A 70,070-nucleotide genomic window follows, 5' to 3' on the forward strand; every position below is an offset into this window, starting at 1 on the left:
GTGTCTCTAGGGTGTCACTAGAGCGGCTAACTAGTGCATGCATGACTACTATCGAGCGAGCGGATGTGGCAGAGATCCGGGTGTCATGTGTCAACATAGACAACGTTGATGAGGGGTGTCAGACAACTTTCATTTTACTTTCATCCGAACGTGTTCACTTCAGTGGGCAAATACTTTCAAATTGTTCTATAGGATGAAACTGACATGTCGACCACAAATGTTCAAAAGGAAATAATAATGCAACAACCAAACCAACGCATTACGAGTGTCCAACTCTACAAAATATTGACTGAGACGCCAGGTACCGTGAACACATCACTAGTTAAGCGATCAAGCAAGCAAACTATAACCAGGGTTTGAAGCTCAAAAAAGTTATAGGGACAAATAGGCAACGACCAACTTTAGGACCTCTAGGTGGTAGTGCGGACCAAACTTGCTTTGGATCAAATATTGAACTCAAATATTTGGATTTTCTTTTTTGTTAATTCTCATATGAGAATCAGAGAAGTCTCATCTAACTCCTACACTATTTTTTCCTGCAAAAAGAAAACTCTACACTAATTGATTAACCAAACAAAAAATAAAAGAAAAAAAATCCATGAATCTCCATGTAAAATCCAACAATGTGGGAGTTAGATGAAACATATTATATTTCATCTAGACAAGATGTAGATTTAACTTTTCACTACCTCGACTAATTGTATCACATGTAGGAAAAATATGATGACCGAACATTTACGTGCTAGTATTATAGCATAAGCACTCAGAGCCCCGCCGATCGTCAAGCTCGGATGAGGGAGAACAAAGAAAAGGAAAGAGTCTGGTTGACAGCCGCAACGACCATTGCTAATGTACGTGCTTGTATTCTCTGCGATCTGATGATCTCTCCTTGACAAGGCATTTTGATCGTCTTAGTAGTTGGCCTAATTAGCGGTTGTTTATGATCGCTAGGTCATCATCCTCAACTGCAGCCGTACAGCCCGAGAGAACTATCTCAGCCCCTCTTCACCCAAATCCTAAGCAACTTTGACTAGAAGTTAAAGTGCACAGATGAACCTGGAAGTGCACACCAGTAGTTGACCAACTTTGTTGCAAAGCCTCACATTGTGTGCATTGTTGAACTCTATAAATAGAACATGAGACATGTTATCTCTCCCACATCAAAATTGCACCACGAGAGCTAGCTAGAAGCCTAGAACAACCATAAGCGTCCAGCAAAATGGCTTCGAGAAACACCGTTGTATTCCTCCTTGGACTGTTCCTCTCGTCCGTCGCCATGAGCAGCGCAGCAAGAATGCTAGAGGAGGAGATGGCTCCGTCCAAAGGTGAGGAGCACCAGCCCGAGCTGCCAACGCTGCCCAAGGTCGAGCTGCCGCCATTCCCGGAGGTGCACCTGCCACCTAAGCCTGAGTTGCCCAAGGTAGAGCTGCCGGCATTCCCGGAGGTGCACCTGCCACCCAAGCCCGAGCTCCCAACTTTCCCTGAGGTGCACCTTCCAGCCAAGCCTGAGCTTCCCAAGGTGGAGCTACCACTAAAACCCGAGATGCCTACCATCCCCGAGTTCCACTTTCCTGAGCCGGAGGCTAAGCCATGAAGACTGCCTTCACTTGTCTTCTCTTTGTTCGCGCTCCTACACATGTATCGGTTGGTCGTGCTGTGTCTTCGTGTGATTTCTGGCGAGTCTTTGTATGATGTGAAGTGCTTATCTATGGCGTCTATTTGTGGATGGAATGTACATGTGCAAATGTTTGTTTATGAAAAATAGAAGTGTTGGTCTTATTTATTTCCCTTTTCTCTTAAAAACATTTGAAAATCTTATATCATACTATTTATTATAAATAATTCTCACCGACAGATTGCTTTTCGCTTCATATTCTTTCACCCACAAACCATCACACGCACTACTAACCCTAAAATGCAATATTTGCAGCGCATGCAATGCCTTTGAGTTTACGGTCGGCATGCTTAAATACCTTGCAAAGTAAGCAGGATTGGGGACTATCCTGAAACTCCTAGCAATCATATAAACAACCTACATGGCCACAAAGGCCTCGGTCCTACCACAAACTCAATGACTGTGGAGCACAACCCATCTATTGATCAATATACAAGCTAATATAAAGTGTGCAATATTCCAAAACAACACCTTGAAAATGGAATTGTTCTTGGCACGTCAATGTTGGATGATCCAAGCAAATGCGAACAGGGGACAATCACCCCCGAAGCGAAACTTCAAGCCAACACCTTTAGTAAAAAAAATGGCATGCGGGCGTCGGCGTTGCCTGGTCTAGCCAATGGTGAATCATGGTTTTCACTAGGATGGTTTACAACCTGCATGTCAATTGCCAATATCACCGTCCAGGCTACTAGCCTGCTCCCATAGAATTAGGCAACGGCCAAAGAAGATTTCGCCGGTAGACATGCCCACCACAACGTCACCTAGAAGCCTTCGTCACCGTATGTGCCACACAGACGTCATGGCCTGCTTGATCCTAGTTCCTCTGTGGCCGAGCCACATCCGGCCAGCTGCCACAAGCGATGCCCGTCGACCTGCAAATTCGCGGTTCCACGCACATCTAACCACCACGGCCGTGCCATCACGCCATCGATCCTGTGTTGCATTGCAAGCCTAGAGAGCCCGCCGCCGCACCTTCATTATAGCTGGTAACGCAACAATCCCTCTAACACCTTTGAACACCGCACCTCAACTACTATGCCTCCATGCCGGCGGGTCGCTGCAATCGGACCCTCATCCGTGTGCAGCCGAGCAGTCTTGAGCCACTCCATGCTTAGAGAGGGAAAAACAGCCCTATAATTGCCAACATCATGTGGGCTTTGCTCACCCTTCGACACTGATGAGGTACAGATGGAGCGAGATGGGGAGGTGAAGGACGGTGACTAGGGTTTCTTCTGGGTTGCCCTTGGTGAGAGCAACACGAGTTATCTAATGTTGCTATGGCAGCATGACCAGGAGTCACCCGCCTTTAGAACTAGATACTTCACCATTTTTATTTTTATTTTGTTTTTATTTCTAGGAATGCTTCACAAAATGTTAAGTACGTTCTACAACACACACATTTACGTTTAACAATTAGTGGTAATGGCCGGTAACCAAGAAGCAAGCAGTCACATTATTGACAATGACGTCAATGTGCTACCTTGACGAGGCCTTTCATGTAGTATTGTATGTGGGGTATTTTATGTGTACCACTTAGAGGTTTGTGATAGTTTTCGCTCAGTTTTTCGTTAATTAATTAAGCAATTCTCCTTTTCTTAATGAATCGAAACAGGGAAAAGAAACACTGTACGCAGTCACCTCTGGGAAATGCAACACGTACGGCTGTTAATTTCCAGTGCATCGTTCTTAGCTCTATAGTAACTCGTTTTGGGGTCAAAGGTCATGTTGGCACTTGCGTGCTCTTCCACGAGCTGGAGTTCCTTGGAGAAACCATTTCATCTGAACAGTCGGCCTAATCACAACTACTGGTCCTGAGAAGAAATCTTTCGTCTAGCGGACTATGCGGGGCAGGCGTCTGACCCTGGCACCCCCGCCGGCGACGGAGGTCTCGTCTGGTTCGAGGTTCTCTTGCCTGGGATCGGAAATTGAGTCCTCCGACGAGGAGGATGCGCAGGCTGTCGGCGTGCAGCTAGCACTAGAAGTGCTTCGGGAGGATGCTGGATGTGGGAAGTGGACCACGGTGGATCGCCGGAAGAAGAAAACGGAGGCGGAATTGGTCCAGGAGTTCTGGAACGATGCGGGCTTCCCGACGCCGGCGTCTCGCTTCTGGGAGCATCGGTCGCCGGTGTCGCCAAGGGAGTCTTTGATTGCTGATGGATCGGGGATCGACGACGCAGAGGGATCGGAGATCGCAGGTTCGAGGTCGCCGTCGGGATCGGTGGCCCCGGAGTTTGTGGGCCGCAAGCCTGTGTTGACGCCGGCCGGTTTGAGGATGACCCGGCCGCCGCGTATGGGGGCTTGGCGAGGACCCCTGTCGTCGCGCGTCGGGTGACGCCTCCACCGGTGCTGGGGCAGTTCTTGGACGCGGCCAGGCGGAGCCCCACCTCGGCAAATCGGCAGTGTACGCCGGCGACGGAAACTTCGCCGGGATCTGAGGTCGTTCGGGAGCCGGGTTCGGGGCCGAGATCACCGGGAATTGAAACTCATGTGGCCTCGGGCTTTGGGCCCATGCATGCAATGACGGAGACGAGCCAGGCAGTGTTTTCCTGGGCCTTTCTGAAGCCGCGTATGCGGGCGATCTGGGCAGGTTTCCCTAATCAGCAGACCGCGATCACAGCAACTCCATCGCTCAATTCATCGTCGCCCTCGTCCGCCGCCGAACCTCTGCACACCGCACAGTCGCCGACTCCAACTCCAGCTCCACCCCCAAGCGCCGGGGTCGTTGCCCGCTCCTACGCGGCGGTCGCGGCGACGCTCCAGCGCCCCATGGCGGGCGTTCCTCCGACGGCGCGTGGTGCCGTAGCCTCGGGAGGGCCAAACCCTCGTGCCCCTCTGATCGTGGGGCCGACTCCCGCTCCTTCGTGTCCTCCGGCTCAGGCGCCGGGATACTCCGGTCCTCCACATCAGCAGCGGGGTTCGGCACCGGTGTACAGCTATGGCCCACCACTACAGCAGCCCCCTGGATACGGCCAGGGAGGGCAATACGCCTTGACATACGGTACAGTCGTCGCCGGAGGGCAACCGTCCATGTACGAGGTTCCGCCAACCGGGGTATCCGCCCCTCCGCTATTCCATTCCGGTGGGGTTGTGGCTCAGCCGGCTCAAAAATGCAAAAAAAAAGAAGAAGCCGCCTCAGCAGCAGCAACACCATGCTGGTGGAGATTTGCAACATGGTTTTCATCACCCCCCGCAGCATGTGCCAGTTCAACAACAATTTCAGCAGCAATCCATACCGCAGCAGCACATGCAATCATATCAGCACGGGCAATATCAACAGGTTGTGCAGAATACGCCACAGGGGTCTGCTACTCCCGATGTCACACCGTTGGCTGCTCCAGTGTCTGATGTGCAGGTGGATACGACGCCGAAGTACAAGGCTATAGAAAGGGGTACATTGCTGGAAGTGTGTGGTTGATACGCATGCAGCGAAGGATTGCACTGTGCAACACTACTGTTATATTTGTGACAAAATCGCTCATCCAACGCTGCAGTGTCCGGTTCTCAAACTCCCTAGACCCAATGCTTTTGTTTCGGGAGTTGGTGTTGAGGAGACGTACTTTGTCCAGTTGCCTGATTGCGTGGTGAAAGATCACTTAGCACCAACACAGTCTCCGATCGCCCGAGTTCAGGTTACCGGTTTAATGGTACCGTCTAGTATCTTTGAGAGCCAGATTGCCAGGAGATGCCCGGTACATGATCAATGGAAGTGGGAGGCTATTCAACACGGGCATGATGCATACCTTGTTAGCTTTCCGTCTTTCGAGGACTTGGACAGGGTGGATGGTATACAGATGATCGTCCCGTCTGTTAATTCTCAGATGAGCGTTACCGCATGGAGGTCTCAGGAGGTCCCACATAAGCTAGAGCTCCAGAAGATTTGGCTCCGTGTCGAGGGGGTTCCTCATACGGTGCGCCATTTTTGGGGCTTATGGGCTGTGGGTACTTTGATGGGCAAGACCTTGGACGTGGATCTTATTAGCCTGCGTCGCCGTGGAGTTGTTCGTATTCTCGTGGGTATGACTAACTCTCAGATTTTGTCAAAGGACAAGGACGACGCTGGGCCTTTTGTTGCTTCAGATGTGGTGGTTAAGCTCAAGGGCTACACGTTCACGTTCAGGAGGGAGCCGGCAGGATACATTCCAGACCCTGACTTTGTCCCGTTCATTTGGAGACGCAAGGGTGATGATGCTGACGATGATAGCGGCGCTAAGGAGAAGGATGACGAGATGGACACTTCGGAACACAATGGAAATCCGTCGAACCATCCGTCGTCTAGTTCAGCCCCGAAGGATAACACTCATGTGACTCAAGTTCAACGCCGGGAACTGTCGAGTGCTGGCTCTGGTGGTGCAACAAGAGGTGGTCCTATGCTTTGGGCGGTCACTCTGTTTAACTCTTCGCCGCAGACGCCAAGAGGCATGGAGCTTGTCGCGAATCTTAGAGTCAACTCCACTTTGAGTAGTTCTCTCGAAAGATCGCCGCGGGATCATACACAGGAGTCGTCCTCAACTTCTTCACCGTGTGCTTTGTTTGCATCGCAGCCGGCACCGCATTCTCAGCCGGCATCATCGCAGTCCACTGCCCTCCAGTCGGTGCAAGCCACCGGCGGCTTGGCGGGGCGCACGGAATCTTCTTCAGTGCACCTACAACCTGCTGCGAAGGTGGCGTCGCAGCCGCCGCCGCCGACGTGGACGGCGGCAGCCAAGCCGGCCGTCTTCAAGCCAGTGCAGGCCGCCGGAGGCATAGCGGGACATCCGATCACGCCTGTGGTGAGCCGGCAACCCATGGCTTTGGTTGAGGCAGACAAGCATGCAGCTCACGTAGAGCTAGACATGCATGCTTCTAGTGGGCTTGGACGTGAAGGTCGACCCCAGGGTGTGCAACCATGCATAGTTGAACCTACGGCTGCTGCTCAGTCTCAGTCTGCTGCTCTTGGATCTCAGGTAGAGCCGGACGTGTTCGCCTCACCCATGCCTGCAGTCAGGCCATCTTTGGCAGCGGCGCCACGTGTACCGGTGGTCGAGATTGCCGGGGAGGGGGTTGCTACTCCACCCTCATCCCCTCCTCTGGCAGCAGTGCATGCGCGACATCCTTCACCGGGGGTGACATCCACACGCCGAAGTGGCCGTCATGCGATGGCCGATGATGGAAGGACGGACACCGACGAGGACTCTTTGAACAAGGCTATGCGGCGTAAAGCTGTGCAGAACCTTGACAACCAAGGTACTTCGTCATCGCCCAAATCATTTTTATCTTTTTCTACTACATCCATTGTTGCTAAGTTAAATAATGTGGGTGTTAGTCTAGGAAATAATGAGAATGATATTTCTGTTTCCGCAAACTCTTTGAGACATTTGGAATATGACCGATTGAAGGTTACTCCACGAGTTTCTAGCAAATTTTTTATCTCACATCTAGATGAGGAGGAGCTGCATGCCACATCAGATGGTCAGCTACTCGCTCATGTAGTAGGGGAGGTTTCAGACGTGGGTTTGGAGGAACCCGGGCTTAGTTCATTGATTGAGCTTACAGCTTCCGGTCGTAAATCCAAGTCTGATCGGTCGAAAAAAGGTCGTAAACCCTCTAAAAGGGCGAAATTTTCTAAATCTCCTATTGTTTCTTCATGAATGGCATGTTCTTTAATAGCAGAGGTCTTGGTGACTTGGCTAAACATCTATTCATTGCGGAATGTAATAGGGAGTACAATTTAGATTTTTTGGCTTTATCTGAAACGGGAAGACGTGATTTCTCAGTAAGTCTGCTTAACCGCCTTTCTGGCGGGATAGATTATAACTGGATTTCACGACCACCTCGAGGTCGTTCTGGGGGCATTTTACTCGGCGTTAACACAGAGACTATGGATGTTTTGGCTAGTTCGGAAGGAGAGTTTCATATTAAACGCCATATCCGAAACAAAGCTGACAACTTCACATGGACCCTCGTTGCCGTGTATGGGGCATCCTAGGATGAACTCAAGGCCGTTTTTCTCCGTGAACTGGTTAATGTAGCGAAAGATAATCCCTACCCCATTCTTATTGGTGGGGATTTTAATTTGCTACGATTTCCAAGTGAGAAAAGCCGAGGTAGGTTTGATAATCACTGGCCTTTCCTTTTCAATGCTGTCGTAGACAGTCTAGATTTGCGAGAGGTTTCAATGATTGGAAGACAGTTCACTTGGGCGAACAGTCTTCCGGAGCCAACTTATGAGAAACTAGATCGCGTTTTAATGGATACCGACTGGGAATCCAAATTCCCTATGGTTTCTGTTCGCGCTCTTCCTCGTATAGAGGCTATCTCAGACCATGGACCCATCCTCTTAACCACTGGATCGCCACATCCACAACACCGACGCAAGTTCAAGTTTGAACTAGGTTGGTTGCATCGAGATGGATTCTATGAAATGGTCAAGGAGGTGTGGGATAAACCGGTTGTCGGGCCTACCCCAATACACAAATGGAACAACAAAATGCGTGCATTACGTAAGTTCCTTCATGGTTGGGCTAGGCACACTGCGGGTATCCTCAAAAAGGAGAAGCTTCGTCTTTCATCCATTATTGATGATTTAGAAGTTTTGGCAGAGATTAGAGCTCTCTCTGAACTCGAATTAGAGATCAAGAGTCAATCAAATGCCAAGTTAGCTCGCATGTTGCGCGAGGAGGAACTCAAGTGGTACCAACATTCGAACTCTCAGTTTATCCTCAAAGGTGATTCGAATACGCGATATTTCCATGGTGTGACCAATGGTAGACACCGGAAGAAACTTATTCATTCCCTACAACAGGAGGAGGGCATGATTGAAGGGCATGAGCAACTTAAGTCTTATATCACTAGTTATTATAAAAATCTATTCGGGACTCCTCAAGAAGGAAACTTCTCGATGGATGAGTCTCGGACAGATGACATCCCCCAGGTTTCTGATGCGGAAAATAGCCTTCTAACAGCTCCATTTTCTGAGGAGGAAGTTAGAAAGGTATTTTCCTAATGGAGCATAACAAAGCACCGGGTCCAGATGGTTTTCCTGCTGAGTTCTACCAGAACTTTTGGGAGGTTATCAAACATGATCTCCTACTCTTGTTTGGCTGCCTTCATGCTGGTCAACTAGAGTTGTTTCGCTTAAACTTCGGTGAAATTATTTTAATACCTAAGGTTAATGAGGCTGAAAGGATACAACAATATCGTCCAATATGCCTCCTTAATGTTAGCTTTAAAATCTTCACTAAGGTAGCGACTATTAGGCTCAATTCGGTTGCTGAACATGTGGTTCGTCCTTCTCAAACTGCTTTTATGCAAGGCAGGAACATCCTAGATGGGGTTGTTGTCCTTCACGAAACAGTTCATGAATTGCATCGAAAAAACTGAATGGGATGGTTCTTAAAATTGACTTTGAAAAGGCTTATGACAAAGTCAAGTGGTCTTTTCTTCAACAGACTCTCAGAATGAAAGGATTTTCTGCAGAGTGGCGCGCAATGATCCATAGTTTTGTGGCTGGAGGTAGTGTTGCCATTAAAGTCAATGATAACGTTGACAACTATTTCCAACCAAAGAAAGGATTGCGACAAGGTGACTCAATATCGGCCATGCTATTCAATATAGTGGCGGATATGTTAGCGGTCATGATTGAGCGTGCCAAGGTTGATGGCCAAATTGATGGGGTAGTGAATCATCTAGTGGATGGTGGCCTTTCTATCCTTCAATATGCCGATGATACGATTTTCTTTATGGATCATGACCTCGAAAAAGCAAGAAATCTGAAATTAATTTTATCAGCATTCGAGCAACTCTCAGGGCTTAAGATAAATTTCCATAAAAGTGAATTGTTTTGTTTTGGCGAGGCTCAAGACGAGGCCCATCTGTATGCCGACCTGTTCGGATGCGGGTTGGGCCAGTTTCCGATCACTTATTTGGGTATACCGATACATTATCGAAGACTCACAAATGCTGAATGGAAACACGTCGAGGAGAGACTACAAAAAAGGCTTAGCAGTTGGAAAGGTAAACTGCTATATCTGGGTGGGAGGTTGGTCCTCATAAATTCAGTACTAAGTAACATGGTACTGTATATGATTTCCTTCTTCCAATTGCCGAAAGGAGTTTTACATAGATTGGATTACTTCCGATCAAGATTCTTTTGGCAAGGAGATAGCGAGAGAAAGAAATATCGGCTGGCTAAATGGAGTGTGGTTTGCCGTCCCAAGGACCAAGGCGGGTTGGGAATTCATGACCTTGAGGTTAAGAATAGGGCCCTCCTTGGCAAATGGTTATTTAAGTTGTTGACCAAAGATGGTGTATGGCAAACCCTCCTTAGGAGAAAATACGTGGGTTCAAAGGCGATATCCCAGGTATACTGGAAGCCTGGGGACTCTCATTTTTGGGCGGGATTAATGGCAACGAAGAAATATTTCTTTCGCTATGGGTCCTTCTCAATTAAGAATGGCTCGGAAATTAGATTTTGGGAGGATAAGTGGTTAGGTAATGCTACTCTCCGGGAACAATATCCAGCTCTATACAATATTGTACGTCACAAGGGTGATACTATTGCCAAGGCTTTGGAATCATTTCCGCCCAATGTGACGTTCAGAAGGGATTTAATTGGACCTAGACTTCTATCGTGGAACATATTACTTCAACGATTATCCACGGTACAGTTGTCACAGGGGTCCGATTTATTTCGTTGGAACCTACATGGGAATGGGCAATTCTCAGTGGAGTCTATGTATAGAGCTTTGATCCAGTCTGACGTGCCAGTTGATAATAATAAAAAGATCTGGAAGATGAAGATACCTCTTAAGAATAAAATCTTTGCATGGTATCTTCGTCGCGGAGTCATTCTTACTAAAGATAACCTTATTAAGAGGAATTGGCATGGAAGTACGCAATGTGTATTTTGTCTGCATGATGAGACAATAAACATTTGTTTTTCCAATGTAAATTGGCTCGTTCTATATGGTCAGTCCTCCAAATAGCTTCTGGCTTGTACCCTCCTTGTAGTGTTGCTAATATATTTGGCAAATGGTTACATGGGATTGATCACAAGTTCAGAATTCTACTTAGGGTGGGAGCGCTTGCCGTGATTTGGTCGCTTTGGCTATGTAGAAATGATAAGATTTTTAACGATAAAAGTACTTCGCTTATGCAGGTTATCTACAGATGTACTGGGACGCTTCGTCTATGGTCCTCTCTACAATGAGTGGAGATTCGAGACCTGTTTACGGAGGTGTGTATACGATTGGAGGCTACGGCGAGGGATATTTTTACCCAATATGGGTGGCAGCATGATCTTAGGATTGGGCCACCGACGGTTTAGGCGCTATACAAATATACATTTTTCTTTGTATTTTGCCTTCCTTTTTTATTTTATTTTTCGCTTGTCGTGAGGACATTATTGACTGTGTGCATCTTAGTTATGCAGAGACCGGATGTTACTTAAACCTTTTAAGTAATAAAGCGCCCCTTCTCGAAAAACTACTCGTCCTACCTGCTCCCCTGGACATCCACGTTGCCCGCGGCCGCTCCTTTCTCACCCATGGCATCGAACTGAAGCTAGAAAAGGCACACCGATCGTCTAACCAAACCGACTACGTGCAGATGACCAACCTTGTTCCAAATCGCAGGACTCCCGGCAGAGCCACTACAACCCTACAAATACCACGCAACGTACGCCTGCTCAGTAAGTATCACACATATCTAGAGTTAACGTACCGCTAGCTAGCTAGCTGCACGTAACAGAAGTCCACCATGGCCTCGAGGAACACCGCACTCGTGTTCCTCCTCGCGCTGCTCCTGTCGTGCGTCGCTATGAGCAGCGCGGCGAGGAGGCTGCAGGAGCACGAGACGGCTCCGCCCAGGGAAGAAGCGCCGTCCGCGCCACACCTGACCGTGCCGGGGCTGCCAGATTACAAGCTGCCGCCGATGCCCAAGTTCGAGCTCCCGCCGTTCCCAGAGATGCACCTGCCGCCGTTCCCGGGGACGCAGTGGAAGCCGGCGACGCGCACGCCCACCCTTACCGGGTTCTTCTTCCCGCAGCCGGAGCCGGAGGCCAATCCATGAGGACTTCTTCGTTGTGTCGTGCACGTATGAAGTGTTGTTCGTGTGCTTGTTTAGTTGAGGTATCAAACGAGAGTGTGCCGATCTGTACGGCCGACGTTATCCTGTGGAGTTCCTGCGACTCGTGACTTGTGAGTAATGCCATGATCTACGTCTACGTGCGTATGTGCCTAGACGGGATGTACATGTGCATTATATATGTATATACATCAGTAACTATGTTTATATAGCTCTACAAGGGTGGGGTGTGCTGATAAATGCGTTGACAGATAAATTTCTCGTATATCCTATTATCCTTGATGCCCAAATGTGGAGCGACTGATGAGCAGCGCTAGCACGTTCCGTTTTCTTAGCAAATTTCGGCATTTTATTGATTAAGCAACATTACAAAAGCCTTCCGGAATAGAATAAAAAAATAGAATTGTACATAGTTCATACAAGAGCTTTAGCTAAAATATTTTCGCCGGTTATGGCATTTTTTTTACTTTGTTTATTATTTTTCCAGCTCTGAGTGAGCTTGTTCTGAATCTTAGACTTTTGGATACTCTGCTTAATAAATAAAGGGGCTGCACGCATCATTCTGCCGGGGTTAATCCTCCTTTTCTAAAAAAATGTGATTTCTTTTTCCAAAAAGGACAGTTTTATTCAGCCTCTGCATCATATTGACGATGCACAATCATGATTATTATAATCAAACGTAGCAAATATTCATAGTGTTATACAAAAAGCACGATGATAAGTAGGTGAATATTCGAGCCATCATGAGATTATACATGACTCAATCACATAAATTATTATTGGATCGCCATCGAAACCGAACGGATCATATTTGGCCATGTCCCATCAGTTGCACCAAAAACCTACATGAACACCCAGACCTCTACGAGAAGAAGGGAGGATGTAGCGTGTAAGAATCCATCCGGTAGCTCTCAAAATGAACCACCCTTTTTTCGAGCTCAGACATGTTAAAGACAAAATCATTACAATTCCATATTACCCAAAGTAAAGTACAGACAACCCACATGTAATTGCCCTTAAGTTTAGGATGGACACTACCCAACTAGTTCTCGAACATATTAGATATGCTAGTTGGAGGTGGCAGGTTGAAAGTGCGCCAAATTAAAAATGCAAATGGACATCACATGAAAAAGCCGATACCCTAAATTAAAAAAAATCTGAATTTGTTTGTGATAAATATTGATGAATTTCTAACATGCATGCAAAATTTGGTGACAAAATGACATGCTTGGAGTATCAATAGTTTTTCTCAGACCTCCAGATTTCATCACGAAATTTTGCGCGCGGGTCAAACATTCATCAATGTTTGTCAAAAAAAGAGAAAATTTTGAATTATTTTATTATTGCTTTGAATTTTAATATTATGTGAGCTTGGGATTAGAGAGCATTTTCGTCTCTGTCGAGATTAGAAGAAACCCCTTGCTAGGGCTGGATATCGACGTAAGAACAATGGATACGTCTAGAACAGTTCCAAGAGGAGAGAAAAGGGCACGTCCAGCCCAACCATGCGCCGCCTGCGTGTCCGTGGACTCCTTCATCCGTATGCCGGTGCGACAACGTGAGGATGGAGGAGCCCCGGATCTTCACATCAAGCATGTAGGTAGGTCTAGGATAGGTAGGTCTGGCAGTGTTGCATCCATGGAGTCGACGGTGTCTTGTCGAATAAATTTTCCCCAGGCATGGCTCCATCTTGGCAGCGTCTTTTCAGGTGGTGTCGAGTGGCTCGGGGATATGTGTGCTCGCCGTCGGTGAGTAGAGTGTGTGTGGCGGTGCTGTTTTTGGCGGTGACGGCAACGACTCATCCAAGAATAATGCCCGGGCTCTAGTCCCGTCTCGATGGCGTCCATGGCGGCGGCGTCTCCCGTCTATTTTTCTGGTCGACGATTTTAGATGTTCGGCCAGTGGCTGGCGTTATGCGCGATGTCACCGGTGGGCGAGTGAAAATGGTGGTTCCAGATTTGGGCTTGTGGTTTGAAGGCGGCTGATCTAGCACTTGGCCTCGACGACGTGGACGGCTCACAATGGCTTCTTCATCGACCCACCCTCATGGGCTGTGGTTCTCCTTCGAATCGAGCGACATTCATCATATTGTTTTTTCTGCAAATTTCTGCGCTCACTTGTTTGCACTTGACCCTTCTGATCAGTTCAGTGTGCGTGCGTTGTATTCATCATAATTGTGATCAATGAAATGTGGTTACTCTAAAAAAAAGCAACAAACTGAATGCCCGCAAAAAAAAAACTGATTGGCGCGTTCACCAAAGCTGATCTCCCGGCAGATTTCCAACCAAACCCCGAGACACACATGCGGCAAAACCTCCCGAAACGCACCGGACCCAACCGCAAAATCAGGCAGATCACCAACCCATAGGCCCTGACCGGCGCGGTGCGGACACGCTCACGAACCGTCGTTCGTTCCCTCACATCCTATAAGTACGATCGAGCGCGCAGTGGAGAGCTAACATCACATCAGAGATCAGCCCACGCGCACACGCCAAGAAGAAACCGACCGATTGAGCTCCACTCGGCATGGTTTCCTCCAAGAACGCCCGCTGCACCGCGCTTCTTCTCTTGGCCGTGCTGCTGCTCTCGTGCGCCGCCATGGGCCGCGCGGCACGGGGCCTGGAGGAGACGGCGCCTGAGGATAATTACCCGGCCGACGCGCCGGAGTCGTCGCCTGAGGACAATTACCCGGCCGAGGCGCCGGAGTCGTCGCCGTTCCCGGACTTCCCGTCGTTCCCGAAAGTCGAGCTGCCGCCCATGCCCGAGATGCCTACAATTCCCGGGTTCAGCTCTCCCGAGCCGGAGCCGGAGGCCGATGAGCCATGATCAAGGACGAGGGCCGTGACATGAACTCGGAATCGATCATTTCCGGAGAGAATGTGAGCCGTCCATGCTCCTTGCGTACGTACGTTGTGGTGTGCTGTTGTGTTCGTATGATCGTATGACCTTCCACTGGACGGCAAGTGTGTATGTCTACATGTTCGATAAAAATCCTGTGATAGAGTCTGTGTTGTTCACTATTGGATTCACACCCATTGAAATATGGAAAGTTTCACACATGACATCGACTGACATGCAAACTAGAGTACTCCCTCCGTTCCTAAATGGCTAAATCTAATCTTTTTAGAGATTCTATAAAACGGACTTAAAATGAGTGCATCTACACTCTAAAACAAATCTATATTCATCCGTATGTAGTTTTTATATTCAAATCTCCAAACCGACTTATATTTAGGAACGAAGAGAGTATTTCTCAGGGACTACACCATGCCAACTTTGATGTACGCTATATGTACGCTATATATATATATATATATATATATATATATATATATATATATATATATATATATATATATAATTGTTAGTAGTGGCGCACCGAGGTTGTGGTGCGCCATTACTAGTTTGAACTAGTAATGGCGCACTTCACACTGATGCGCCATTACTAATTTTGAAAAAAAGAAAAAAATTGTTAATAGTGACGCACAGAGCGTGTGGTGCGTCGTTACTAGTTAAAACTAGTAATGGCGCACTGTGCCCTGGTGCGCCATTAATAGTTTTGGAAAAAAAATTGCTAGTAATGACGCATCGTGTGTCTGGTGCGCCATTAGTAATGAGGACACTAATGGCGCAGTGGCGCACCACGTACATGGTGCGTCATTAATGTCCATATTACCTATAGTCCTTTTCCTAGTATTGAGCGTGGGGCGCCTGCGTAGAATTCCTTGGTCCGCCTGACTTCGGCGCGTCCTTTGGCCTGGCTGAGTTTTAACCGATTACTACCTAAAATACCCCTACCGTCTTAATATACTACCCAAACTGTGTTGTAGTATTGATCAATCTGGGGCGTTCATTCACTTAAATGGATGGCTAATATATCTTGGATGTACTGTAAAAGCTTTTAGAGGCTAAGCCATGAAAACTGTTTTCAGTTGTCTTCTCTTTGCTTGTGGTCATATATGTACCAGTTACTTGTGTTGTGTTTTTCGTGTGGTTGTTTAGTCTAGATTTTCGACGAGTCATTTGTGTGCGTATTGCATCTATTTAGATGGAACGCACATGTACAAAACAGATGGATGTTTACATCAATGTATTTCCCTTTTAACGAAAAACATTTGAAAAGTTTAGACTCTGCTCGACATGCACGATTCATTCTATCAACACTTTTCACCAGAAGATTATTCGGGCTTGGCCGTCTAGGTGCGTTCCAATCTTGTAGCACTTGGCCGTGCTGGCTACCTAGCCAGTCACCGATTTGTGGACGGAGCGGGAGGTGGGAGTCCATATAGGTATAATTTCTCCGGTCGGTTTCGGCCGGCCACGACGATGATGCCGCCCGAGGGTGCCGATTTTCTTCTTGGAGACGTCGTTCGGGTCCGCCATACCTCTACCCACCTCACTGCTTCTCGGGTGAAACCCTAACTGCGATGGGCGGCGACGGCGTTCTAGGCGATGTGTCCTTCCTGAAGGCATTGCGTGAGAGCGTTGTGATGGTGGGCACTGTTTGGGTTCGTTCGCAGGTGCAGATAGTGTGCCCCCTAGAAGGGCGCATCTGTTCTGGGGAAACCCTAGATCTGGGTTTCCCAAATCGGATGATGGAGAATGTGGTGCCGTTTTCCCTCCTGAGGGCATTGTTTTAGAGCAGAGGTTCACTTGAGGGGCTAATAGGTCGAGCGGTGTTGCGTCTACTGCATTGAAGACGGTGGGACACGACCGTGTGGAGCAGTCGAGTCTAGGCGTTAGACGCGGTTTGATGGACGCGTGGAGGCTGGTGGCATTGTCTAACGTCGTGGTGACGTCGGCGGCAGATGGGCATGACAAGATCTATGCAATGATCCCTCCTTAAGATGGGACGGCGGCGGTTCCTAGAGCGTGCGCATGCGGTGCACGTTGTGGGACGCCTAGACCGGTTGGTGCTCTCGGCGCGCCAAGCGAGCGGCTTATTGAGGCCACTAGATTAAGGTGTCCGTTGATACAGCTAGGACACATCTCTATCTATACTTGTAGGTGTAGCGATTTTGTTTGCCTTTATGGTGGCTTTGGTTTGATCTTTGTATTTATTTCATCACACTCGACTCTGTTGAATAATTTAATAAAGATGGTTGCATGCATCATTTGATGCAGAGGCCGGGGATAATTCTCCTTTTGGAAAAAATAGCAGTAGAGAAAGAAATAGCTTTTCAATTCATATATTGATTCACGTTTCACATTTTGGTGCTGATTTTCTATTTTATCTCTCAGTTTTGCCTCTTGCGAGAACTGAGGAAGTATATTCATTGATTGGTTCTGTTTCATAACTGCACAAAATTTATTTCCTTTCCATCTCCATTTTTTGGGGAGAATTTTTGTAATCTCTTCAACTGATTATTAGTGGTGGTTTAGCAAACCTGGTAAACATAGAATACACTATGTACCTTGTTCAGATTAGCTCATATGTTTTTCTTCTAACAAAAGGGCTAGCACCTATTATTCAGTTCTCTTCACATTCAAGCTGAATAGTTGTTTCATTTGGTGCCATCATCGTTTGATGGGAATGTGATGTTGCTTTTTTTAAGGTCATGGGGGATTATGGGAATGTGATGCCACCTGAATCATTTTCCATTTTTATTTGATGATCAGAGACGTAACAGAGTCCAGGAGATTATGGGGAAGGTACAAGTGCGTGCGAGAGAGAGAGAGAGAGAGGGAGGTACAGATCCAGGGGATTATGGGGAATGTGATGTTGTAGCATCCATGAACAGCTTAAGATTCTATTAATCTCATTAATTTCCTCATTTGTTCTATTTTCTCAAATCATTTTGTAAACGTACTATTAATGATTTGGTCCTGCTGCTATGGCCTCTGGCCTCTGTAGACTCCCACAATGAGAAGCTATCTTTTTTTTTACTTGAGCATTGCTGATGATATAGGTACTTGCTTGTGTTATAAGATTTTTTGGATCCTTGGTAGGGCTGGGCATTCGGTTAGACCGAACCGTTCGGTTCGGTTTCTCGGTTTACTACTAATATCGGTTCTCACAAAATGGTGACCGATCGGTCTTCTAAATTGCTGCTAACCGATGATTCGGTGCACCGATGTTTCGGTTCGGTACTCGGTTACTGACCGAATACACCGATCACAAAGTAAGCAAACATGCATGGGAGGAAGACATGCACCAGCGTTGATGGAAACAAAAACTTATCAACAAAAAAAAATCAGAAATACACATCTGATAGAAGGGATGGGAGAGATGCAATTGCAGTAACATCTCTGGAGACAGGTTAGCCGGCCACTCGCTCGCAAAGATGAGATCGGGCGGTCTGTAGATGCAGGTCGTCAGGCGTGATGTTGGCCGGCCGGGATAGAGAGCCGGTGGAGATTTGAGGTGGAGGGAGGAAGAGGGCGAAGATGCACGGCGCTAGTCGTCGGGATCAAGCAGGAGCGGTGGTGGCGACGAGCATCACCTCGACCTCGTCGTCTGGCTGGCGGCTGGCGGCTAGGAGCCTAGGACTCAAGGCTCAAGGGCTAGCCACGTGAAGGTCTACATTTTTCTAGAGAAAACGTGAAGGCCCTTGATGGACACGTGTGCATGATAAATGGACTAGTGGGCTGTGGGCCTGATACGTGGAGATTGCCTCTTCCTGATTTTTCTCGGTTGCTCGGTACTTTCGGGTATGCGTTGGTTACAACCGAACTAGCCGAATCAATTTCGGTTTTCTACAACTGCTGACCGAATTTAGCATCATTTTTTTCGGTTCAGGTCTATTCGGCTCCGGTCCCGGTTCTTTTGGTTTGGTTCTTCGGTTTTCGGTTTAAATGCCCACCCCTAATCCTTGGACACAACATTTGGTCTTCACAGCTGACCTAACAGCTATATGTTATTGTACCGTCATACCTACCCTCAGAGGCGGAGGACGAAAAAAATTTAAGGTGTAGCGAAGTCTCAAGCAAAGAATTTTTTTGATGCAAACCAAAAGAGGCAATACACACTAACAATGCACACTACAAACGAATAGACAAATACAATGAAAATTTAGACATATTTCAAATTTTCAATAGAAAAACAACCTAAAACATACCGGTAATGAAGCTTTCAGTGGCGTCTAGAAGACACAGGAAATGGTAGTGCCCTACCCTCCTTCTGAAAATCTTCCTTAATTTTACCAAGATGAATACTTTTGAAGATCCCTCGCTCAATGTAATCACCATTAAGTCATTAAGACATCCATCAGACATCTTGCTACGCAATTCAGTCTTAATGATTTTCATTGATGAGAAGGCCCTTTTAACTGTTGCTGTTGCACCCAGTAGACAGTAGTAGCAATTGTGACTAGTTGGCCGAATTGGCCCCATTCATATATAAGTAAACATAACATCATCTCTAATGTTGGGGGAAAATCTGTCGCTGTTGCCGCCCTCACCCTCAGCCGCCGCTCGCTGGGCAGTGCGCCCTGCGCGGCAGCGCCCACCCGCCCGCTTGCTCGACGCTGCCGGTCCGCATCCTCCTGGCCAGCCGACGCCGCCGCGATAGGTTTGGGAGTGTCGAGTGGGGCGTGTGCGTCCTCTCGCGAGAGGTACGGTGCCGTTCGTTGTGTTGGGCGCTGGCTCAACCGCTCTTGGCCCAACTGCCTCAATGGCCCATTAATTAGTCCCGAACGGGCCTTTTCTCAGCATCTTTAGCGATTTTCCTAGCGACTCTAATTAGCGTAGCCAGCGAATTAGCTTAGCCAGCGTCCGGCAAGACTGAGATGCATACATATAAAAAATGTTTTGCACCCAATTAAGGTATGGCAGACGCCATACCTTGCCCACCGGGGGCCTCCGCCACTGCCTACCCTGGACATGGTATCACTACAATCTAAACAGTCAAACGTTGAGCAGAAATAGACTCCAAGACAAAGTGCATATATACAAGTAGATGACCTAACTTGTTGCAAAGCTTCGGACTCTCTGCGCATGCTGCCTTCTGTACCCTATAAGTAGCAAGTAGGAGCTGCTATCTCTCACGCACTCGAACCGCACTGCTCACTGCCCAGGCTAGCCAGTGCTGCAGCTGCACACGTCGAGCAATTATGGATTTGAAATACTCCGCCATTTTCCTCCTCGGTCTTCTTTTCTCATGCGTTGCCATGAGCGGGGCTGCCAGAATCCTAGAGGATACCGTTCCGTCCAAGGAGAAGCACCAGCCCGAGGTGCCATCGCTTCCCAAGATGGAGCTGCCACCGTTCCCAGAAGTGCACCTGCCACCTAATCCTGAGCTACCCAAGGTGGAGCTTCCGCCGGTCCCTGAGGTGCACCTGCCACCCAAACCGGAGATGCCCAAGGTGGAGCTGCCGCTTTTCCCGGAGGTACACATGCCACCCAAGCCGGAGTTGCCCAAGGTGGAGCTGCCAGCGTTCCCAGAGGTGCACCTGCCACCCAAGCCGGAGATGCCGAAGGTGGAGTTGCCGCCGATGCCCGAGATGCCCACTGTTCCCGAGATCCACTTCTTGGAGCCGAAGGTCAAGCCATGAGAACCACCCTTACCAACATTGTTATTTCGTTCTTCCTCGCTCGTACGTGTACCTGTTGCTGTGTTGTGTCGATGATCTGATTGTTTAGTTGTTGTTTCCAGCGAGTGTTGTGAGTGATGTGCTAATATATTGGTATATATACGAGAAATATACTTTCGCACCCTTTGGTCATAAGAGCATTTCAAAAGCATGTGTGCTTTTAAGTTTTCACCGTAAGCTTCGTTTTCACCTATCCATTTTCCATCGATGAAACATAAAATTATATAAATACATTTTCTCTTCAACCTTAAGTCGTCCTAGCTTTAGTACCTGATTTTAGGACCCATAAATTGTAGTCATTATGTTTGCGTCAACGGTCTGAACACTAGTGATCCAGAGGGTGTCTCTAGGGTGTCACTAGAGCGGCTAACTAGTGCATGCATGACTACTATCGAGCGAGCGGATGTGGCAGAGATCCGGGTGTCATGTGTCAACATAGACAACGTTGATGAGGGGTGTCAGACAACTTTCATTTTACTTTCATCCGAACGTGTTCACTTCAGTGGGCAAATACTTTCAAATTGTTCTATAGGATGAAACTGACATGTCGACCACAAATGTTCAAAAGGAAATAATAATGCAACAACCAAACCAACGCATTACGAGTGTCCAACTCTACAAAATATTGACTGAGACGCCAGGTACCGTGAACACATCACTAGTTAAGCGATCAAGCAAGCAAACTATAACCAGGGTTTGAAGCTCAAAAAAGTTATAGGGACAAATAGGCAACGACCAACTTTAGGACCTCTAGGTGGTAGTGCGGACCAAACTTGCTTTGGATCAAATATTGAACTCAAATATTTGGATTTTCTTTTTTGTTAATTCTCATATGAGAATCAGAGAAGTCTCATCTAACTCCTACACTATTTTTTCCTGCAAAAAGAAAACTCTACACTAATTGATTAACCAAACAAAAAATAAAAGAAAAAAAATCCATGAATCTCCATGTAAAATCCAACAATGTGGGAGTTAGATGAAACATATTATATTTCATCTAGACAAGATGTAGATTTAACTTTTCACTACCTCGACTAATTGTATCACATGTAGGAAAAATATGATGACCGAACATTTACGTGCTAGTATTATAGCATAAGCACTCAGAGCCCCGCCGATCGTCAAGCTCGGATGAGGGAGAACAAAGAAAAGGAAAGAGTCTGGTTGACAGCCGCAACGACCATTGCTAATGTACGTGCTTGTATTCTCTGCGATCTGATGATCTCTCCTTGACAAGGCATTTTGATCGTCTTAGTAGTTGGCCTAATTAGCGGTTGTTTATGATCGCTAGGTCATCATCCTCAACTGCAGCCGTACAGCCCGAGAGAACTATCTCAGCCCCTCTTCACCCAAATCCTAAGCAACTTTGACTAGAAGTTAAAGTGCACAGATGAACCTGGAAGTGCACACCAGTAGTTGACCAACTTTGTTGCAAAGCCTCACATTGTGTGCATTGTTGAACTCTATAAATAGAACATGAGACATGTTATCTCTCCCACATCAAAATTGCACCACGAGAGCTAGCTAGAAGCCTAGAACAACCATAAGCGTCCAGCAAAATGGCTTCGAGAAACACCGTTGTATTCCTCCTTGGACTGTTCCTCTCGTCCGTCGCCATGAGCAGCGCAGCAAGAATGCTAGAGGAGGAGATGGCTCCGTCCAAAGGTGAGGAGCACCAGCCCGAGCTGCCAACGCTGCCCAAGGTCGAGCTGCCGCCATTCCCGGAGGTGCACCTGCCACCTAAGCCTGAGTTGCCCAAGGTAGAGCTGCCGGCATTCCCGGAGGTGCACCTGCCACCCAAGCCCGAGCTCCCAACTTTCCCTGAGGTGCACCTTCCAGCCAAGCCTGAGCTTCCCAAGGTGGAGCTACCACTAAAACCCGAGATGCCTACCATCCCCGAGTTCCACTTTCCTGAGCCGGAGGCTAAGCCATGAAGACTGCCTTCACTTGTCTTCTCTTTGTTCGCGCTCCTACACATGTATCGGTTGGTCGTGCTGTGTCTTCGTGTGATTTCTGGCGAGTCTTTGTATGATGTGAAGTGCTTATCTATGGCGTCTATTTGTGGATGGAATGTACATGTGCAAATGTTTGTTTATGAAAAATAGAAGTGTTGGTCTTATTTATTTCCCTTTTCTCTTAAAAACATTTGAAAATCTTATATCATACTATTTATTATAAATAATTCTCACCGACAGATTGCTTTTCGCTTCATATTCTTTCACCCACAAACCATCACACGCACTACTAACCCTAAAATGCAATATTTGCAGCGCATGCAATGCCTTTGAGTTTACGGTCGGCATGCTTAAATACCTTGCAAAGTAAGCAGGATTGGGGACTATCCTGAAACTCCTAGCAATCATATAAACGACCTACATGGCCACAAAGGCCTCGGTCCTACCACAAACTCAATGACTGTGGAGCACAATCCATCTATTGATCAATATACAAGCTAATATAAAGTGTGCAATATTCCAAAACAACACCTTGAAAATGGAATTGTTCTTGGCACGTCAATGTTGGATGATCCAAGCAAATGCGAACAGGGGACAATCACCCCCGAAGCGAAACTTCAAGCCAACACCTTTAGTAAAAAAAATGGCATGCGGGCGTCGGCGTTGCCTGGTCTAGCCAATGGTGAATCATGGTTTTCACTAGGATGGTTTACAACCTGCATGTCAATTGCCAATATCACCGTCCAGGCTACTAGCCTGCTCCCATAGAATTAGGCAACGGCCAAAGAAGATTTCGCCGGTAGACATGCCCACCACAACGTCACCTAGAAGCCTTCGTCACCGTATGTGCCACACAGACGTCATGGCCTGCTTGATCCTAGTTCCTCTGTGGCCGAGCCACATCCGGCCAGCTGCCACAAGCGATGCCCGTCGACCTGCAAATTCGCGGTTCCACGCACATCTAACCACCACGGCCGTGCCATCACGCCATCGATCCTGTGTTGCATTGCAAGCCTAGAGAGCCCGCCGCCGCACCTTCATTATAGCTGGTAACGCAACAATCCCTCTAACACCTTTGAACACCGCACCTCAACTACTATGCCTCCATGCCGGCGGGTCGCTGCAATCGGACCCTCATCCGTGTGCAGCCGAGCAGTCTTGAGCCACTCCATGCTTAGAGAGGGAAAAACAGCCCTATAATTGCCAACACCATGTGGGCTTTGCTCACCCTTCGACACTGATGAGGTACAGATGGAGCGAGATGGGGAGGTGAAGGACGGTGACTAGGGTTTCTTCTGGGTTGCCCGTGGTGAGAGCAACACGAGTTATCTAATGTTGCTATGGTAGCATGACCAGGAGTCACCCGCCTTTAGAACTAGATACTTCACCATTTTTATTTTTATTTTGTTTTTATTTCTAGGAATGCTTCACAAAATGTTAAGTACGTTCTACAACACACACATTTACGTTTAACAATTAGTGGTAATGGCCGGTAACCAAGAAGCAAGCAGTCACATTATTGACAATGACGTCAATGTGCTACCTTGACGAGGCCTTTCATGTAGTATTGTATGTGGGGTATTTTATGTGTACCACTTAGAGGTTTGTGATAGTTTTCGCTCAGTTTTTCGTTAATTAATTAAGCAATTCTCCTTTTCTTAATGAATCGAAACAGGGAAAAGAAACACTGTACGCAGTCACCTCTGGGAAATGCAACACGTACGGCTGTTAATTTCCAGTGCATCGTTCTTAGCTCTATAGTAACTCGTTTTGGGGTCAAAGGTCATGTTGGCACTTGCGTGCTCTTCCACGAGCTGGAGTTCCTTGGAGAAACCATTTCATCTGAACAGTCGGCCTAATCACAACTACTGGTCCTGAGAAGAAATCTTTCGTCTAGCGGACTATGCGGGGCAGGCGTCTGACCCTGGCACCCCCGCCGGCGACGGAGGTCTCGTCTGGTTCGAGGTTCTCTTGCCTGGGATCGGAAATTGAGTCCTCCGACGAGGAGGATGCGCAGGCTGTCGGCGTGCAGCTAGCACTAGAAGTGCTTCGGGAGGATGCTGGATGTGGGAAGTGGACCACGGTGGATCGCCGGAAGAAGAAAACGGAGGCGGAATTGGTCCAGGAGTTCTGGAATGATGCGGGCTTCCCGACGCCGGCGTCTCGCTTCTGGGAGCATCGGTCGCCGGTGTCGCCAAGGGAGTCTTTGATTGCTGATGGATCGGGGATCGACGACGCAGAGGGATCGGAGATCGCAGGTTCGAGGTCGCCGTCGGGATCGGTGGCCCCGGAGTTTGTGGGCCGCAAGCCTGTGTTGACGCCGGCCGGTTTGAGGATGACCCGGCCGCCGCGTATGGGGGCTTGGCGAGGACCCCTGTCGTCGCGCGTCGGGTGACGCCTCCACCGGTGCTGGGGCAGTTCTTGGACGCGGCCAGGCGGAGCCCCACCTCGGCAAATCGGCAGTGTACGCCGGCGACGGAAACTTCGCCGGGATCTGAGGTCGTTCGGGAGCCGGGTTCGGGGCCGAGATCACCGGGAATTGAAACTCATGTGGCCTCGGGCTTTGGGCCCATGCATGCAATGACGGAGACGAGCCAGGCAGTGTTTTCCTGGGCCTTTCTGAAGCCGCGTATGCGGGCGATCTGGGCAGGTTTCCCTAATCAGCAGACCGCGATCACAGCAACTCCATCGCTCAATTCATCGTCGCCCTCGTCCGCCGCCGAACCTCTGCACACCGCACAGTCGCCGACTCCAACTCCAGCTCCACCCCCAAGCGCCGGGGTCGTTGCCCGCTCCTACGCGGCGGTCGCGGCGACGCTCCAGCGCCCCATGGCGGGCGTTCCTCCGACGGCGCGTGGCGCCGTAGCCTCGGGAGGGCCAAACCCTCGTGCCCCTCTGATCGTGGGGCCGACTCCCGCTCCTTCGTGTCCTCCGGCTCAGGCGCCGGGATACTCCGGTCCTCCACATCAGCAGCGGGGTTCGGCACCGGTGTACAGCTATGGCCCACCACTACAGCAGCCCCCTGGATACGGCCAGGGAGGGCAATACGCCTTGACATACGGTACAGTCGTCGCCGGAGGGCAACCGTCCATGTACGAGGTTCCGCCAACCGGGGTATCCGCCCCTCCGCTATTCCATTCCGGTGGGGTTGTGGCTCAGCCGGCTCAAAAATGCAAAAAAAAAAGAAGAAGCCGCCTCAGCAGCAGCAACACCATGCTGGTGGAGATTTGCAACATGGTTTTCATCACCCCCCGCAGCATGTGCCAGTTCAACAACAATTTCAGCAGCAATCCATACCGCAGCAGCACATGCAATCATATCAGCACGGGCAATATCAACAGGTTGTGCAGAATACGCCACAGGGGTCTGCTACTCCCGATGTCACACCGTTGGCTGCTCCAGTGTCTGATGTGCAGGTGGATACGACGCCGAAGTACAAGGCTATAGAAAGGGGTACATTGCTGGAAGTGTGTGGTTGATACGCATGCAGCGAAGGATTGCACTGTGCAACACTACTGTTATATTTGTGACAAAATCGCTCATCCAACGCTGCAGTGTCCGGTTCTCAAACTCCCTAGACCCAATGCTTTTGTTTCGGGAGTTGGTGTTGAGGAGACGTACTTTGTCCAGTTGCCTGATTGCGTGGTGAAAGATCACTTAGCACCAACACAGTCTCCGATCGCCCGAGTTCAGGTTACCGGTTTAATGGTACCGTCTAGTATCTTTGAGAGCCAGATTGCCAGGAGATGCCCGGTACATGATCAATGGAAGTGGGAGGCTATTCAACACGGGCATGATGCATACCTTGTTAGCTTTCCGTCTTTCGAGGACTTGGACAGGGTGGATGGTATACAGATGATCGTCCCGTCTGTTAATTCTCAGATGAGCGTTACCGCATGGAGGTCTCAGGAGGTCCCACATAAGCTAGAGCTCCAGAAGATTTGGCTCCGTGTCGAGGGGGTTCCTCATACGGTGCGCCATTTTTGGGGCTTATGGGCTGTGGGTACTTTGATGGGCAAGACCTTGGACGTGGATCTTATTAGCCTGCGTCGCCGTGGAGTTGTTCGTATTCTCGTGGGTATGACTAACTCTCAGATTTTGTCAAAGGACAAGGACGACGCTGGGCCTTTTGTTGCTTCAGATGTGGTGGTTAAGCTCAAGGGCTACACGTTCACGTTCAGGAGGGAGCCGGCAGGATACATTCCAGACCCTGACTTTGTCCCGTTCATTTGGAGACGCAAGGGTGATGATGCTGACGATGATAGCGGCGCTAAGGAGAAGGATGACGAGATGGACACTTCGGAACACAATGGAAATCCGTCGAACCATCCGTCGTCTAGTTCAGCCCCGAAGGATAACACTCATGTGACTCAAGTTCAACGCCGGGAACTGTCGAGTGCTGGCTCTGGTGGTGCAACAAGAGGTGGTCCTATGCTTTGGGCGGTCACTCTGTTTAACTCTTCGCCGCAGACGCCAAGAGGCATGGAGCTTGTCGCGAATCTTAGAGTCAACTCCACTTTGAGTAGTTCTCTCGAAAGATCGCCGCGGGATCATACACAGGAGTCGTCCTCAACTTCTTCACCGTGTGCTTTGTTTGCATCGCAGCCGGCACCGCATTCTCAGCCGGCATCATCGCAGTCCACTGCCCTCCAGTCGGTGCAAGCCACCGGCGGCTTGGCGGGGCGCACGGAATCTTCTTCAGTGCACCTACAACCTGCTGCGAAGGTGGCGTCGCAGCCGCCGCCGCCGACGCGGACGGCGGCAGCCAAGCCGGCCGTCTTCAAGCCGGTGCAGGCCGCCGGAGGCATAGCGGGACATCCGATCACGCCTGTGGTGAGCCGGCAACCCATGGCTTTGGTTGAGGCAGACAAGCATGCAGCTCACGTAGAGCTAGACATGCATGCTTCTAGTGGGCTTGGACGTGAAGGTCGACCCCAGGGTGTGCAGCCATGCATAGTTGAACCTACGGCTGCTGCTCAGTCTCAGTCTGCTGCTCTTGGATCTCAGGTAGAGCCGGACGTGTTCGCCTCACCCATGCCTGCAGTCAGGCCATCTTTGGCAGCGGCGCCACGTGTACCGGTGGTCGAGATTGCCGGGGAGGGGGTTGCTACTCCACCCTCATCCCCTCCTCTGGCAGCAGTGCATGCGCGACATCCTTCACCGGGGGTGACATCCACACGCTGAAGTGGCCGTCATGCGGTGGCCGATGATGGAAGGACGGACACCGACGAGGACTCTTTGACCAAGGCTATGCGGCGTAAAGCTGTGCAGAACCTTGACAACCAAGGTACTTCGTCATCGCCCAAATCATTTTTATCTTTTTCTACTACATCCATTGTTGCTAAGTTAAATAATGTGGGTGTTAGTCTAGGAAATAATAAGAATGATATTTCTGTTTCCGCAAACTCTTTGAGACATTTGGAATATGACCGATTGAAGGTTACTCCACGAGTTTCTAGCAAATTTTTTATCTCACATCTAGATGAGGAGGAGCTGCATGCCACATCAGATGGTCAGCTACTCGCTCATGTAGTAGGGGAGGTTTCAGACGTGGGTTTGGAGGAACCCGGGCTTAGTTCATTGATTGAGCTTACAGCTTCCGGTCGTAAATCCAAGTCTGATCGGTCGAAAAAAGGTCGTAAACCCTCTAAAAGGGCGAAATTTTCTAAATCTCCTATTGTTTCTTCATGAATGGCATGTTCTTTAATAGCAGAGGTCTTGGTGACTTGGCTAAACATCTATTCATTGCGGAATGTAATAGGGAGTACAATTTAGATTTTTTGGCTTTATCTGAAACGGGAAGACGTGATTTCTCAGTAAGTCTGCTTAACCGCCTTTCTGGCGGGATAGATTATAACTGGATTTCACGACCACCTCGAGGTCGTTCTGGGGGCATTTTACTCGGCGTTAACACAGAGACTATGGATGTTTTGGCTAGTTCGGAAGGAGAGTTTCATATTAAACGCCATATCCGAAACAAAGCTGACAACTTCACATGGACCCTCGTTGCCGTGTATGGGGCATCCCAGGATGAACTCAAGGCCGTTTTTCTCCGTGAACTGGTTAATCTAGCGAAAGATAATCCCTACCCCATTCTTATTGGTGGGGATTTTAATTTGCTACGATTTCCAAGTGAGAAAAGCCGAGGTAGGTTTGATAATCACTGGCCTTTCCTTTTCAATGCTATCATAGACAGTCTAGATTTCCGAGAGGTTTCAATGATTGGAAGACAGTTCACTTGGGCGAACAGTCTTCCGGAGCCAACTTATGAGAAACTAGATCGCGTTTTAATGGATACTGACTGGGAATCCAAATTCCCTATGGTTTCTGTTCGCGCTCTTCCTCGTATAGAGGCTATCTCAGACCATGGACCCATCCTCTTAACCACTGGATCGCCACATCCACAACACCGACGCAAGTTCAAGTTTGAACTAGGTTGGTTGCATCGAGATGGATTCTATGAAATGGTCAAGGAGGTGTGGGATAAACCGGTTGTCGGGCCTACCCCAATACACAAATGGAACAACAAAATGCGTGCATTACGTAAGTTCCTTCATGGTTGGGCTAGGCACACTGCGGGTATCCTCAAAAAGGAGAAGCTTCGTCTTTCATCCATTATTGATGATTTAGAAGTTTTGGCAGAGATTAGAGCTCTCTCTGAACTCGAATTAGAGATCAAGAGTCAATCAAATGCCAAGTTAGCTCGCATGTTGCGCGAGGAGGAACTCAAGTGGTACCAACATTCGAACTCTCAGTTTATCCTCAAAGGTGATTCGAATACGCGATATTTCCATGGTGTGACCAATGGTAGACACCGGAAGAAACTTATTCATTCCCTACAACAGGAGGAGGGCATGATTGAAGGGCATGAGCAACTTAAGTCTTATATCACTAGTTATTATAAAAATCTATTCGGGACTCCTCAAGAAGGAAACTTCTCGATGGATGAGTCTCGGACAGATGACATCCCCCAGGTTTCTGATGCGGAAAATAGCCTTCTAACAGCTCCATTTTCTGAGGAGGAAGTTAGAAAGGTATTTTCCTAATGGAGCATAACAAAGCACCGGGTCCAGATGGTTTTCCTGCTGAGTTCTACCAGAACTTTTGGGAGGCTATCAAACATGATCTCCTACTCTTGTTTGGCTGCCTTCATGCTGGTCAACTAGAGTTGTTTCGCTTAAACTTCGGTGAAATTATTTTAATACCTAAGGTTAATGAGGCTGAAAGGATACAACAATATCGTCCAATATGCCTCCTTAATGTTAGCTTTAAAATCTTCACTAAGGTAGCGACTATTAGGCTCAATTCGGTTGCTGAACATGTGGTTCGTCCTTCTCAAACTGCTTTTATGCAAGGCAGGAACATCCTAGATGGGGTTGTTGTCCTTCACGAAACAGTTCATGAATTGCATCGAAAAAACTGAATGGGATGGTTCTTAAAATTGACTTTGAAAAGGCTTATGACAAAGTCAAGTGGTCTTTTCTTCAACAGACTCTCAGAATGAAAGGATTTTCTGCAGAGTGGCGCGCAATGATCCATAGTTTTGTGGCTGGAGGTAGTGTTGCCATTAAAGTCAATGATAACGTTGACAACTATTTCCAACCAAAGAAAGGATTGCGACAAGGTGACTCAATATCGGCCATGCTATTCAATATAGTGGCGGATATGTTAGCGGTCATGATTGAGCGTGCCAAGGTTGATGGCCAAATTGATGGGGTAGTGAATCATCTAGTGGATGGTGGCCTTTCTATCCTTCAATATGCCGATGATACGATTTTCTTTATGGATCATGACCTCGAGAAAGCAAGAAATCTGAAATTAATTTTATCAGCATTCGAGCAACTCTCAGGGCTTAAGATAAATTTCCATAAAAGTGAATTGTTTTGTTTTGGCGAGGCTCAAGACGAGGCCCATCTGTATGCCGACCTGTTCGGATGCGGGTTGGGCCAGTTTCCGATCACTTATTTGGGTATACCGATACATTATCGAAGACTCACAAATGCTGAATGGAAACACGTCGAGGAGAGACTACAAAAAAGGCTTAGCAGTTGGAAAGGTAAATTGCTATATCTGGGTGGGAGGTTGGTCCTCATAAATTCAGTACTAAGTAACATGGTACTGTATATGATTTCCTTCTTCCAATTGCCGAAAGGAGTTTTACATAGATTGGATTACTTCCGATCAAGATTCTTTTGGCAAGGAGATAGCGAGAGAAAGAAATATCGGCTGGCTAAATGGAGTGTGGTTTGCCGTCCCAAGGACCAAGGCGGGTTGGGAATTCATGACCTTGAGGTTAAGAATAGGGCCCTCCTTGGCAAATGGTTATTTAAGTTGTTGACCAAAGATGGTGTATGGTAAACCCTCCTTAGGAGAAAATACGTGGGTTCAAAGGCGATATCCCAGGTATACTGGAAGCCTGGGGACTCTCATTTTTGGGCGGGATTAATGGCAACGAAGAAATATTTCTTTCGCTATGGGTCCTTCTCAATTAAGAATGGCTCGGAAATTAGATTTTGGGAGGATAAGTGGTTAGGTAATGCTACTCTCCGGGAACAATATCCAGCTCTATACAATATTGTACGTCACAAGGGTGATACTATTGCCAAGGCTTTGGAATCATTTCCGCCCAATGTGACGTTCAGAAGGGATTTAATTGGACCTAGACTTCTATCGTGGAACATATTACTTCAACGATTATCCACGGTACAGTTGTCACAGGGGTCCGATTTATTTCGTTGGAACCTACATGGGAATGGGCAATTCTCAGTGGAGTCTATGTATAGAGCTTTGATCCAGTCTGACGTGCCAGTTGATAATAATAAAAAGATCTGAAAGATGAAGATACCTCTTAAGAATAAAATCTTTGCATGGTATCTTCGTCGCGGAGTCATTCTTACTAAAGATAACCTTATTAAGAGGAATTGGCATGGAAGTACGCAATGTGTATTTTGTCTGCATGATGAGACAATAAACATTTGTTTTTCCAATGTAAATTGGCTCGTTCTATATGGTCAGTCCTCCAAATAGCTTCTGGCTTGTACCCTCCTTGTAGTGTTGCTAATATATTTGGCAAATGGTTACATGGGATTGATCACAAGTTCAGAATTCTACTTAGGGTGGGAGCGCTTGCCGTGATTTGGTCGCTTTGGCTATGTAGAAATGATAAGATTTTTAACGATAAAAGTACTTCGCTTATGCAGGTTATCTACAGATGTACTGGCACGCTTCGTTTATGGTCCTCTCTACAACGAGTGGAGATTCGAGACCTGTTTACGGAGGTGTGTATACGATTGGAGGCTACGACGAGGGATACTTTTACCCAATATGGGTGGCAGCATGATCTTAGGATTGGGCCACCGACGGTTTAGGCGCTATACAAATATACATTTTTCTTTGTATTTTGCCTTCCTTTTTTATTTTATTTTTCGCTTGTCGTGAGGACATTATTGGCTGTGTGCATCTTAGTTATGCAGAGACCGGATGTTACTTAAACCTTTTAAGTAATAAAGCGCCCCTTCTCGAAAAACTACTCGTCCTACCTGCTCCCCTGGACATCCACGTTGCCCGCGGCCGCTCCTTTCTCACCCATGGCATCGAACTGAAGCTAGAAAAGGCACACCGATCGTCTAACCAAACCGACTACGTGCAGATGACCAACCTTGTTCCAAATCGCAGGACTCCCGGCAGAGCCACTACAACCCTACAAATACCACGCAACGTACGCCTGCTCAGTAAGTATCACACATATCTAGAGTTAACATACCGCTAGCTAGCTAGCTGCACGTAACAGAAGTCCACCATGGCCTCGAGGAACACCGCACTCGTGTTCCTCCTCGCGCTGCTCCTGTCGTGCGTCGCTATGAGCAGCGCGGCGAGGAGGCTGCAGGAGCACGAGACGGCTCCGCCCAGGGAAGAAGCGCCGTCCGCGCCACACCTGACCGTGCCGGGGCTGCCAGATTACAAGCTGCCGCCGATGCCCAAGTTCGAGCTCCCGCCGTTCCCAGAGATGCACCTGCCGCCGTTCCCGGGGACGCAGTGGAAGCCGGCGACGCGCACGCCCACCCTTACCGGGTTCTTCTTCCCGCAGCCGGAGCCGGAGGCCAATCCATGAGGACTTCTTCGTTGTGTCGTGCACGTATGAAGTGTTGTTCGTGTGCTTGTTTAGTTGAGGTATCAAACGAGAGTGTGCCGATCTGTACGGCCGACGTTATCCTGTGGAGTTCCTGCGACTCGTGACTTGTGAGTAATGCCATGATCTATGTCTACGTGCGTATGTGCCTAGACGGGATGTACATGTGCATTATATATGTATATACATCAGTAAGTATGTTTATATAGCTCTACAAGGGTGGGGTGTGCTGATAAATGCGTTGACAGATAAATTTCTCGTGTATCCTATTATCCTTGATGACCAAATGTAGAGCGACTGATGAGCAGCGCTAGGACGTTCCGTTTTCTTAGCAAATTTCGGCATTTTATTGATTAAGCAACATTACAAAATCCTTCCGGAATAGAATAAAAAAAAGAATTGTACATAGTTCATACAAGAGCTTTAGCTAAAATATTTTCGTCGGTTATGACATTTTTTTACTTTGTTTATTATTTTTTCAGCTCTGAGTGAGCTTGTTCTGAATCTTAGACATTTGGATACTTTGCTTAATAAATAAAGGGGCTGCACGCATCATTCTGCCGGGGTTAATCCTCCTTTTCTAAAAAAATGTGATTTCTTTTTCCAAAAAGGACAGTTTTATTCAGCCTCTGCATCATATTGACGATGCACAATCATGATTATTATAATTAAACGTAGCAAATATTCATAGTGTTATACAAAAAGCACGATGATAAGTAGGTGAATATTCGAGCCATCATGAGATTATACACGACTCAATCACATAAATTATTATTGGATCGCCATCGAAACCGAACGGATCATATTTGGCTATGTCCCATCAGTTGCACCAAAAAACTACATGAACACCCAGACCTCTACAAGAAGAAGGGAGGATGTAGCGTGTAAGAATCCATCCGGTAGCTCTCAAAATGAACCACGCTTTTTTCGAGCTCAGGCATGTTAAAGACAAAATCATTACAATTCCATATTACCCAAAGTAAAGTACAGACAACCCACATGTAATTGCCCTTAAGCTTAGGATGGACACTACCCAACTAGTTCTCGAACATATTAGATATGCTAGTTGGAGGTGGCAGGTTGAAAGTGCGCCAAATTAAAAATGCAAATGGACATCACATGAAAAGGCCGATCCCCTAAATTAAAAAAAATCTGAATTTGTTTGTGATAAATATTGATGAATTTCTAACATGCACGCAAAATTTGGTGACAAAATGACATGCTTGGAGTATCAATAGTTTTTCTCAGACCTCCAGATTTCATCACGAAATTTTGCGCGCGGGTCAAACATTCATCAATGTTTGTCAAAAAAAGAGAAAATTTTGAATTATTTTATTATTGCTTTGAATTTTAATATTATGTGAGCTTGGGATTAGAGAGCATTTTCGTCTCTGTCGAGATTAGAAGAAACCCCTTGCTAGGGCTGGATATCGACGTAAGAACAATGGATACGTCTAGAACAGTTCCAAGAGGAGAGAAAAGGGCACGTCCAGCCCAACCATGCGCCGCCTGCGTGTCCGTGGACTCCTTCATCCGTATGCCGGTGCGACAACGTGAGGATGGAGGAGCCCCGGATCTTCACATCAAGCATGTAGGTAGGTCTAGGATAGGTAGGTCTGGCAGTGTTGCATCCATGGAGTCGACGGTGTCTTGTCGAATAAATTTTCCCCAGGCATGGCTCCATCTTGGCAGCGTCTTTTCAGGTGGTGTCGAGTGGCTCGGGGATATGTGTGCTCGCCGTCGGTGAGTAGAGTGTGTGTGGCGGTGCTGTTTTTGGCGGTGACGGCAACGACTCATCCAAGAATAATGCCCGGGCTCTAGTCCCGTCTCGATGGCGTCCATGGCGGCGGCGTCTCCCGTCTATTTTTCTGGTCGACGATTTTAGATGTTCGGCCAGTGGCTGGCGTTATGCGCGATGTCACCGGTGGGCGAGTGAAAATGGTGGTTCCAGATTTGGGCTTGTGGTTTGAAGGCGGCTGATCTAGCACTTGGCCTCGACGACGTGGACGGCTCACAATGGCTTCTTCATCGACCCACCCTCATGGGCTGTGGTTCTCCTTCGAATCGAGCGACATTCATCATATTGTTTTTTCTGCAAATTTCTGCGCTCACTTGTTTGCACTTGACCCTTCTGATCAGTTCAGTGTGCGTGCGTTGTATTCATCATAATTGTGATCAATGAAATGTGGTTACTCTAAAAAAAAGCAACAAACTGAATGCCCGCAAAAAAAAAACTGATTGGCGCGTTCACCAAAGCTGATCTCCCGGCAGATTTCCAACCAAACCCCGAGACACACATGCGGCAAAACCTCCCGAAACGCACCGGACCCAACCGCAAAATCAGGCAGATCACCAACCCATAGGCCCTGACCGGCGCGGTGCGGACACGCTCACGAACCGTCGTTCGTTCCCTCACATCCTATAAGTACGATCGAGCGCGCAGTGGAGAGCTAACATCACATCAGAGATCAGCCCACGCGCACACGCCAAGAAGAAACCGACCGATTGAGCTCCACTCGGCATGGTTTCCTCCAAGAACGCCCGCTGCACCGCGCTTCTTCTCTTGGCCGTGCTGCTGCTCTCGTGCGCCGCCATGGGCCGCGCGGCACGGGGCCTGGAGGAGACGGCGCCTGAGGATAATTACCCGGCCGACGCGCCGGAGTCGTCGCCTGAGGACAATTACCCGGCCGAGGCGCCGGAGTCGTCGCCGTTCCCGGACTTCCCGTCGTTCCCGAAAGTCGAGCTGCCGCCCATGCCCGAGATGCCTACAATTCCCGGGTTCAGCTCTCCCGAGCCGGAGCCGGAGGCCGATGAGCCATGATCAAGGACGAGGGCCGTGACATGAACTCAGAGAGAATGTGAGCCGTCCATGCTCCTTCGTACGTACGTTGTGGTGTGCTGTTGTGTTCGTATGATCGTATGATCGTATGACCTTCCACTGGACGGCAAGTGTGTATGTCTACATGTTCGATAAAAATCCTGTGATAGAGTCTGTGTTGTTCACTTTTGGATTCACACCCATTGAAATATGGAAAGTTTCACACGTGACATCGACTGACATGCAAACTAGAAGTACTCCCTCCGTTCCTAAATCCCCTGTTCAAGAATTCATCCGATTAACCAGTTAACTTGCCGATTAATTCCTACTCATAGGGTCACCGAGTAACCGATTAACCGATTAATCACCCGAGTAATTGATTAAATGGCCAATTAACTTGCCGATTAGTCTATTAATCCCCTACTCGCCAGCCAACCGAGCAGCTACCAGTTAACGATTTCCTCAACAATGCCTAAATCTAATCTTTTTAAAGATTCTATAAAACGGACTTAAAATGAGTGCATCTACACTCTAAAACAAATCTATATTCATCTGTATGTAGTTTTTATATTCAAATCTCCAAACCGACTTATATTTAAGAACGAAGAGAGTATTTCACAGGGACTACACCATGCCAACTTTGATGTACGCTATATATATGTACAACCAAATAGTAACAATCTCTACAGTTTCTAAAGAAATGTAAACGCAAGAACCAGAAGATCGAATTGCCAATAAGATTTGTCAGGTAAGTCTCGAAACCAATTGGCGACCCGGCCCTACCCCCGCGAAAGGTGATCTAGCGCCGCTGCTGCCGGCGCCACAAGGATCCTTCCTCCCACGCCCACCTCACCTCTCTTCCCCCCTCGCGTCCCTCTCGTGCCACTCCCGCGAGCGACCGAGAGGCAAACCCTAGCTACCGGGACTAGGTCATCTTTGCGCCACCCCCCCCCCTCGCCGTCGAAAGCTCGCGCCACGGGCAAAGTCTAGTCCGTATAGGTGCTGGTGGGACTTGCTCCTCTCCATGCTCGAGTCGTGTGGCACATGACGGCGGTTGGGTGATGGCGCGTCAGCGCCTAGACAAGTTTGAACGCATGTTCGGGTCACGGAGGGATGGTCTGGCCGAGACCCTGCTATGGCGGCGGCGGCTGCCTGAGCATCATCCCAAATCTGGTGCGGTTGGGGCCTTGGGGTACCTTGGTGTCAGCTCGGGGCAGCGGCCCGGTGATGGCGGCCATGACCGGCGGTTCGACGGCGGCGGGACGTGCCTGTCTGGATCTGGTTTGGACCTATATGTGCCGTGGGGGGTGGCAGCGTTGTAGCAAGTGATCTGGTGCACAAGATGCTGGACTAAGGCTCGTCAAGCAGATCCATGTGAAAACCCTGCTCTCGGCTAGTTGCCAAGGCCGGCGATGGTGGCGTTCTTCTGCGCCATCCTTTTCTTGAAGGCATCGCCGTGGAGAAGCTCCAAACCTCTATTCGCTACCTCCGGGGAAACCTAGATCAGTCGATCGGATAACGGTGGTGCTCTTGTGTCGTTCTTCCCTTGAGGGCATTATTCTTGGAGGTGTTCTTTAGCTCGAGGGACCAGTGGACGGTTTCAGCGGTGGAGTGGTATTTCATGTGACGCATCTACGACGTGGAGTCTCGAAGGCATGGCACAGCAAGGTCTCGACGACGAATGTGTGATGATGGACACACGTAAGGAGGTTGCGTTGTCGGGCGCAGTTGTGGCATCGACTATAGGCCTTGCGAGGTCGATGCTTAGGTACATATTTTGAAGATGGATCCATGAAAGACGACGGCGGCAACCTCTGCATCGTGTGCATGTGGCGACCACTGAGAGTGCGCCGGACCCGTGGGTCACCCAGACCCGAAAGTGCGGCTTGGTGTTGGGGCCTTCAGTTATGTTGGGCTTTGGTGTGAGGTCTAGGTATGCGGCTCAAACAATCTGTACCCCTTGATCAAGTTAATAGGAGTAGCGAGAGATATTGCCGAGATAATGGGCTTAGACTTATTGATGTACTTTGTAAGGTCTTGATGAATAATTAATAAAATTGTTGCATGCGTCGCCCTGGTGGTGCAGAAGAGGCCGAGGGTCATCCTCTTTTGAAATAAAATAAAGCAGAAGATCAGATATTGAGCATGATGCCTAAAAACCTCGCATATTTACAAGCACAACTGAAAGCTGAATCGAGTCAGGAGATAATGTTCGTACTTCTGTACAACCTGATTAAGTAAAGTTTATCATGCCTAGATTTCCATCGTGCGATTGAGATAAACATGACCAAGATGAAGCGATATATTGTACTAGCGGGTTAAAAAAATAGAGCTCGGTATTTGTGCCTTGGTGGTGACTGGGGAAAGGCCCCTTGGATGCAGGATGCATAACCAAGCAACTCGCTACCGCTTGCACTTGTTGCAGTAATGGGTTAGCGGGGACACCTTGGATGCACATCTGTAGCAGAAGCTGCTTCCACACCTAAAACAAATCAAACAAGGGAGCCGCAAATCATTTCACATTTGTCAAGTACAGCAGTGAGCGATCTGTCAGGAGTTGTAATCTGATCCGTACCTGCATTTGATGTAGTTGCATCCTTCCGATTTCTCCACGTACATCCTGCACTTGGGGCACCGCTGCCACCTCTGCCGTCCGGCGAGCCTCCTCAGCAGGAGGTCCTCCCGGCCGCGCTCGTCCTGCCCGAGCTCCTGAAACTCCCTGCACCCGACCCCGGCGTGCCACGGAGCGACGCACCGGGCGCAGAACAGCCTGTGGCAATGCGGGCACTCGGCCTCCACGATCGCTGCCGCACCGGCCTCACCATCGGCGAGAAGAGGCGCCGAGCATTCCTTGTACGGGCAGTACACCCTTTTGGCGCCGAGCAAAGACTCACACAGTAGGAAGCCCCACTTGTCGAGCAGGTCCGAGGAGATGATGCCCATGCAGCTCTCCGGCTCGACGGCGCCCTCCTTGCAGCCGGGGTCGGGGCATTTGACGCGGGCGACGTTCTCGCCCAGCTTAGCCGCGACGTACTGGGCGACGCAGCCCGAGCAGAAGGCGTGGCCGCACGAGCCCACGCTGAACTTGAGGGTGCCAGGCACCGTCTCCATGCAGATGGCGCAGTCGAAGAGCTCGCGGTGGCCGTCGCCGTCGCCGTCGACCACCGACGCGTCAACACCGGTCAACATGGGGTCGATGGGCGATACGATGAACGTCTCTGGCCTGGGTACACGAGGTGATATTGAGAATTGAGTTCGTTGCGCCGATCAAATACATCTCCGCTCCGTGCCGCAGTACGATTACGAATGAATCAAGCGCAGGGGAGTAAATAAAACTGACCACACAACGAACAAGACCATCGTCATCGCCACGGCGAGGCCCCAGCAGCACCATGCCTTTGCTCGCCCGCTCAGACCCTTCTCATCTGCAGGAGAAGGGCACACGGCGAGCGGGGACACGTCGAGGACCGTCTTGCCCGGGTTGGCCTCTTCGTCGGCGCCGCCCCTTCGGTAGCACATGGCCGCCGCGCCGGCCGCAGCGGTGACGTTGTTGCCGGCCAAGGCCCCGCTCCGGCTCTCGGGCACGAGGCCTTTGAACGGCTGCTCCTCGGCGGAGAAGACGGCGAGGAGAAGAAGGGCCGTGAAGGGGACGGCCCCGGCGGACGGCATTGCGCTTCTCCCACTCCGTCGCCGCGTGTGCTAGTCGTGTGCTTGGTTCGGTTGGATCTGGGTTCAGGTTGAGCTATATCCGCGTATCGCGCGCGTGCACGTATCCGCGTGAAACGGAACCCCTCGAAACTCGTCGCCGGTGGAGAATTATGATCCATCGGGTCTTGTGCCATGCCAAGGAGGCAAAAGATTGGTCGTCTCCTTGTGGAATGAACGTGATGAATCGTGTCGTCGTTGCGTGGCTTTCACTATTAATTGATCCCATGCACGTTCCGCTGCTAGTAGTACTAGTTTTTCTTAAGTACAACAATGACATATAATATTTTTATAGAAGGAAAGATAGTTAATTACAAGAACCCGTCTTCGCATAGAACAAATGAGAATCGATACTCCAACACCTAACTCCGATGCACCCTAAGCTAACTTCTCACAAATCTTTGTAGACCTCCTACACCTATCCCCGCAGCTCGCCATTCTGCGATCTCAGCCAGCACCAAGATGGGTATGAGAGACACCGGTCCATCCTGTTGAACACCCTGGCATTTCTTTCCTTCCAAAGGATCCATGCCACCACGTTGACTAAAGTGTCAAAGCCTCTCCTATCAGCTCGAGTGAACTTCTTTCTTTCCCTAAGCCACCGAGCTGAGAATGCGTCCACTTGGGCCGTTCCTTGCACATTTAGTCTAAGGAGGTCGAACACACTCTGTGCCACACTTCCCTGCTGCTACTAGTTATGTTACTAGGACAATTAGTGATTAGTACGTTAGTTCATGACTTTCTACTGTCCATATCAATGTGATTGTGTAGATAGATGTTTTTTAACCTGCTACTTGGATGCCGATATTACGCGAACGTTCTGTCTGGGAAAGCCTCAGATCGAACAATTCATTTGATACTGGGAGAGGGCATAGATGGAAGGAATTCGTTCGAGAGCGCCCCGGTGGGATCCGGCTTGCCTGCTCTCTTCCCATGCTCCCATCCGTGCTCCTACTTCACCCTACGGTTGTCTTTTTTCCTCTTTTCTTTGTAATCTAATCATCTCCCCCCTCCCTCCCTGATTTTAAGTGGGTGGGGCCATGCCTTATTTTGTTCCAATCAAATCAAGACACGTATGCGGGAGCACGGATGGGCACACGCCGGGAGAGCAGGCAAGTCTCGTCCGCCCCGGTGCGAACACCCTCGTATAGTCCACTACATGCCTTTTTGCTATAACTAAATGAAAGAAAAAATAAAGCTCAGTTTAACCCAGTTTTTACTGTGACTACAAAACCCCAATTATGGTTGTGAGTTTGTGACTAATAAAGTACAGATTTCGCCATGCTACAAAAATTGCAAATGTCCGAAGAAATGAAAAGATGAATTTTTCCGTGATAGATATATTGAAAAACAAGATACTACTACATAATCCTAATGGTTCAAACCAAAAGTAATGTCATCGTCTTTATAAGCAAAATTTGACATCATGGTCAAAATGATAATTTTTATACGAAATAGCATTAAAGAAAAAGTTCATGGCAATTTGCATCTGTACATGGTTGCAAGAAAATATGGATTAAAATTGTATGGTATTTTTACTATATGCATCAAATGATTAAAAAATGTGGACTAGAAAAATGCCGTCATGTGGCAAAACAAAAGGGAAAAATTTGCCATCTTGTTCAATAATTGCCATGTTTTTTTAAAGGAAATATTAAACAGTCTACATAAGCAAAAAAAAAAACCATAAACAATGGAAAAGGCAAAACTTGCCATGCATGGGAAGTACTTTTGCCATGACAAATAAAATAAATTTGCCATGCGCGACCAAAAGTAAATTTGTCATCTATGTAAAGTTGGAAAGTTAAGAAAACGTGGGAAAATCGATTTCATTTTAGGAACATCGATGGGAGAAAAACCAGAGATGGTTGAAAAAAATCAAAGAAGAGAAGGGGAGGGGGCGTATATAAGGAGGTTGGACGAAGGAGAGGTGAAATGAGAATCTTACGTTCTTTGTAAGTAGTGGAGATTGGCACAAATGCATGTACGTGGCAACGTGAGAGGAAATTGAAGTGAACCCTCCAGAGCGGCACAATGGTGCCACCCAACGTCGGCAAAGAGGTGCATGCCAAGGTTTAAAAGAAAAAACATTATCAGTTGTACATTAGGCACGAAAGATGTCTTAATACCAGTGGTAAGAAGCACTTATCTTTTTCATGATCCTAAAATCTACTCTCTCGCTTCGGTTTGTCGGAGCTATCTCACAAATCTGAGCAACCAGGGTACATATATAGTGATTGGAGGGAATGAATATCACATGCTTACTTTTCCCACAAAATATTTGATTAGAAAATATTGATGTCCCCTTCGTAATCTTCTACCTCTCCCTCCTCCTCCTCCTCCTCCTTGCTAGGTGAATGGGCGATCACTCAAGCGGGTCCCATTCATAGATTTCATCGTTGCGATGCTCGGTGGAAGATAGGGAACTAGACGGCTGCCATCTATTTTTTCGAAAAGGGGCGCTTTATTACTTAAAAGATTTTAAACATTACACCCGGCCTCTGCATAATTAAGTTGCACACGGTCAAATAAGATCCTCTCACACAAAAGAAAAATAAAACGGCAAATTACAACGAAACATGTAGAGTCCGTATGACGCCTAATGTGGAGGGGGGCCAATCCTTAGATCATGCTGCCACCCATGTTGGGTAAAAGTATCCCTCGCCGTAGCCTCCAATCATGTACACACCTCCGTAAACAAGTATTGATTCTCCACGCGTTGTAGAGAGCAGGGGCGGAGCCAGGATTTCACCATGGGGGGGGGGGGGGGGCGAGGAACACATTGAAGCACACATGAGACATAACACAAAAATATTTCAAGTCTTGAATATTGTATCGATATCAAACATGTAATAGTATAAGCTTTACAATAAAAAGACTACATTTCTACTAGTTTGAATGCAGATCTACGCCCCCCAGCCGGTCGATCAAACAAATCAATAATCTCATTAACATTGAACTTTGCAGCTATTTCCTTCCCAATGTATACAACCATGTAAGGTCGAAGAAAATCGTCACCCATTTTACTTCGGAGACGTGTCTTGATAATCTTCATTGCTGAAAAAGCTCTCTCCGCAGTTGCAGTGGACACCGGGAGAGTGATGACCAAGAGCAATAATCTATCAACCATTGGATACACAGAGGCTTTACCTGTTTTATGCAATGCAACGGTCAAATCAGCCAGTGATGACGAAGAATTCAGCTCTGGATGGTTGCAAACATCTAACTGATAGTGTGGAAGTTGTGACTTCAGGCGAGCCTGCTCTTGACTAGAAAAATCCGCTGGATAGAATTTGTCCACAAGCATGCAAATCTTTGATATGTCAAACGAGTCATGCCTTGGATCCAAGGATGCACAAAGTGTCATTAGCTCTGTTGTCTGAACGCTAAAACGGTCATTTAGCTCAACCAGTTGTTGATCTATCGCCACATTGAACACATCTGCTTTGTAGTGGTGAAGCACCGTGATGTTATTATGTTTCTTCCGAGACTTAGTCACATCAACATACCTGTAAATTACAAATACAGTATATGTGTTAGAGTAAAGCATATGTGATCAATATTATTCTATTATACAGTAGAGGAAAGGGAGTAAGGGACATACTTGCGACTCATATCGGGGATCTCAACTTCATCCTTCACACAAAAGGTCTTAACCTCCTCTATGAGAGGTTCCCATCCTTCCTCTCTTAGATCAGCGAGGAGCACCTTAGTGTTAGAGAGTGTATCTAATGCATTCAAAATGTCCATAGATTTCTTCTGGAGTGTTTGGCACAAGACATCTGTGATTTTCATAATCCTCTCCATGAGGTGCAAAATGAACACAAAATCAAAAGAAACAATTATCCTTAGGGCGCCTCCAGCATCTCCACGGGAATATTGTGTCACCGAACGATCATTCGCTATACTTCGTAGGACTGTAATTGTGGCACCAAACATCTTCCTCAAGCTCCTAATTGACTTGAAGTGCGAACTCCATCTAGTGTCTGCTGGTCTCTGTAAAGAACCTATCTGGTTTGCCCCTTTTCCCGTATCAAGATCCCCCAGTTCAATTTCACGTGCAATTTCGGTGGCTTCATTTGCTAGTAACTCATCATTGCATTTAGGTGAAGCACTAACAACATTTATGACAAAATTGGCATGTTGAAAAAAATTATGCACTTCATGTACCTCTCGTGATGCTGCAACAAGGGCCAATTGAAACTGATGCGCCATACAATGAATGTAATGTGCATAAGGGCACGCCTTCAGAATTAAAGCCTTCAATCCGTTCCACTCCCCTCGCATATTACTGGCCCCGTCATAGGCCTGACCTCTGATATCTTCCACATTTAAATTGTTATCTGCTAGAACAGTGCAAATTGTCTCCTTGAGAGTCAATGCAAGAGTGTCATTCACATGAATGACATCAACAAAACGCTCCTGTATGAACCCTTCAGTGTCAGGAAACCGGAGGACCAACGCCATTTGCTCTTTCTTGGATTCATCGCGAGCTTCGTCAACCATTATACAAAATTTGCTATCACCAATTTCCTCTCTAATTGTTCTTTGCACCTTTCGAGAAAGTATAGCAAGAATTTCCTCTTGAACCTGATGAGATGTGTACTTTGCGTTTCCAGGAGCATTTTCCAAGACAACATCTTTCACCTCCTTGTTATAAGAAGCCAAAAGTTTTACCAGTTCTAGGAAATTACCCCGGTTAATGGATCCCGGAGATTCATCATGCCCTCTAAAAGCACAAGCCTGGAATGTTAACCACCTGCATCATGTCATATAATTGTTTTGTTAGGATACTACAAGATATAATATTTTAATTATTGTAACATAAGATGGAAGAAAAATATTGCTTACCGGATGGAATCAATTGTAACTTTGAGCCTTAGCCTTGCATCTAAAATCGTTTTTGCGGTTGCTTTCCCATACACCTTATCAATATGAGTCATGCTGTTTTTGAAATTATCATAACAACGAACTGAGAAGTTATGGGCTGAACCAGCATCTTTACCCATATGAGTTAAAAAAGCACACTCTTTCCCATTATTCACCTTCTTCCACCTATCAAAGCCCAAAACAGTAAATGTTTCTGAGCCGCACTTCCCAATCGGCTTTCTTGAGAAGAGGAAACAATGGAAGCAATATGCACGCTTTGTGTAAGGTGAAAACTCAAGCCATTCAAAATCCTTGAACCAACTGTACTGGAAACGCCGACGATGTTTTGGTGGATCATCATTATATGGATACTCTCTCATGTATGGCATGTATCGGCCTTCAGAAATATAGAATTGGCGTGCTTCATTTTGCTTATCAAGAGGGAGTTCCCAAATCTGTTTGCGCTTTCCAGGGTCTCGCTCGAATGGTGTGCTTCCGATTCTTTGTTGTTCTAGAACTTCTACTTCTACAGATGCCTCAATATTTTGCTTGGGGGTGGCATATCAACCGAACTGAGATTGGGGACACTGTTATCGGTGGGTTGCTCTGTGACATCGACCTCCACAGTTGCATTTGCATTTTCAACTGTAGAGTTTGAAGCAATTGGCTTGAAAAAATTACTTATCGGTGGTGTCTTCTTCTTCCTCATGACCTATGCAGTTCTTATATAAGTACAAAGCAGATATGTAATCTGGAATTGATGTGACAAGTGCCAAAATATACTAAGTCACTAACCACTAAGTAGTAAGTACTAACAGTTGATCAATTGATTTATTGAATCAAACTGACGAGTAGTATGAACCTGACAATAATACCTCCTTCTCTGATCACGGGACAGGATCAGTTAGGAATTCGGTGTGGGCTTGTGGCGATTCCGTGCGGCTTCCTGTACTGGATTGATGCACGGTCGGCGGCAGCTTCGCGAATCAGCAATCGACGACGGGCGAAACACGGCGGCACGATGCCCGGCGGCCGGCGTCAATGAAGCCCTAGCGCCAGCGGCTAGCGGCGCGTCGCGGACGAAAGAGTCCAGGTCTCCAGGAAGCTAGTCGCGTGTGTGTCGTTCATCGTTGATCGATTGAGATGTGGATGCTACCAGCGTATACAGCGTAGTATGCAGGCTGCAGCCTCGGCCCTTGGCCCTTCTTGCGTTTTGGGCTTGACATGAGTTTAGCCCATGCACTAATGGCCTGATGGCCGGATAATTATGCCTAAACTATTAGTACTAGTCCCCGCTGGAGTTCGTTGGGGGGGGCGAACCATGGGGGGGGGGTCTGGCCCCCGCTCGCCCCCCACTGTCTCCGCCTCTGGTAGAGAGGACCATAAACGAAGAGTCCCGGTACACCTGTAGATAAACTGCAACAAAGAAGTACTTTTATCGTTAAAAACCTTATCATTTCTATATAGCCAAAGCGACCAAATAATGGCAAGCACTCCCACCCTGAGAAGAGTTCTAAACCTGTGATCAATCCCATGTAATCAGTTGCCAAATACATTAGCAACACTACAGGGAGGATACAAGCCAGAAACTATTTGAATGACTGACCATATAGAACGAGCCAATTTGCATTGGAAGAATAAATATTTTATTGTCTCCTCATGGTGACAAAATACACATTGCGGGCTTCCATGCCAATTCCTCTTAATAAGGTTATCTTTAGTGAGAATGACTCCGCGACGAAGATACCATGCAAAGATTTTATTCTTCAGAGGTATCTTCATCTTCCAGATCTTCTTGTTATTAACAACTGGCACATCAGACAGGAGTAACGCTCTATACATAGAATCCACTGAGAATTGTCCATTCCCATGGAGGTTCCATCGGAATACATCTGACCCATGTGACAAGTGCACAGTGGACAACCGTTGGAGCAAGATATTCCATGATTGGAGTCTGGGTCCAATTAAGTCTCTTCTGAACGTCACATTTGGCGGAAATGATTCCATTACCGTGGGATAGTATCACCTTTGTGGCGCACAATGTTGTATAGAGCCGGATATTGTTCCCGGAGTGTGGCATTTCCTAGCCACTTGTCCTCCCAGAATCTAATTTCCGAGTCGTCCTTAATCGAGAAGGATCCATAGCAGAAGAAATATTTCTTCCTAGTCATTAGACCTGCCCAAAAGTGGGAATGCCTAGGCTTCCAATATACTTGGGATACCGCCTTGGAACCCACATATTTCCTCCTTAGGAAGGTTTGCCATACACCATCTTTCGTTAGTAATTTAAACAACCATTTGTCGAGGAGGGCCCTATTCTTAACGTCAAGGTCATGAATGCCCAACCCGCCTTGGTCTTTGGGACGGCAAACCACACTCTATTTAGCCAGTCGATATTTCTTTCTCTCACTATCTCCTTGCCAAAAGAATCTTGATCGGAAGTAATCCAATCTATGTAAAACTCCTTTCGGTAACTAGAAGAAGGAAATCATATATAGTACCATATTACTAAGTACTGAATTTATGGGGACCAATCTTCCACCCAGATACAACAGTTTACCTTTCCAACTGCTAAGTCTTTTGTGCAGTCTCTCCTCGATGTGTTTCCATTCAGCATTTGTGAGTCTCCGATAATGTATCGGTATCCCCAAATATGTGATCGGAAACTGACCCAACCCGCATCCGAACAGTTCAGCGTACATGTGGGCCTCGTCTTGAGCCTCGCCAAAACAATTCACTTTTATGAAAATTGATCTTTAGACCCGAGAGTTGCTCGAATGCTAATAAAATCAGTTTCAGATTTCTTGCTTTCTCGAGGTCATGATCCATGAAGAGAATCGTATCATCAGCATATTGAAGTATAGAGAGACCACCATCAACTAGATGATTTACTACCCCATCAATTTGGCCATCAACCTTGACCCGCTCAATCATGACCGCTAGCATATCCGCCACTATATTGAATAGCATGGGCGATACCGAGTCACCCTGTCGCAATCCCTTCTTTTGTTTGGAAATAGTGTCCAACGTCATCATTGACCATAATGGCAACACTACCTCCAGAAACAAAGCTATGGATCATAGCGCGCCACTCTGCAGAAAATCCTTTCATTCTGAGAGTCTGTTGAAGAAAAGGCCACTTGACTTTGTCATAAGCCTTTTCAAAGTCTATTTTGAGTACCACCCCATTTAACTTTTTCCGGTGTAATTCATGGACTATTTCATGAAGGATAACGACTCTATCTAGGATGTGTTTGCCTTGCATACACTACAAGAAATATGTCAACTTGTGACCACCACTATTGGTCACTGAATTGTCACAAATTTCCATTTGTGACCTTTCTGTGACCAAAAACATAAGGTCAAAAGCTGGCCGTCATAAACTGACTATAGCGACCTTTCTTCTGGAATGGTCGAAGACGTTTATGACCAAAATACGTCTACTGTGGCGTTTTGGTCACTAGCAACCTCCTCAGGCCACGTAGGCATCCAGCGTGGCAATCTGATGTGGCACAAGAATCAGCCGGTCCAATTCGGTGTTTATATGGGCCGAGCCCATTAATTCAACCCATTTATATTTATTTTTCCTGTGAATTGTTTGTCAGCTTCATGGACCAAGCCCAACATTGCAGCCTTTTTATTTTTGGCCCATGGCCTTTTTGTCTCAACAGTTTCATTTTTTTCTTTTTTTCTAAATTGGGTTCACTAGTCAGGTGGGTCCCCATTGTCAGGTTCTAGTACTGGGTCCTAGCCAATAGGGAAATATTCTTCATTTTTTTATTTCACGCAAATAAATACCTGGTATTTAAATTGGCACACAGAAAACACACAAAATACTTCAAATATTATCATCCATCAAAGTGCTACATCATATAACACACATACAAATGTGATCAGCATCAAGTTTACAATCAGATAACACACATACAGCCCAAGTATATCACAGGAGCCCTACGAGTTTTGCTACATCATATAACACACAAAAATGATCAGCATTATTTCAATGAAGTAGCTCCCAGAACTAGCACACATACAAGTTCTGTTACTCCCATAACTAGCTCAATGAGGTAAAACTATGCTTCATCCCACTTTTTTGTCCTGAATGAAAGGCCAGCATCTGCACATTGTAGAACAAAATGTTTAGGAACAAAATAAAAGTAAATCTAACAGCAAAGTATCAAATAAAACAAAGTATTAAAAATTGTGGTAATTTAGTTGGCAGGTACGCAATACCATGGTTTTAATTTAACGGAGTTTTTTAGAGTATTCAGAATACAGAGCAAGTGTTTGGCTACAACACAGAATGCTGTAAAATGTGTTGACTAGCCCTTAGGCAATCGCATCTAGCTAGCCGATGTGGCAGCAATGCAAACACGAGCTGGCTGGTTGTGTACTATTTCTGTTATGTTAATCTAGCTAAGCAGGTTGGCTAGCCCTTGACATTCAGGTCCATATTAACCGAAGCATACATAGACAATAGATTTTGGCATGCTAGAATTCTTACTGCAAACAAGATTGTTTATCTAGTAAATTATTCGTTAGGAACATCTCAAGTATACAAGAAAAAGGATAATGATTCATTATCCATATGAGGGTGACCTCTGTGGTGCAGTCTATTAAGCACGAGTGCATTAAGAAACCCCGAAACAAAACCCTAAGCAACAAGATATCAAGCAGAGGCCCACAATTCAATGTATTTCAGGCCATGAGGGCACCAAACTGTATAACCATGCATGCAAAGGAAGCAAACATCACAAATAATGGCATTTAACAAGTGCACCAATAGTTGCATTTAAGGTAAACAAGAGCTGCATAGCAGAGTGCAAGAGAATGACAGCATAATTATTGCTTGCTGCAATCTAAACAACATCACCACAAGTTCTATGATGCATCCAAACTTGTGAATTTGTGCACAGATCCAAGCATGATACTACGTGAGCCAGAAGTGTGTTGTAGATTGCCTTTGCCAGGGAGACCTAAATGCAGGAAGTGTGCCATAGACCCAAACAATATCACGGACATAAGCTAATCAATGGAGGAAGAAGGAGGACACCGGGACATAACCTGTACATGAAGATGTCGCAGTTTGCAAGCAGCCCTCCTTCTCCGGCTCCCACTGCGCACATGAGGTCTTCCAGGGATATGTTGTTCACCTGATCACCACCTCCCTGCATGCCACACACACACACACACACACACACACACACTGTGCAAGTTAGATTACATACAGACAGCTAACATGCCTATACTATAGCATCAACATGAGCCCTATACTATAGCATCGGTTGGGTAATTGGGCTTGAACAGTAAACGAGTAGCATCCAGTATATGAGGCTAAATAACAAGGGAAGTTTCAAAGTCCCTGAGTAATGAAAACAAAGGAAAGTTGTGATTCAAACAGGTTCAGACTTTTAGAGTAACGCTAAAATTAGGAAAAGGCACTTTTTGTCAATCACATGCTCAGATCAGAGGCAAATTGAGATTCAGTCTGAAACTATGAATTAGTCGTCGCTAGAAATTCAGACTAGGAAGCCCTACATATTGCAATTTGGTAAACAGAGAAGAAGTGGTTCAGAGACAGTGTGTGTGTTCACATGTCTCAATACTAAGGATAACACATGAAGATAATTACATTAACTACTAACTAATCACAAAGATATTAGCATCAAGCCATCTTAGTCAATTAGGGGCAATAGAGCACATGTAAGGCAACACAGGAAACAAGCAAAGGAGGTAGTATCTGCATATATAATATAATTGGAAAGCAGCTTCATGCCTAAGAAAAATGGATGGGTCGGTCACTTGCCTTGACGATGTTCTCCATTCCTTTGGTGATGAAGTAGTTGAAGGAGTCATTGTGCTCCTTCACGAGACCTCTGACCTATGGATTCAATCAGCCAGACATACACATGTGTCAAAGCAAAGGAATCGATGTGAATTGAGGCATAAATCAAATGACACACGTGTCATACCAAATGAATTGAGGCATAGAACAAATGAGTAACCCCGTTGAAAGGAAAGGTGGATCAACTAGCGTACGACAAAGAGGAACCCAACCCTGTGCATTCATAGGACCAAATAATTGATCAACCCACCTGCCTCAAACGCAAAAGCTGCAAGATCTACTTGGTCTTTGGGTGCATAGCATTGATACTGTAGTAAACATTTCAAAAAATTAACATCAAAACATGTGCACACAAATCTAAATCAATGCAGATAGCAATGATCAAGTGGCAAGTGATGCCTTACCCACGGATACGGATGACAAACAACAGCTTTGCCTCGGGACTGACATAGAACCCACCCTTCATCCGGGCCTCACGCTTGAGTTGCACCAACTCCTTGTCCTGCTCACAACACCCACATTAGCATTCCATCGGGCAGAAACACAAACATGTCAATGATCAATCGAGCTAGATTAGACCTATGTGGTAGTGGTACATATGTTGGACTACAGCAAAACAAACAGAATCTGAAGGAATTAAACAAAACTAACACGACTCTACATAGATATCAGTGGACTCGCGGTAATGTACATCACAAAAGCAAACAAAAATGGACAGGTATGAACAAATCTCGCATATAGAACTGGTAAACTCCGATCAGCCTTTCCCTATCGACTGAAGGAAGGTAAAGCATATAGTTGAATACAGTCCAAATTCCACATGGCAGCGCGGCAAAACCTAATCAGTGGTACAACCGCGCGTAGCAAGTTTGCAGAGCGAGAATCTAATAAACATCCACGAACGAGCAAAGGGCATTGGATCGAGCGTTTCTGACCTGGGCCTAATACTCTCCGGCGTACTGCTTGGCGCGGGCGTAGATGACCTTGGTGTTCTCCGCGTCCTTCTTCTTCTCGTCGGCGACCTTCTTCTTCTTCGCGGCGACCCAGAGCTCTCCCCTCTTCCCCTTGAAGTTCACCGACTGCGGCCCCGGCACCTTCGCCGCCTCGGAGGCCATCTGCGCGGACGCAATCAACCACAGATCCTTCAGGCTTAGATCGAGACGGGGAGGGGACGGCGGTGGGTTTGAGCGACCGGTGCTTACCTCGACGAGCTAAGCCTTGTTGGAGAGGAGACGACGAGGGTATGGGGAGAGGCGGCGGCGGTGACGGGGTTGAGTGCGCGGATTAAGTAGGGACAGGGGAAACGAGGGCACGGTGGCCGTGGGAGGAGGTGGTCGCCGCGGTCGAATGGATCTGGGATGCAGAGGGGAGAAGGAGAGGCTAGGGGCGCCGGCTGTGGAGTAGAGGGCGGAGGGGGCGGCGGGGGCGGTGGGGGCGGGGGGTCGTCGATGGTGGCAGTGGGGGCGGCGACAAAGCAGGCAGACGATGGGGGAAGATGGTGGGCGGCGGCGCATCATCGGGAGCTAGGGTTGGGTGCGAGAGCAGAGTGGCCGCGTAGGGAGAGGAAGAGAGAGGGATTCGAGCGGTTCGGTGGGAAAGAAAGGAGGTGGGGGGGGTGGATGAAAAATTACCACGAGGATAGAGCTAGGGTTGGTGTGGAAGGATCGAGGACTACCGTTGGATCAGCGAGCATCCAACGGTGCTTGATGCACGATCCGCGTGACACGTCTATGGACCAATCATAATGCAGTATGATGTTATGACCATCTAAATTGGTCGTAGTTGACTAAAAATAACGTGTTAAAATCATGTCAGCAATTTTGTGACCTGAGAAATTCAAAAAAAAAGAATATATTTGCATAAGTTTGCATCTTGAAATAGTTTGGTCAAATGAGATTATATTTTGCACAAGTTTGCATCTTGGAATAAAAACAATGTTGCCTAAATTTTTTTTCATTTTCTTTGAATGAAAAATTCATTTTCTATTTTTTGAGTTCCCCAAATGAGTTTCTTTGTGAAGGACCTATCATGTATTTGTTGCAAAATTAGACCAAATCAATTTTATGAAATATTAGGCCATATATAATGCACAATTGACAAAATGGTTGGGTGTCAAAAGTTTCGATCCACCTCTCGTGAAAAAGACAAATTTCCGCCGATTCAGTAGAAAGTGGGTAAAATTTGAACTGCAGGTGCCTCATAGTTTGCTCTTTATTTTTTTCAAAATCATTTCTAGGTACATAAGTATCTATTTAATCAGAGAAACACAATATTTTTTCCAAAATTCAACCACTAGCTAGGAACGGTCATTCCCGCCGTTTTGACCGCATTTTGAAATGGGCATAAAAAATTCAAAAACAATCAAAAAATTGGGAAACCTTCGCATTGTGTCATTATATGTGGGCAAGTTCCCAGGAAAAATTATAAACTTGTAATATGGCAATTATTTTAAAAAAGTGTTCTCAGAAACGAGCTATCACGTGTGGAGATCAATGGCTTTCAAGCCAAATGATCAATCTTATGGCCACATTCATGGCATAGTTTGTTCAAATGATCTCATATTGTGCACAAGGGTGCATATTGGAATGGAAAACAATGTTGCCTAAGGAAGTTTTCTTTTTCTTTGGACGAAAGAACCATTTTCCATTTTTCGAGTGCCCAAAAGGAGGTTTTTTTGTGAAGGACCTCCCAAATAATTGTTGCAAAATTGGACCAAATCATTTTTCTAAAATACTAGGCCATATTTAATGCACAGTTGACCAAATGGTTGGGTGTAAAAAGTTTTTATCCACCTCTGGTGAAAAATACAAATTCCCGCCGATTCAGGTGGAAGCGGGTCAAATTTGAACTGTAGTTGCCTCGTAGTTTGCTCTTTATTTTTTCCAAAAATCATTTATAAGTACATAAGTATCTATTTAATCAGAGAAACACCAAAAAAATTTCAAGATTCAACCACTAGCTAGGAACAGCCATTCCCGCCGTTTCGACCGCATTTTGAAACGGGCATAAAAAATTCAAAAAAAATCAAAAAATTGGAAAACCTTCGCATTGTGTCATTATATGTGGGCAAGTTCCCAGGAAAAATAATAAACTTGTAATATGGCAATTATTTTAAAAAAGTGTTCTTAGAAACGAGCTATCACTTGTGGAGATCAATGGCTTTCAAGCCAAATGATCAATCTTATGGCCATATTCATGGTATAGTTTGTTCAAATGATCTCATATTGTGCACAAGGGTGCATATTGGAATGGCAAACAATGTTTTCTAAGGAAGTTTTCTTTTTCTTTGGACGAAAAAACCATTTTCCATTTTTCGAGTGCCCAAAAGGAGGTTTTTTTTGTGAAGGACCTCCCAAATATTTTTTGCAAAATCGGACCAAATCATTTTTCTAAAATACTAGAACATATTTAATGCACAATTGACCAAATGGTTGGTTGTAAAAAGTTTGGGTCCACCTCTGGTGAAAAATACAAATTCCCGCCGATTCAGTTGGAAGCGGGTCAAATTTGAATTGTAGCTGCCTTGTAGTTTGCTCTTTATTTTTTCCAAAAATCATTTATAGGTAAATAAGTATCTATTTAATCAGAGAAACACCAAAAAACTTTCAAGATTCAACCACTAGCTAGGAACGGTCATTCCAGCCGTTTTGACCGCATTTTGAAACGGGCATAAAAAATTCAAAAAAATCAAAAAATTGGAAAACCTTCGCATTGTGTCATTATATATGACCAAGTTTCCGGGAAAAATAATAAACTTGTAATACGATAATTATTTTAAAAAAGTGTTCTCAGAAATGAGCTATCATGTGTGAAGATTCATGGCTTTCAAGCCAAATGATCGATCTTATGGCCACATTCTTGGCATACTTTGTTCAAATGATCTCATATTGTGCACAAGGGTGCATATTGGAATGGCAAACAATGTTGCCTAAGGAAGTTTTCATTTTCGTTGGACGAAAAAACCATTTTCCATTTTTCGAGTGCCCGAAAGGAGGTTTTTTTTTGTGAAGGAACTACCAAATAATTGTTGCAAAATTGGACCAAATCATTTTTATAAAATACTAGGCCATATTTAATGCACAATTGACAAAATGGTTGGGTGTAAAAAAAATTTGATCCACCTCTCGTGAAAAAGACAAATTTCCGCCGATTCAGTTGGAAGCGGGTCAAATTTGAACTGCAGTTGCCTCATAGTTTGCTATTTATTTTTTCCAAAAATCATTTCTAGTTACATAAGGACCTATTTAATCATAAATACATGGTTTGGTGGCGATACGTCGAGGTTTGGGCGGTGGCCGAGGGCCCCAACTCTAGAGCGCGTAAACTGGCATGCCCGTCGCGTGGTCACCGCGTGACCGTAATGTTGCCATGTGTTCTGGGCGGGCTAGAAATGTCTAGTGGGTTGGGCACTCCCCAGGTTGGTGCTAGGAAGAAAATTACAACATAAGATTCTCACGAGGAGACCGATCGATGCTCAAACATGAATTAGCAGCCAAGTGTTTGATTAGCGGTACGGGAAATGCACATGGCCAATGGGCGTGAGTTTTGGATGAGGATGATCATCTACTAAGGAGAATGTCTTCACAAATTTTTAGCTCAAAAGGAGGATCCTAGGTGGTACTTGCTTTGCAAAGTACCACGCTGGACAAAAATATGAATGTTGAACCTGGGCTCAAAATAATGAATGGATTGAGCTGAAATTTTGTGGAGGATGGTTATTTGGGCATAGGAAAGCATTGTAGAAAATTGATACCATTTGGACATGCCAAAGTAGTACTTCCTTCACAATGCTCTTCTATGGACAGAAACTTGGGAAAACTAGTGAGAGAGATTGGATGAATGAAATGAGCTCAAAATTGCTGTAGGTAAGTTAATTAGGTATGGTCATGCGCTGATAAATTTTCAGATCATTTGGGTAAACCTAGCTAGTAGTTAATTCACAAAGCTTCTCTCGAGGTAGAAACTTTGGAAATTTCCCGAGAAATATTTACTTGGAAAATTGAGCTGAATATTATCATGTGGAAATAATTTGGGTATGGAAGAGTGCCCGAAAAGTTTGAGGGTAATAGGAGGGGTCTATATAACACTTGCTTTGCAACGTGCCAATTTGGCCATAAAATATAAATTGAACCTGGGCTCACATAGATGATTTGACCGAGCTGCAATTTGGAGGAGGGTGATAATTTGGGCATATGAAGAAACTGTATAAATTTTATGTCATTTAGAGATATAAAAAGGTACTTTCTTCACAATGCTTCTAGGTGGACAAAAACTTTGAAAATTTGCCGAGGAAGATTTGCTAGGCAAATGGAGCTGAATTTTGTCATGCCGTAATGATTTGGATAGGAAAGAATGCCCAAAAATTGCTAGGGCAATCAAGAATATATAAATAGCACTTCCTTCATAAAGTGTTGTTGTGAACATAATAGGAAAATGAATATTGTTGAATTAGTTTTGAACTAGGCAAGGAAGGATTTTTTACATATTTGATGAAGATATGACCCAAAGAATTTATGAGATTTTTTTGGAAATTTTGGGAATGATAGAAATATAGGTTGCTTCACAACCTAGGGCAAAAACTGCCACATGGACATGACACATAGGCAAAACTGATGAGATGGCGCCTAGTCATCACAACCCACCACAATCTACAAGGCTATGACCATCTATATTGGTCATGATCAGCTAGAAATAAGGCAGGAACTAGCACTGTTTGCTTTGTGACCATTTCGTGTAAGGAAATTACGACCTTTCTGACCAAAATGGTCGCAATGGTTTAGGGTTTGGAACCCCTGAACAGCTTTTGACCAATTGGTCTAAAATGGTCATAGATTTATGACCAATTCTTCGAGGGTCACTGACAGAAGGTCATAAGTTGACATATTTCTTGTAGTGATAAAAGCTGTCTGTGAAGGCCGAACCACATGTTCATCAACCGAATTTAGCCTAATAGTCGCAACCTTCGTGAATATTTTAAAACTAACATTAAGGAGGCAAATAGGTCTATATTGTTATATCCATTCATCCTCATTAACCTTAGATAATAAAATAATAAAATAACCTCATCCATGGTAGCCACAAAAGTGTCCCCTTGCACCACGTCTCCCACCGGCCCGTGCTGCCTTGCAGCCTGCCGCTATCAATGCCCCAAACCAAGACATCAGACCATTTGTCTCTCACAACCACGTCCTTAGTCTTGTCGATCATGATAGGTTGAACAAGAATGAGAGGCAGTGAGCTCCGTACCAATGTTGACATTTTGTTTAGCATTTCAGAGATGGAGCCCCTATTCACCAGATTAAACCGTCCTGACGGTGCGTCTCTAGTGGATCTCACGGATTCGGTCGGTGGTTGTCTTTGGTTGATCTGCTCGGATCCGGTCTTTATTCGTCTTTGTTTATGTGTTTTCAGGTTGGATCCTTTCGATTTAAACTTCACTTCATCGGTGGCAATTACTGTTCTGGTGTGTTGGTACTATGGAGCATTAGCACGACAATTTCTCGACTGCCTACTAGAACAAGTTGTGTCCGACTCCAGCGAGGGAGGAACGATTATGGCGGCGCTCCTTCGGCTCGTTTCAGTGTTTATAGTTGTCGGTAGATGGTCTACAAATCTTAATGTAATTTGTATTACTTATGGTGTTGGATGTACTATCATGATTGAAAACGAATAGATCAAAAGTTTACACTCAAAAAAAGAGATTGATAGCATATCCCCTAAAAATAAGATCTGGATAGAGCACGTTTTTCTCAACAACAAAATATATAAAAACCTTTTTCTCAACAACAGGAAAGTCAATAATAATCTCGACGCATGTTTCATTGCGCGTTATTAACAAAAAAATCAACAACGTTTTTCTCCTTGGCGATCATGATGCACGGACAAGCTGGCACTCTCCTCCCGCCTCCTGGGAGTGAGTAGAACTAGCTCGTACTCCAAAACGTGAAACGTACCAGCCCAGCAGTCTCAAGCAACCAATGGCGTGACCTCGCACCTTAAAAAAAATGTGATTCCGCAGGAATTTCTCTCGCAGTAATAATAAATAAATCCATCGAAAGCAGGTTAAGGACCCACCTCTTGACGCTTGGAACGTCTGTGGTCATTTTTTCTCTCTTCTTTTTTGACCGGACGACAGGTTAATTTCGTGTGCAGATTGTGTGACACTGACCCATACGCGCCCGGCGGTTTTCTCTGCGCAGGCAACGTCGCAGTAGTGTAAACCGCAGCAACCGATCCGGTCGGCCCCGCTGGCCCGATTCTCCAACGCGCCACACGGGCCAAGCACGAAACGTACCACGGATTAAGTGCCCGGAAGAAACGCAGCGCACTTACGCAGGCGATCGATCTTGGGTGTAACGCATCGCCACGCCATCGATCGGCTCCGTCCGACGAGCGCCTTCTATAAATGCTGCACCCTCGCCTTCGTTTCTCTTCACCCCACACCGTTCTTGACCAGTCCAGTGAAGCCAGCCATGGCTTGCAAGATCGCCAGCATGTCCTCCTCTCTTGCGGCGCTCCTCCTCGGCGTGCTGCTGCTCTCGCGCGGCGGCATCAGCAACGCGGCGCGGCACCTGGAGGAGCCGGAGGTGCCTCCGGATCTCCCGGCACCTCTGCCCAGGCCGGACTTGCTGCCGCCGCTGCCCATACCCGACGCGCTGCCAAAGCCGGAGCTGCCGCCGCTGCCCATACCCGGCGGGCTGCCCAGGCCGGAGCTGCTGCCGTTGCCCATACCGGACGTGTTGCCAAAGCTGCCGTTGCCGGAGCTGCAGCCGTTGCCGGAGCTGCAGCCGTTGCCTACACCTGACGTGCTGCCGATGCCGGAGCTGCCACCGCTGCCCAAACCTGACGTGGAACCAACGCCAGAGCTGCCACCAGTGCCCAAGGGTGAGGAGCGACCGAAGACGGAGCTGCCTCCGCTGCCAACAGGTGAGATCGCACCACAACCGGCTCTGCCGCCTCTTCCTACAGGCGACCTTGCGCCCAAAGCAGAGCTACCCAAGATAGACGAGCCGACGAAGACGGAGCTGCCTCCACTCCCGACCGGTTATCTTCCGCCGAAGCCAGAGGTCGAGCTGCCACCCAAGACAGAGGAGCCACCGAAGCCGGAGCTGCCTCCACTCCCGACCGGTGAGCTTGCACCGAAGCCAGAGCTGCCGCCACTCCCTACCAGTGAGCTTGCACCGAAGCCGGCGCAGCCGCCACTGCCCAAGCCCGCGGAGCCAAAACCATGATCACTCAACCACGAAGGATTCCATGCATGGTGCATGATATATTTTGAGTCCTCTGTCCATGACGAGCTAGCGTGGCCTGCCTGTCATCCATGACTTATGAGTCCTCTGTCCATGAGTACGTACCTGTCGAGTTATTGAGAGTATTTGAGATTGTACTAGCACACATACCCGTGCGTTGCAACGGGAGAGTACGTATTTAAAATCAGTGAGAATTATATGTGCAAGCAAAACCCTGTGTGCACACGAAAAAGGAATATTTAGTTTCTCGGTTTCGCTTCGTGTGAAGGATTCGTGCAGCTTTTTCCATTAATTGATCAAGGACATTTAAGAGTTTTGTTACGTCATCGTACGTCAGGGAAGGCCCATCGGTTATTCAATCTACCCTTTCAATCCTTTCAATCGAGGGGATTTCAAGGTTCGAAGTTTCTGAATATTCTAGGAAACATGAACAATTTTTAAAATATTAAATAGTTTTTGAAAATTATGTACACTATCAAAAAAATGCGAACAAAATATGAAAGGGAGCATCTTTTAAAATTCACAAACATTTTCTGAAAACAACGACTTTTTATTAAAAACATGAAGACTATTTGAATTTGTAAACATTTTTTAAGACAGGAACATTTGTTGAAAATTCATAAGATTTCTAGAAAATGTGTATCTTTTATAATCAAATATTATTTTAAATTTTGAAATTTTTTCTACAACATAAATATTTTTCTAATTTGGAGCATTTTTTGAAATGCCATTTTCTTTTTAGAAATCTTGAACTATTTTTTTAAAAAAATATATTTTTAAAAAATGCGCAAATTTTTGCATGTTTCGAATATTTTTCAAAATAGCAACAAATTTTGGAATTCCGAACATTTTCCAAAATTTGTTTTTTTAATTTTGAATGTTTTTTGAGAATTTCTAATTTAAGAAATAAATTCTAAACGAAATATGTATATGGCAACCCTGTGGTAGATTGCAAAACGATCTAACCCATCCAGCACCGTCAGATCCCATCGCTCGCACTCGCCCCGCCCTCCCGATCTCCCTCAAAACACGTCCACCATCAATCCCCTTCTTCGAATTCCCGCTGCCACCTCCATGTTTCTCAGGCGCCTACATCGATGAAGCTCCAATCGATGTTATGCTGCTGACCACCCCCACATCACCGTGGTGCCGTTGTCTGGGGGAGACGCCGATAAGGAGAGGGGGGACGTGGGAACGACGCCGCCGACAGAGATGAGCTGCGGCAGTGAGGTGCGGTGGTCCAAGGGTGGCAGGGGAGGCCGTTCCCAGGGACGACGAGAAACGATCGGGTTCATGGTCGTCCATGGGCCATGGCTGTTCCGGGCGGCGACCGAGCGTGCGCCACGAGCTCCCGCCATCGCTGCCGATGGGAATAGGTTGGAAGTGTGGTGGACATGGCTGGACCTCCTTGGCGTCGGGGAGCACGAACAGGAGCGCTTCCGCGGCGGACACGCGTGCCGATCCAATTCTGAAACAGGAGCGCTTCAGCGGCGGATGGGCGTTGGCCCCAGGCACCGGAGCCGCAGAAGCAGCACTACTCGCTGGCCATCGGCATCCGCAGCGGCATGTCGCTCCTATACCCAAAGCAGCCGCATGACTCGGCCGACGAGAGCCTTCATGGCCTCCACAGACTCACGCCCCCGAGCCACCAGGTCTTGCACACAACGTCGTCACTCCGCTGTTGCTACTGAATTCGTCTGTGATTCTGGTGTGTTCTCCTTGGTTCAGTTTACCTTACTGAATTAGTTCAATGGCTGGTTCCAGCAGCGCCTGCTAACCACTTGTGATGAATCCCTCAAGGTGGTGATAATGATTGAATGAACAATTCGATTTTTCGCAAGCCGGTTGATTAAGATGAAGACATGGTTAGTATACAAGTAGTACTTACTACGTACTTTGTAGGCAAACTTTGCTGGAAAAAATGGAGCAAAAATATTTGCATGTTTTTGTGCAAATTCCCTATCCTTGCTTCAGTTTAATTGTTAACGTCACCTAGGATAAAAGAAGCAAGTGGTTCAGTATGCTGACGAGAAACAAGTTATACACAGCAAGGTGGACGAGCAATAACCAAAAGAAACTGATCAAGGCAGATTTTGGGCTTCCTTTTGCCCCTTCTGTTGGGGTCAGGATCAGGTATTACCATGATCACATGAGTTGGTCACTGGGTTTTGAGGATTCTCACATTTTTTTGTCAGTGATTAGCATTTGGAATTTCCTTGGACGTATTTTTGGGCCTCCTTTTCAGAGACTATTTTTAAGTATGAATTATGAAGCACCTCTTTTGTTGACCTGTGCATCTCATCTGTGAGCAGTATTTTGCTTAGTTCATATGAAAGAGTAAGTTCTCCAATAGAGAATGTCTCCTGCAACACTAATTAATGTTCATGCTGACTAAGCTTCTTCTAAAAATACATTTATCTAGAACTATTAGAAAACATTTACCCATTTGAAGCGAAGGATCTGATCAACGGTAACAGGGAACTTGTATTCATAAAAATTAATCAGGAGGGAGCAGAATAGAGTAGCAGGTCTTTTTAGCAAAATTAGTATGGTAATTTTTGTGTAAATCACTCGATCAAACAATGTGGTAACTAATGAACCGGGGGAAATTAGTTCTTGAAAACATGCCTCTGTGACTTCTTTGAAATAGCATAAGAATAAACATGCCATAACCTGATAAATTACATACAAACACCATGGTAATTTGACCCAAGAAAAAAATATTGAAAAATATACCCTGACAACTCATGTGTAAAATAACATGATAATATACACACAATAGAGCTGATAACTCATGTACAAATAACACGATAACTTTTGACTCGGGTAAAAAATGTTGAAACAGCATACCCTCCCCCGACAACTTATGTGCAAATAGCATGGAATATACTCACTGCAGACATGATAATTTACACATAAATAACACGGTAACTTTGACCAAACGAAAAAGAAGTTGTTAAAAACATACCTCGATAACTTATGTGAAAATAGCACAGTAACATACTAACTGCATACCCAATAACTTACGTACAAACACCACGGTAATTTTAATCGAAGGGAAAAATGTTGTTGAAAAACATACACCCCCAGAACTTATGTGATAAATAGCACCCCATGCCCGATGACTTACATACAAGCACCACTGTAACTTTGGCCAAAGGAAAACAAAGTTATTGAAAAATATTCCCACAATAATTTATGTGAAAATAGCACAGTAATATACGTACCCGATAATTTACGTACAAACACTGCAGTAACTTTGAGCAAAGGGAAAAGGTTGTTGAAAAACCATACCCTGATACTTCTGTACGAACCCGATAATTTACGTAAAAGCACTGCGTAACATTGACCAAAGGAAAAAAGTTGTTGAAAAGCCATACCCCGGTACTTATGTGAAAATGACGTGGTAATATATGAACCTCTTAGTGGATAATTTATGTACAACCATCGCGTTAACTTTGTTCAAAGGGGAAAATGTTATTGAAAATCGTACCCCGGTAAATTATGTGAAAATAGCACGATAATATACGAACCACATATATGATAATTTACGTAGAAACACCGCGGTAAATTTAACCAAGGGGGGGAAGTTATTGAAAAGATACCCCCAGTAACTTCTATGTAAATAGTATGATAATATACAAACTTCATACCTGATAACTTAAGATAAACACCGTAGTACCATTTTTTACACGCGGGGGGGGGGGGGGGGGGGGGGGTATTGAAAAATATCCTCGGGTAACTTCTATATAAATAGTATGATAATATATGAAGCTCATACCCGATAACTTAAGTACAATCACCACGGTAACATTTGACAACGGGAAAACGTTGTTTACGAACATACCCCGGTAATTTCTATGTAAATAATATGGTAATATATGACTCGCATTTATGATAAGTTAAATGCAAACACCGTTGTAATTTGCATCTGAAAAAGGAGGGAAGGGGACTTCCAGATTTTTGAACCGTGTGAACCGATGTGAAACATGCAGAAAAAAAGATGGAACTAGAATGCATAGTCCTAAAACCCAAACAAACGAGCCTGGTGTTTTGGATTTTCAGTTACTGTTGGTTGTCTTTTTTTTATCTCGTCTCGAGTAGATACAAGTAGCGTGTAGGTTGATTCTAATCAATAAAGGTGGCTAGACTGTTGGTTGTCTTTTTTTTTATCTCGTCTCAAGTAGATACAAGTAGTGTGTATGTTGATTCTAATCAATAAAGGTGGCTAGCACAACTGGATGTCATTACATTTAGTGTGTGACGATGCTGTGGGTTTGATCCCCCATGCATGCCATTTTTTGTGCCTTTTTTTAACTGCTGACAGGTCGACCCCGCGACCTCAGAGTTGGTTTGTTCGAGAGGTGGGATCGAAGGTTGGCACAGCCCAGAATCGGGAGGAGCCCGCTAGAGGAGGCTCGATCGAAGGGAGCGATTCGTTCGAGAGGAAGAGGTCGGTTGGTAGTTTTGCAATCTGTCACATGGTTGTCAGTTATCAGAGTCCAATTCCAAAAGAGAAATAAATTTGGAAGGGAAAAAAGAGATATGGAAAGGAGAATAAAAATAGAAATAAAAACACAGAAAAAATGGGCCAGCCCATTATTGGTTGTCCTGTGCGAAACTTCGACTATTTGTCGCCCGATGCGATAAATAGAATTTTGCCAGCTGCGTGGGCAGAAAAATAAGTGAGCTGACTTCGCTGGGCCATAATGCGCAGCCCACGTACTAAAATTGTTTTTCTAGCACACAAACACATAAAAATTTAGTACCACCTCGGGTAGAATTTTTTTCGGCGGTGAACGGATGAAAAATTGGCGAAACACACCTTACTTTATTAGTAGGGGTATAGATACATATACATATATGATTTACTAATTTAATAACTAAACCGTCATCAAGTGTAAGATCGATTCACCGGATGTCTTTTTCAAGTCGGTCCCAAAGTTGTCCGATTAACTAATGAAAAACCGACCAAAAGCTATCACACCACTCCCACAAAAACAAGGCAATCAGGGCGAACTGGCGACGCACAACGCACACACGCCGTCGATATTGCAATCCATTGTCATCGTCATACACCAGCACAAGTGAAACTCTCACTCAACCATTGACGACAATGCAACCTTCACCACAAACAAAGTGCCTAGGCCTGCATCAGCCAATGCCAAAAAGTCAGCCGCGTAGCTCCGACTCTATCAACGAGCATGGCAGGAGAAAAGCTCTGGGCTTGCACCGATGTCATTGTCACCACATGAGACCCTCTGTACCAGATCTGACTTCAGGAAGAAAAAGTGAAGCCCGGTGACCCCTGGAGCACACCACATCATACCTGTTGGGGAACGCAGTAATTTCAAAAAAATTCCTACGCACACGCAAGATCCATCTAGGTGATGCATAGTAACGAGAGGGGAGAGTGTTGTCCACATACCCTCGTAGACTGTAAGCAGAAGCGTTATGACAACGCAGTTGATGTAGTCGTACGTCTTCATGATCCGACTGATCCTAGCACCGAAGGTATGGCACCTCCGCAATCTGCACACGTTCAGCTCGGTGACGTCCCACGAACTCTAGATCCAGCTGAGGTCGAGGGAGAGTTTCGTCGGCACGACGGCGTGATGACGGTGATGATGAAGTTACCGACGCAGGGCTTCGCCTAAGCTCTACAACGATATGACCGAGGTGGAAATCTGTGGAGGGGGACACCGCACACGGCTAAACAAATCTTGGAGCGTATATAAAGGAGTGGAGGAGGGGGAGGGTCGGCCCTCTCATAGCGCGCCCAAGAGGAGGATTCCTACTCCTAGTTGGAGTAGGTTTCCCCCTTTCCTAGTCCAAGTAGGAGAAGAAGGAAGGAGAGGGAGAGGGAGAAGGAAAGAGGGGGGGGGGGGGGGGGCGCCACCCCGTCCTAGTCCAATTCGGATCAGCCCATGGGGGGGGGGGGCGACCACCCCTTGAGGCCCTTCTCTCCTTTCCCGTATGGCCCATTAAGGCCCACTACTTCCCCCGGCAAATTCTTGTAACTCTCTAGTACTCTGAAAAATATCCGAATCACTCAAAACCTTTCCGATGTCATAATTGAAGGAAATATGCCCTAGAGGCAATAATAAAGTTATTATTTATTTCCTTATATCATGATAAATGTTTATTATTCATGCTAGAATTGTATTAACCGGAAACATAATACATGTGTGAATACATAGACAAACAGAGTGTCACTAGTATGCCTCTACTTGACTAGCTCGTTAATCAAAGATGGTTATGTGTCCTAACCATGAACAAGGAGTTGTTATTTGATTAACGAGATCACATCATTAGGTGAATGATCTGATTGACATGATCCATTCCATTAGCTTAGCACCCGATCGTTTAGTATGTTGCTATTGCTTTCTTCATGACTTATACATGTTCCTATGACTATGAGATTATGCAACTCCCGTTTGCTGAAGGAACACTTTGTGTGCTACCAAACGTCACAACGTAAATGGGTGATTATAAAGGTACTCTACAGGTGTCTCCAAAGGTACATGTTGGGTTCGCGTATTTCGAGATTAGGATTTGTCACTTCGATTGTCGGAGAGGTATCTCTGGGCCCTCTCGGTAATGCACATCACATAAGTCTTGCAAGCATTACAACTAATTAGTTAGTTGCGAGATGATGTATTACGAAACGAGTAAAGAGACTTGCCGGTAACGAGATTGAACTAGGTATTGAGATACCGACGATCAAATCTCGGGCAAGTAACATACCGATGATAAAGGGAACAACGTATGTTGTTATGCGGTCTGACCGATAAAGATCTTTGTAGAATATGTAGGAACCAATATGAGCATCCAGGTTCCGCTATTGGTTATTGACCGGAGACGTGTCTCGGTCATGTCTACATTGTTCTCGAACCCGTAGGGTCCGCACGCTTAAGGTTTCGATGACAGTTATATTATGAATTTATGAGTTTTGATGTACCAAAGTTAGTTCGGAGTCCCGGATGTGATCACGGACATGACGAGGAGTCTCGAAATGGTCGAGACATAAAGATTGATATATTGGACGGCTATATTCGGACACCGGAAGTGTTCCGGGTGATTTCGGAGAAAACCGAAGAGCCGGAGGGTTACCGGAACACCTTCGGGAGAAGTAATGGGCCATATGGGCCTTAGTGGAGAGAGAGAGGGGCTGCCAGAGGTGGTCTGCGCGCCTCCTCCCCCCTGGTCCGAATTGGACTAGGAGAGGGGGGCGGCGCCCCCCCTTTTCCCTCTCCCTCCCCACTTCTTTCCCCCTCCTAGTAGGAGTCCTACTCCTACTAGGAGGAGGACTCCTCCTGGCGCGCCTATAGGGCCGGCCGGCCTCCTCCCCTTGCTCCTTTATATACGGGGGCAGGGGGGCACCCCCAGACACACAAGTTGATCTTCGTGATCGTTCCTTAGCCGTGTGCGGTGCCCCCCTCCACCATATTCCACCTCGGTCATATTGTAGCGGTGCTTAGGCGAAGCCCTGCGATGGTAAAACATCAAAATCGTCACCACGCTGTCGTGCTGACGGAACTCCTCCCCGACGCTTTGCTGGATCGGAGCCCGGGGATCGTCATCGAGCTGAACGTGTGCTAGAACTCGGAGGTGCCGTAGTTTCGGTGCTTGATCGGTCGGGCCGTGGAGACGTACGACTACATCAACCAAACGCTTCCGTTGTCGATCTACAAGGGTACGTAGATCACACTCTCCCCTCTCGTTGCTATGCATCACCATGATCTTGCGTGTGCGTAGGAATTTTTTTGAAATTACTACGTTCCCCAACAGTGGCATCCGAGCCTAGGTTTTATATGTTGATGTTATATGCACGAGTAGAACACAAGTGAGTTGTGGGCGATATAAGTCATACTGCTTACCAGCATGTCATACTTTGGTTCGGCGGTATTGTTGGACGAAGCGGCCCGGACCGACATTACGCGTACGCTTACGCGAGACCGGTTCTCCCGACGTGCTTTGCACATAGGTGGGTTGCGGGTGACTGTTTCTCCAACTTTAGTTGAACCAAGTGTGGCTACGCCCGGTCCTTGCGAAGGTTAAAATAGCACCAACTTGACAAACTATCGTTGTGGTTTTGATGCGTAGGTAAGATTGGTTCTTGCTTAAGCCCGTAGCAGCCACGTAAAACTTGCAACAACAAAGTAGAGAACGTCTAACTTGTTTTTGCAGGGCATGTTGTGATGTGATATGGTCAAGACATGATGCTAAATTTTATTGTATGAGATGATCATATTTTGTAACCGAGTTATCGGCAACTGGCAGGAGCCATATGGTTGTCGCTTTATTGTATGCAATGCAATCGCGCTATAATGCTTTACTTTATCACTAAGCGGTAGCGATAGCCGTGGAAGCATGAGATTGGCGAGACGACAACGATGCTACGATGGAGATCAAGGTGTCGCGCCGGTGACGATGGTGATCACGACGGTGCTTTGGAGATGGAGATCACAAGCACAAGATGATGATGGCCATATCATATCACTTATATTGATTGCATGTGATGTTTATCTTTTATGCATCTTATCTTGCTTTGATTGACGGTAGCATTATAAGATGATCTCTCACTAATTATCAAGAAGTGTTCTCCCTGAGTATGCACCGTTGCGAAAGTTCTTCGTGCTGAGACACCACGTGATGATCGGGTGTGATAGGCTCTACGTTCAAATACAATGGGTACAAAACAGTTGCACATGCGGAATACTCAGGTTATACTTGACGAGCCAAGCATATACAGATATGGCCTCGGAACACGGAGACCGAAAGGTCGAGCGTGAATCATATAGTAGATATGATCAACATAGTGATGTTCACCAATGAAACTACTCCATCTCACGTGATGATCGGACATGGTTTAGTTGATTTGGATCACGTAATCACTTAGAGGATTAGAGGGATGTCTATCTAAGTGGGAGTTCTTTAAGTTAAATTAATTGAACCTAAATTTATCATGAAACTTAGTACCTAATAGTATCTTGCTTGTTTATGCTTGATTGTAGATAGATGGCTCGTGCTGTTGTTCTGTTGAATTTTAATGCGTTCCTTGAGAAAGCAAAGTTGAAAGATGATGGTAGCAATTACACAGACTGGGTCCGTAACTTGAGGATTATCCTCATTGCTGCACAGAAGAATTACGTCCTGGAAGCACCACTGGGTGCCAGGCCTACTGCTGGAGCAACTCCAGATGTTATGAACATCTGGCAGAGCAAAGCTGATGACTACTCGATAGTTCAGTGTGCCATGCTTTACGGCTTAGAATTGGGACTTCAACGACGTTTTGAACGTCATGGAGCATATGAGATGTTCCAGGAGTTGAAGTTAATATTTCAAGCAAATGCCCAGATTGAGAGATATGAAGTCTCCAATAAGTTCTATAGCTGCAAGATGGAGGAGAACAGTTCTGTCAGTGAACATATACTCAAAATGTCTGGGTATAATAATCACTTGATTCAATTGGGAGTTAATCTTCCATATGATTGCGTCATCGACAGAATTCTCCAATCACTGCCACCAAGCTACAAGAGCTTCGTGATGAACTATAATATGCAAGGGATGAATAAGACTATTCCCGAGCTCTTCGCAATGCTGAAAGCTGCGGAGGTAGAAATCAAGAAGGAGCATCAAGTGTTGATGGTCAACAAGACCACTAGTTTCAAGAAAAAGGGAAAAGGGAAGAAGAAGGGGAACTTCAAAAAGAACGGCAAGCAAGTTGCTACTCAAGAGAAGAAACCCAAACCTGGACCTAAGCCTGAAACTGAGTGCTTCTACTGCAAGCAGATTGGTCACTGGAAGCGGAACTGCCCCAAGTATTTGGCGGATAAGAAGGATGGCAAGGTGAACAAATGTATATGTGATATACATGTTATTGATGTGTACCTTACTAATGCTCGCAGTAGCACCTGGATATTTGATACTGGTTCTGTTGCTAATATTTGCAACTCGAAATAGGGACTACGGATTAAGCGAAGATTGGCTAAGGACGAGGTGACGATGCACGTGGGAAACGGTTCCAAAGTCGATGTGATCGCAGTCGGCACGCTACCTCTACATCTACCTTCGGGATTAATATTAGACCTAAATAATTGTTATTTGGTGCCAGCGTTAAGCATGAACTTTATATCTGGATCTTGTTTGATGCGAGACGGTTATTCATTTAAATCAGAGAATAATGGTTGTTCTATTTATATGAGTAATATCTTTTATGGTCATGCACCCTTGAAGAGTGGTCTATTCTTATTGAATCTCGATAGTAGTAACACACATATTCATAATGTTGAAGCCAAAAGATGCAGAGTTGATAATGATAGTGCAACCTATTTGTGGCACTGCCGTTTAGGTCATATCGGTGTAAAGCGCATGAAGAAACTCCATACTGATGGACTTTTGGAACCACTTGATTATGAATCACTTGGTACTTGCGAACCGTGCCTCATGGGCAAGATGACTAAAACACCATTCTCCGGTACTATGGAGAGAGCAACAGATTTGTTGGAAATCATACATACAGATGTATGTGGTCCGATGAATATTGAGGCTCGTGGCGGATATCGTTATTTTCTCACCTTCACAGATGACTTAAGCAGATATGGGTATATCTACTTAATGAAACACAAGTCTGAAACATTTGAAAAGTTCAAAGAATTTCAGAGTGAAGTAGAAAATCATCGTAACAAGAAAATAAAATTCCTACGATCTGATCGTGGAGGAGAATATTTGAGTTACGAGTTTGGTGTACATTTGAAAAATTGTGGAATAGTTTCGCAACTCACGCCACACGGAACACCACAGCGTAATGGTGTGTCCGAACGTCGTAATCGTACTTTACTAGATATGGTGCGATCTATGATGTCTCTTACTGATTTACCGCTATCGTTTTGGGGATATGCTCTAGAGACGGCCGCATTCACGTTAAATAGGGCACCATCAAAATCCGTTGAGACGACGCCTTATGAACTGTGGTTTGGCAAGAAACCAAAGTTGTCGTTTCTGAAAGTTTGGGGCTGCGATGCTTATGTGAAAAAGCTTCAACCTGATAAGCTCGAACCCAAATCGGAGAAATGTGTCTTCATAGGATATCCAAAGGAAACTATTGGATACACCTTCTATCACAGATCCGAAGGCAAAACTTTTGTTGCTAAGTTCGGAAACTTTCTAGAGAAGGAGTTTCTCTCGAAAGAAGTGAGTGGGAGGAAAGTAGAACTTGACGAGGTAACTGTACCTGCTCCCTTATTGGAAAGTAGTGCATCACAGAAAACTGTTTCTGTGACACCTACACCAGTTAGTGAGGAAGCTAATGATAATGATCATGAAACTTCAGAACAAGATACTACTGAACCTCGTAGATCAACCAGAGTAAGATCCGCGCCAGAGTGGTACGGTAATCCTGTTCTGCAAGTCATGCTACTAGATCATGATGAACCTACGAACTATGAAGAAGCGATGGTGAGCCCAGATTCCGCAAAATGGCTTGAAGCCATGAAATCTGAGATGGGATCCATGTATGAGAACAAAGTATGGACTTTGGTTGACTTGCCCGATGATCGGCAAGCAATTGAGAATAAATGGATCTTCAAGAAGAAGACTAACGCTGACGGTAATATTACTGTCTACAAAGCTCGACTTGTCGCAAGAGGTTTTCGGCAAGTTCAAGGGATTGACTACGATGAGACCTTCTCACCCGTAGCGATGCTTAAGTCTGTCCGAATCATGTTAGCAATTGCCGCATTTTATGATTATGAAATTTGGCAGATGGATGTCAAAACTGCATTCCTGAATGGATTTCTGGAAGAAGAGTTGTATATGATGCAACCAGAAGGTTTTGTCGATCCAAAGGGAGCTAACAAAGTGTGCAAGCTCTAGCGATCCATTTATGGACTGGTGCAAGCCTCTCGGAGTTGGAATAAACGCTTTGATAGTGTGATCAAAGCATTTGGTTTTATACAGACTTTTGGAGAAGCCTGTATTTACAAGAAAGTGAGTGGGAGCTCTGTAGCATTTCTGATATTATATGTAGATGACATATTACTAATTGGAAATGATATAGAATTTCTGGATAGCATAAAGGGATACTTGAATAAGAGTTTTTTAATGAAAGACCTCGGTGAAGCTGCTTACATATTAGGCATTAAGATCTATAGAGATAGATCAAGACGCTTAATTGGACTTTCAGAAAGCACATACCTTGACAAAGTTTTGAAGAAGTTCAAAATGG

General features: G+C 46.2%; 10 protein-coding genes and 1 pseudogene across 10 annotated transcripts; 9 read left to right on the top strand and 2 right to left on the bottom strand.

Moving 5' to 3' along the window:
- The first annotated feature begins 1,153 nt into the window (after positions 1-1,153).
- On the top strand, positions 1,154-1,783 carry LOC147984308 (uncharacterized). The gene has a single exon (XM_087539732.1). The coding sequence runs from the start codon at positions 1,220-1,222 to the stop codon at positions 1,592-1,594; it is 375 nt and encodes a 124-aa protein (XP_087395858.1). The 5' UTR covers positions 1,154-1,219; the 3' UTR covers positions 1,595-1,783.
- Positions 1,784-4,186: 2,403 nt separating this feature from the next.
- LOC147984309 (uncharacterized) lies at positions 4,187-10,954 on the top strand. Its single transcript, XM_087541044.1, has 3 exons — positions 4,187-4,851; positions 5,427-6,901; positions 10,815-10,954. The coding sequence occupies exons 1-3, from the start codon at positions 4,187-4,189 to the stop codon at positions 10,952-10,954; spliced, it is 2,280 nt and encodes a 759-aa protein (XP_087397170.1).
- A 396-nt stretch (positions 10,955-11,350) lies between these two features.
- LOC125541290 (uncharacterized) lies at positions 11,351-11,947 on the top strand. Its single transcript, XM_048704737.2, has one exon. The coding sequence runs from the start codon at positions 11,414-11,416 to the stop codon at positions 11,723-11,725; it is 312 nt and encodes a 103-aa protein (XP_048560694.2). The 5' UTR covers positions 11,351-11,413; the 3' UTR covers positions 11,726-11,947.
- Positions 11,948-14,206: 2,259 nt separating this feature from the next.
- On the top strand, positions 14,207-14,802 carry LOC147984310 (uncharacterized). The gene has a single exon (XM_087543482.1). The coding sequence runs from the start codon at positions 14,267-14,269 to the stop codon at positions 14,564-14,566; it is 300 nt and encodes a 99-aa protein (XP_087399608.1). The 5' UTR covers positions 14,207-14,266; the 3' UTR covers positions 14,567-14,802.
- Positions 14,803-19,730: 4,928 nt separating this feature from the next.
- On the top strand, positions 19,731-20,412 carry LOC147984311 (uncharacterized). The gene has a single exon (XM_087543480.1). It carries the CDS (start codon positions 19,792-19,794, stop codon positions 20,230-20,232), a length of 441 nt encoding a protein of 146 aa, XP_087399606.1. The 5' UTR covers positions 19,731-19,791; the 3' UTR covers positions 20,233-20,412.
- A 1,352-nt stretch (positions 20,413-21,764) lies between these two features.
- LOC125541271 (uncharacterized) lies at positions 21,765-22,394 on the top strand. Its single transcript, XM_048704725.2, has one exon. It carries the CDS (start codon positions 21,831-21,833, stop codon positions 22,203-22,205), a length of 375 nt encoding a protein of 124 aa, XP_048560682.2. The 5' UTR covers positions 21,765-21,830; the 3' UTR covers positions 22,206-22,394.
- Positions 22,395-31,973: 9,579 nt separating this feature from the next.
- LOC147984312 (uncharacterized) lies at positions 31,974-32,559 on the top strand. Its single transcript, XM_087539733.1, has one exon. The coding sequence runs from the start codon at positions 32,026-32,028 to the stop codon at positions 32,335-32,337; it is 312 nt and encodes a 103-aa protein (XP_087395859.1). The 5' UTR covers positions 31,974-32,025; the 3' UTR covers positions 32,338-32,559.
- Positions 32,560-34,816: 2,257 nt separating this feature from the next.
- Positions 34,817-35,364, top strand: LOC147984313 (uncharacterized). The gene has a single exon (XM_087539734.1). It carries the CDS (start codon positions 34,877-34,879, stop codon positions 35,174-35,176), a length of 300 nt encoding a protein of 99 aa, XP_087395860.1. The 5' UTR covers positions 34,817-34,876; the 3' UTR covers positions 35,177-35,364.
- A 2,042-nt stretch (positions 35,365-37,406) lies between these two features.
- Positions 37,407-38,842, bottom strand: LOC125535458 (uncharacterized). The gene is made up of 3 exons (XM_048698506.2): positions 38,514-38,842; positions 37,749-38,396; positions 37,407-37,655 (listed from the first exon to the last, which is right to left on the bottom strand). Exons 1-3 carry the CDS (start codon positions 38,840-38,842, stop codon positions 37,577-37,579), a joined length of 1,056 nt encoding a protein of 351 aa, XP_048554463.2. The 3' UTR covers positions 37,407-37,576.
- A 2,914-nt stretch (positions 38,843-41,756) lies between these two features.
- On the bottom strand, positions 41,757-44,456 carry LOC147984314 (uncharacterized; annotated as a pseudogene).
- Positions 44,457-57,008: 12,552 nt separating this feature from the next.
- LOC125541289 (uncharacterized) lies at positions 57,009-57,981 on the top strand. Its single transcript, XM_048704736.2, has one exon. It carries the CDS (start codon positions 57,065-57,067, stop codon positions 57,821-57,823), a length of 759 nt encoding a protein of 252 aa, XP_048560693.2. The 5' UTR covers positions 57,009-57,064; the 3' UTR covers positions 57,824-57,981.
- Positions 57,982-70,070: the final 12,089 nt, after the last annotated feature.

This window comes from Triticum urartu, chromosome 2A (genome assembly GCF_056163025.1).
Source record: "Triticum urartu cultivar PI428250 chromosome 2A, HENAU_Tu73, whole genome shotgun sequence".
Classification (NCBI taxonomy): Eukaryota; Viridiplantae; Streptophyta; class Magnoliopsida; order Poales; family Poaceae; genus Triticum; species Triticum urartu.

Bases quoted from the DNA above. Each gene is read 5' to 3' on its own strand.
- LOC125541290 (XM_048704737.2), top strand. From the start codon at position 11,414: ATGGCCTCGAGGAACACCGCACTCGTGTTCCTCCTCGCGCTGCTCCTG.
- LOC147984311 (XM_087543480.1), top strand. From the start codon at position 19,792: ATGGATTTGAAATACTCCGCCATTTTCCTCCTCGGTCTTCTTTTCTCA.
- LOC125535458 (XM_048698506.2), bottom strand. From the start codon at position 38,842: ATGCCGTCCGCCGGGGCCGTCCCCTTCACGGCCCTTCTTCTCCTCGCC. The intron at 38,397-38,513 runs GTCAGTTTTATT...TCGTGTACCCAG, and splicing joins ATGGTCTTGTTCGTTGTGTG to GCCAGAGACGTTCATCGTAT. The intron at 37,656-37,748 runs GTACGGATCAGA...GATTTGTTTTAG, and splicing joins TGCAACTACATCAAATGCAG to GTGTGGAAGCAGCTTCTGCT.
- LOC147984309 (XM_087541044.1), top strand. From the start codon at position 4,187: ATGCATGCAATGACGGAGACGAGCCAGGCAGTGTTTTCCTGGGCCTTT. The intron at 4,852-5,426 runs GTTTTCATCACC...ATACCTTGTTAG, and splicing joins TGGTGGAGATTTGCAACATG to CTTTCCGTCTTTCGAGGACT. The intron at 6,902-10,814 runs GTACTTCGTCAT...TCGCTTATGCAG, and splicing joins GCAGAACCTTGACAACCAAG to GTTATCTACAGATGTACTGG.
- LOC147984312 (XM_087539733.1), top strand. From the start codon at position 32,026: ATGGCCTCGAGGAACACCGCACTCGTGTTCCTCCTCGCGCTGCTCCTG.
- LOC125541289 (XM_048704736.2), top strand. From the start codon at position 57,065: ATGGCTTGCAAGATCGCCAGCATGTCCTCCTCTCTTGCGGCGCTCCTC.
- LOC147984313 (XM_087539734.1), top strand. From the start codon at position 34,877: ATGGTTTCCTCCAAGAACGCCCGCTGCACCGCGCTTCTTCTCTTGGCC.
- LOC147984308 (XM_087539732.1), top strand. From the start codon at position 1,220: ATGGCTTCGAGAAACACCGTTGTATTCCTCCTTGGACTGTTCCTCTCG.
- LOC147984310 (XM_087543482.1), top strand. From the start codon at position 14,267: ATGGTTTCCTCCAAGAACGCCCGCTGCACCGCGCTTCTTCTCTTGGCC.
- LOC125541271 (XM_048704725.2), top strand. From the start codon at position 21,831: ATGGCTTCGAGAAACACCGTTGTATTCCTCCTTGGACTGTTCCTCTCG.